The following is a 72089-nucleotide window of genomic DNA, read 5'->3' as shown; positions in this document are numbered from 1 at the left end:
CTGACTCTCTTTAATTCTCTGAAGGCTGAGAGAAGTGAGGAAGTTGCAGAAGAAACAATGAAAGCCAGCAGAGGTTAGTTCATGCGGTTTAAGGGAAGAAGCCACCTCCAGAACTGAAAGGTGCAAGGCGAAGCAGCAAGAGCTATGGTGAAGGTGAAGCAAGTTATCCAGAAGATCTAGCTAAGACCACTGATGAGCGTGGCTACACTAAACAACATATTTTCACTGTAGATGAAACGGTCTTCTATTGTAAGATGCCATCTAGGACCTTCATAGCTAGAGAGAAGTCAAAGACTGGCTTCAAAACTTCAGAGTACAGGCTGATGCTCTTGTTAGGAGCTAGTGCAGCTGGTGACTTTAAGTTGAAGCCAATACTCCATTCTGAAAATCCTAGGCCCTTAAGAATTATGTTAAGTCTACATTGCCTGTATTCTATAAATGAAACAACAGAGGCTAGGTGACAGTACATGTGTTTACAGCATGCTTACTGAGTGTTTTAGGCCTATTGTTGAGACCTACTGCTCAGAAAAAAAAAAATTCGGCTGGGCATGGTGGCTCAAGCCTATAATCCCAGCACTTTGGGAGGCCAAGGCGGGTGGATCATGAGGTCAAGAGATTGAGACCATCCTGATCAACATGGTGAAACCCCGTCTCTACTAAAAATACAAAAAATTAGCTGGGCATGGTGACGCGTGCCTGTAATCCCAGGTACTCAGGAGGCTGAGGCAAGAGAATTGCCTGAACCCAGGAGGTGGAGGTTGCATTGAGCCCAGATTGTGCCATTTCACTCCAGCTTGGGTAACAAGACCGAAACTCCATCTCAAAAAAAAAGAAAAAAAAATTCCTTTCGTAATATTACTGCTCATTGACAATGCACCTGGTGGAGATGTACAAGGAAATTAATGCAGTTTTCATTCCTACAAATACAACATCAGTTCTGCAGCCCATAGATCAAAGAGTAATTTTGGTTTTAAAGTTTTATTAAGAAATACATTTTGTAAGTATATAGGTGGCTTAGATGGTGATTCTTCTGAGGGATCTGGGTAAAGTAAATTGAAAGCCTCTGGAAAGTATGCACCGTTCACTTCTTTTAGCAATAAAGGCTTTTAAAAATTAAGGTATGTTTATTTTTTTGTAGGCATAATGCTATTCCACACTTAATAGATGACAATATAGTGTGAAGACAACTTTTAAATGCTCTGAGAAACCAAATCCCTTGTGTAACTGGCTTTATTGCAAGATCCAGTTGATTGTGGCGGTCTGGAACCAAGCCCACTGTATCTCCAAGGTATGCCTGTGCAAGGTCCACACCGGCAACTCACACAGCAAAGTCATGAAATCTACTCTGTGGGTCGGATTAAGGTTTCCCTGTCAAGCAATTGTGCCCAAATGAGATTAATTCTTTCTTCCTTTACAAAGGCTTTGTAGCACATTGTACATGTAATATAGCAGATTCTCTAAACTGCCTCTCTAACATTCCTCCTCTACTTTTTTATTGGCTTTACAGAACACATATTTTCTTCTGAACATTATATGTCTAGCTCGATTTTTCCCATCATCCCATTCTTCCTTGCACCTGGGGTGGCCAATTGATTCCATTCTGCTCAATGAGACACTGTCATAAGTTTCTGGAAGGGTGGTAGCTCTGGAAATGGGTTTGCTGTCCTAATAAAGGGCAATACATGACTGTCATTACTCCTTTTACAGTCTTCTTTTTTTTTGGATGGGAATGTGTCTGCTGGAGTTTCAGCAGCCATTTGCAGCTATGAGGAAATAGCCATAAAATTATAAAGGCATTCACCTGGATGCCTTTTTATACTGAGGAGCTTCTAAAGTAAAGCCAAAAAAATCTCTAGATTTATTCATTTAAGAAAAATAATTCTTTATTTATGTATGCTATTAAGGTTAGTCAATTGCAACTGTGACTGATACCCAGTAGTACAGTATGACACTCACCACAGTGTGCAGCCATTACAGAGAATAATGCAAATGTTCATCTCTTCTATTTGGCTTTAAGTCCTGAGGTGCATTCTCCATTCCTCTGCATTCCTCAAAGTCCCCAGCACAGTACCTGCTCTGCTTTTTTAAGTCAATAGTGAGAAATATCCAAGCTGATTGAGGTATCTGCAAGAATCCTGAAAATTATCCCAGGAATTTCATTCAACAAGCATTTATAAACCCTTGCTGTGTGCTAATCATTGTTCCTGATTCCGGACTTAACAGGGGAATAAAGTGCTGCTCCTAAACTAAAGGAATTCACAGTGTCCTGGAGAGAAGAAAACAGTATCACAAATACAAGGTGATAAGTGCTGCATTAAGGATATGTAAAATATAGCAACAACACACTATTGACAAAGGTGTTTTGTCATTAACTCCTTTCAGCTATAGCAAACACAGCCTCAATGTGCTTATACAAAACAGGTTCAGCATGTCCATTAGAAAGACTTAAAACCAAGTGGGTCCCCAAGTGTGTTGACTCAGTGGCTAAAACACGACAAGGGCTGAGGTCCTCAGTTTCTCTGTTGAAGTTCATGATGGTTTCCTCTACCAGCTGGTAGCCAGAGGGTGGGAGAAGTTTCAGAAGCTCCATAGAGACACGCAGTATCCACAGAACCATTTCCTTCATTTTCTGCTTGTCCCTCAGGACAAAGGAACATCTAGAATTCCATAGCAGATTTCCCCTCCCACCTTATAAATCAGAGTTGGGAGTTGGGCGAGGAAACAGGATTACCTCGGTACAAATCAAACATACTCTGGTGCCAGACTGAGGGGTCAGGTCCCCAGAGGCACGTGGATGTGGTCAGAAAGAGGGGTTGCCTTCAGTTAGGAAGGACGACCAGGCTATAGGTTGTGGGAGGGCAACCAGCACTTTCTACTATGGACATGAAGTTCTATGGAGCTTCAGCATTTAATAGCTAGACAGTTTGTTTAAATCACAAACATTTAATGGTACATTTACAGGCAGGGCCCAGTGGCTCACACCTGGAATCCCAGCACTTTGGGAGGCTGAGGTGGGTGGATGACTCGAGGCCAGGAGTTAGAGATCAGCTTGGCCAACATGGTGAAACACCACCTCTACTAAAAATAAAAAAATTAGCTGGGAGTGGCGGTGGGTGCCTGTAATCTCAGCTTCTCTAGCAGCTGAGACAGGAGAATCTCTTGAATCCAGGAGGCAGAGGTTGCAGTGAGCCAAGATCGTGCTACTGCACTCCAACCTGGGCAATAGAGCAAGACTCTGTCTCAAAACAAAACAAAAACAAAGTATCTTTACATTTAATAGTTTTCTTTTTAATTTTGCTTTAAGTTCTGTGGTACATGTGAAGATCATGCAGGATTGTTACATAGGTAGACACATACAATGGTGGTTTGCTGCATCCATAACCCCCGTCATCTACATTGGGTATTTCTCCTACTGTTATCCCTCCCCAATACCTCCACCGCCTGCTATCCCTCCTCTAGTCCCCCAACCCCCGACAGGCTCTGGTGTGTTATGATTTATGATCTTTTGGGTACACACCCAGTAATGGAATTGCTGGGTCAAATAGTATTTCTATTTCTAGATCCTTGAGAAACCACCACACTGTCTTCCACAATGGTTGAACTAATTTACACTCCCACCAACAGTGTAAAAGTGTCCCTATTTCTCCACATCCTCTCCAGCATCTGTTGTCTCCAGATTTTTTAGTGATCTCCATTCTAACTGGCATTAGATGGTATCTCAATGAGGTTTTGATTTGCATTTCTAATGACCAGTGATGAAGAGATTTTTTCATATGTTTCTTGGCTACATAAATGTCTTCTTTTAAAAAGTGTCTGTTCATGTCCTTTGCCCACTTTCTGATGGGGTTGTTTTTTTCTTGTAAATTTGTTTTAGTTCTCTGTAGATTCTGGATATTAGCCCTTTGTCAGATGGGTAGATTGCAAACCTTTTTTCCCATTCTGTTGGTTGCCAGTTCACTCTAATGGTAGCTTCTTTTGCTGTGCAGAAGCTCTTAAGTTTAATTAGATCCCATTAGTCTATTTTGGCTTTTGTTGCCATTGTTTTTGGTGTTTTAGTCAAGAAGTCCTTGCCTATGTCTATGTCCTGAATGGTACTGCCTAGGTTTTCTTCTAGTGTTTTTATGGTATTAGGTCTTGTGTTTAAATTTTTAATCCATTTAAAGTAAATTTTTGTATAAGGTGTCAGGAAGGGGTCCAGTTTCTGCTTTCTGCACATGGCTAGCCAGTTTTCTCAACATCATTTATCAAATAGGGAATCCTTTCCCATTGCTTGTTTTTGTCAGATTTGTCAAAGCTCAGATGGTCATAGATATGTGGTGTTATTTCTGAGGCCTCTGTTCTGTTCCATTGGTCTATATATCTGTTTTGGTACCAGTACCATGCTGTTCTGATTACTGTAGCCTCGTAGTATAGATTGAAGTCAGGTAGGGTGATGCCTCCAGCTTTGTTCTTTTTGCTTAGGATCTTCTTGGCTATGTGGGCTCTTTTTTTGGTTCCTTATGAAGTCTAAGGGTTTTTTTTCCCAGTTCTTTGAATAAGGTCAATGGTAACTTGATGGGGCATTGAATCTATAAATTACTTTAGGCAGTATGGGCATTTTCCTGATATTGATTCTTCCAACCATGAGCATGGAATGTTTTTCCATCTGTTTGTGTCCTCTCTCTTATCTCCTTGAGCAGTGGTTTGTAATTCTCCTTGACGTGGTCCCTCGCATACCTTGTTAGTTGTATTCCTAGGTATTTTATTATCTTTGCAGCAATTATTAATGGAGTTCACTCTTGACTTGGCTGTCTATTTGTCTGTTATTGGTGTATAGGCATGCTTGTGATTTTCGCACATTGATTTTGTATCCTGAGACTTTGCTGAAATTGCTTATTAACTTAAGGCGATAGGGTCTTCTGAACGTACAATCATGTTGTCTGCCAATAGAGAAAATTTGACTTCCTCTTTTCCTAATTTAATAGCCTTGTTTCTTTTTCTTGCCTGATTGCTCTGGCGAGAACTTCCAATACTATGTTGAATAGGAGTGGTAATAGAGGGCATCCTTGCCTTGTATCAGTTTTCAAAGGGAATGCTTCCAGGTTTTGCCCATTCAGTATTATATTAGCTGTGGGTTTGTCATAAATAGACTTTTAACTTACAAAATATAGGGGAATGAGTTATAGTGGGTCACCTCAAAAGTTATAACATTGTCATTTGCTTATATCTATGTTTTAGTATTTTGGATATTTCTAGGCTGACATCTTATTTTTCAGTGTGTTTTTTTTCCTTTTTTTTAGATGGAGTATTGCTTTGTCACCCATGTTGGAGTGCAGTGGTGCAATCTCAGCTCACTGCAGCCTCTGCCTTCCAAATTCAAGTGATTCCCCTGTCTCAGCCTCCCAAGTAGCTGGGATTACAGACATGCACCACCATGCCTCACTAATTTTTGTATTTTTAGTAGAGACTGGGTTTCACCATGATGGCCAGGCTGGTCTCAAACTCCTGACCTCAAGTTATCTACCCACCTCAGCCTCTCAAAGTTCTGAGTTTATAGGCATGAGCCACCGTGCCCAGCCCTGAATGTGTTTTTTAATATAATAAAGAAACTGAAGATATACCACATCTTTAAGGAAGAAAAAGCAATTTCAAATGGAAACTAAAGATTATTTCAACATAATCCTGTGTGCTTCCAGAATAGTGTGAAGATTATTCTAAAAAATTCAATTAAGCAATTCAATTAACCAATGCATATTGAGTATTCACTAGGTACCAGACAGGTTGGCATTTGAATACTTAAACATAAGGAAAAAGGTCATGCTCCTTGTCATTTCTTCCACATGCACAATTTAGAAAATCAATCCCTCTTTATCGAGCCACAGCTATTTGCTGCATCCCTACTACGCGCAAGGCATGTTCCTAGAAGCACTGACAATTTGAGAAATGCATTTCAATAGGGACAAATAAAAATGATTTTTAAAATGTATTTGCTTTGATGGGTGAGCTGATTATCGATTGAGATCAAGTTATTTAAGATTCAGTTTAAGGAGGAAGCTATAAATATTTAGGATTCTTGAAGTCGAAAGTGCTTGCCCACACAGCATTGAAAGGAAGGATGAGGAGTCATTTAGCTCTTATATAGGGAGAAAACAGGTATTAGACACTACCTCACAGTATTAGTTCTCCCAGGCAAGCCTCCCAGGCTTGCTTCTTGCCCCTGAGGTTTGCGGTCTCCAGAGGGTTTCTTCATCCCTAATAATCCAATTTCTAAGGAGCACCCTTTATATAAAACATTACACAGCTAGTCCCCTAGAGTCACATAATAAAGTGACCTGCCACTACCACACACACCAAAATGCTCTAAATTTACCTCCCTGGTGCAGAGGTATTGAAGGAACCTGCAGTTTGTCACCTGGAATCCCCAGAACCCCAGACTCGTTGCTGGCCCTGACCTAACCTCATTAAAAAGACTCCAGTAAATGGATTCTTCAATCAGCCATCTGACCTAGACCTCAGCATGTTACCTGGTCCTCCGCAATTGCCTCTCCATCCCAAAACCCTGCAAGGACTGCAGCTTTTTAGGAAACCAGCAGCTAAAATGCTTCCATAGCTTCTCCTTTCTGAACCTGACACCAGGCACCTCTTTTGCACTTAGCAGCTGAGAGGTCCTCAGGCAGGTGGGTGGAACCCAGAGGATCCGAGTAGAACCGAGACTTGTTAGTGTCTGGTTTTAATAATGGGTAGAACCTTAGATGCCATGCAGTATCCTCCCATTCCAGGGCAAGGAGACTGAGATTCAGTGAGGAGACATGGAGGAGACAGGGACCCAACCTCATAGCTTCTGCCTCTGACTTACAATTCGGAATTCTTTCTACTACTGCTGAATTTCCCTATGCAGGCGGGGGGTGGGGGAAGCTCAGGTGTCTCCGGTAAGGAGACATGATATCTCCATTTCTGCCATTGGACACTTTGTTTTTCAGCCAACATCCTGTTTCTCTGGGACAGAGCACTTGAGTTGTGCTCAGCAGAAGGGCTGAGATCGTCTATACATGGCTTCAAAGACAGACACACTGTTGATCCAGTCACATTCTGCCTTTTCCTCCCTGTTTCTTCTTCTCTTTCTTTTTTTTTTTTTTTTTTTTTTTTTTGAGACGGAATATTGCTCTGTTTTGCCCAGGCTGGAGTGCAGTGGGGCAATCTCATCTCACTGCAGCCTCCACCTTCTGGGTTCAAGTGATTCTCCTGCCTCACCCTCTCGAGCAGCTGGGACTACAAGCGCACATTGCAATGCCCAACTAATTTTGCATTTTTAGGAGAAATGAGGTTTCACCATGTTGGCCAGGCTGGGTTCAAACTCCTGACCTCAGGTTATCTACCCACCTCGGCCTCCCAAAGTGCTTGGATTTTTACAGGTGTGAGCTCCCACACCTGGCCGTCCTCCCTGTTGGGCTACAGCATCTAAGCATATATTAGAAAAATAGCACCCTTAAGCCTGGAACCTCAGCCCTAAGTGAAAACAGCTGACCCTGTTTTTCCATCTAAATGTTGCCTTTTTGGCCCACCATACCCCTATCCCGTGCCCATAAAAAGACTTCAGCTGGCACAGCAACACAAGTGGCTGAGAGTCAGGCATATGAGTAGCTGAGCACTGGGGATACCATTGACTGAGCAGCAAGGCTACAAGTGGCTGAACGTTGAGGATATAAGGCTAAGCAGCAAGCAGAGAAACAACTGAGTATCAGAGACTATGGATGGATACAGCTAACTTCAGATGGCTCTGCTTTGGAGAGGGGCCTGGCCAGAGTTGGCCGGACTTCAGGGAAAGATCACTTTCTTTCCACGCCATCCCCTTTCCAACTCCCATCCTACTGAGAGCCGCTTTCACAGTCCAGTAAAATCCTTCACATGTGCTACGCATCAATCCATTCATGTGACCTGATTCTTCCTGGATGCAGAACAAGAACTGGGATGCCAAAAGGGCAGGGGCTGCCGCCCTGACCCTCCACTGAGCTGGTTGGCACTTGGCCATCCCTGGATGGCAGAACTGAAGGAGTACTGCTTGTAACATGCATGGACGTTGCTGTGGGACTGCACAGAGCCTGCTCCTGCCGGAGAGTAGTAACAGGCCCCTTCCAGTATTCATTCACTCCAGTTCCCACACTTGCTTCCTCGCATAATCCTTCTCGAAAGGGGTTTGCGCCTGTGGCAGCCGAGTAAATAAATCACACCCCTGTCGAAAGTCCCACGAGGGGCCCAAGGGAATTATCCTGTCTCAGGACCAGCCCTTATGTTTGCTGATGCCCTTTTCTTTTGGTTAGAGTTCTTCAGGAAGCAGATCCTATGCCAAGGATTGCAGTGCCTGTGACTTATGAAGAAAGAACAAGAAGTAAGAGGGAGAAGAAAAGCGAGGATGTAATTCAAGGTAAAGTCTCACCCCTGTCTGATCCTACGGGATGTGTGGAACCACACCTCAGTTTTTACTGCCTAAAAGCAAAGGGGCCTGAGATTCTGTCTCCCTAAAAAAATCAGCCACTGGCTATGGGCTGCTCCAGGGGTGTGTAAATGCCCAGGTGCTTGTCCTGTCCCAAGGTGAGGCTGCCCTATTAGCTCAAGGCCGTCCTCGAAGTGCCACTACTCTGAGGCATTCAAAGAGCACAGGACACTGGCAAAGGGAATCGAGGGGACCTGGGACAGACACCTGCTCTGAGCACTTTCTATTATTCATCCTGCTGGTGAAGGAGGGAATCTTCACCCTAAAGAGAAGACGGGTGAGCACACGGCACCTGACACTACACAGATGAGGTAGACTGCAGCTTATTATTCACCCATACTCACAGAATGGGAGAGGACAATGAACACCAGACACCCCTCAGGGCCACCCAGAGACTGCTATCAAGAACACTGAAGCACCACCAACAATAGCAGAGACATGGAATCATCCCAGATGCCCATCGATGATGGATTAAATAAAGAAAATGTGGTACATATATACTATGGAATACTATACACCATGGAATACTATATACCATGGAATGCTATACACCATGGAATACTATACACCATGGAATACTATATACCATGGAATACTATACACCGTGGAATGCTATACACCGTGGAATGCCATACACCGTGGAATGCCATACACCGTGGAATGCCATACACCGTGGAATGCCATACACCGTGGAATGCCATACACCGTGGAATACCATACACCGTGGAATGCTATACACCGTGGAATGCTATACACCGTGGAATGCTATACACCGTGGAATATTATATACCGTGGAATGCTATACAACATGGAATGCTATACACCATGGAATACTATACACCGTGGAATACTATACACCGTGGAATACTATACACCGTGGAATACTATACACCGTGGAATACTATATACCGTGGAATACTATATACCGTGGAATGCTATACAACATGGAATACTATACACCATGGAATACTATATACCATGGAATACTATACACCATGGAATACCATACACTATGGAATACTATACACCATGGAATACTATATACCATGGAATACTATACACCATGGAATACCATACACTATGGAATACTATACACCGTGGAATGCTATACACCGTGGAATGCTATACACCGTGGAATGCTATACACCATGGAATGCTATACACCGTGGAATACTATACACCGTGGAATACTATACACCGTGGAATATTATATACCGTGGAATGCTATACAACATGGAATGCTATACACCATGGAATACTATACACCATGGAATACTATACACCATGGAATACTATACACCATGGAATACTATACACCATGGAATACTATACACCATGGAATACTATATACCGTGGAATACTATACACCGTGGAATACTATACACCATGGAATACTATATACCATGGAATACTATATACCACGGAATGCTATACAACATGGAATACTATACACCATGGAATACTATATACCATGGAATACTATACACCATGGAATACCATACACTATGGAATACTATACACCATGGAATACTATATACCATGGAATACTATACACCATGGAATACTATGTAGCTATGTAGCTATGAGCTCATGGCCTTTGCAGCAACGTGGATGCAGCTGTAGGCCATTATCCTAAGTGAACTATGGTGGGAACAGAAACCAAATACCACATGTTATTACTTATAAGTGGAAGCTAAACACTGCATACACATGGACACAAAGGAGGGAGCAATCGGTACTGGGACCTATGTGAGGGTATGAGGTGGTTAAACAGTGAAGAATGAAAACCTGCTTATCAGGTATTCTGCTGATTACCTAGGTGACAAAATGATCTGTACACCAAGCCCCTGACACATGCAATTTGTCCATGTTGGAAAGCAAAAAAAATTTAAAAAGTGAAGCATCAGGGGCTGTAGGAGGTAGGCTTTGTTGTAACGAAAGAGTGTGTTGCCCCTGGTTCTGACAGGAGGATGTGATCGACTTGATTCAATAATTCTGTGGAGTAGCAGAGAAGTAAAATTGGTTAGGTTGAGGCTATGGTGGGGTGCAAGCATTCCAGCCCATAGATGAACTAGCTGGGGAGGGGGCATATCTTCCCAGCTGGGTAGGAGGCATACCTGATGAGGTTAGATGGCACACAATTAGTCTGAGAGGCCCCAGAAGGCTCAACGATGTCAAGACAACCCATGAAATAACAACCCTGACAATACAGCACCCCTAATATAAATATACTCAATTACATGAGAAGCGAGTAGAGAAGAGGAGTCGGATGCAGGGCGCATTAGGCTCTTCTTGCATTGCTATAAACAAACACCTGAGACTGAGTAATTTATAAAGAAAAAAGTTTAAATGGACTCATGGTTCTCCAGGCTATACGGGAAATGCAGTGCCAGCCGATGCTTCTGGGGAGGCCCCAGGAAGCTGTTAGTCATGGCAGAAGGTGAAGCAGGGGTAAGCACTTTACACTGCAAAGCAGGAGCAAGAGAGAGAAGAGTGGAGAAGGGAGTTGCCACACACGTTTAAATAACCAGATCTCATGAGAACTCACTCACTATGTGAAGACAGCACCAAGCCATGAGGGATCCAGTCCCATGATCCAAATGTCTCCCGCCAGACCCCACCTCCAGCATTGGGGATTAACATTCAACATGAGATTTGGGCAGGGACAAATATCTAAACTATATCACCCCTGGCCGTCCCAAGTTTCATGTTCTATTCACATTGCAAAATACAATTACGCCTTACCAACAGTCCCCCAAAGTCTTAATACATTCCAGCATTAACTTAAAAGTCCTAAGTCCAAAGTCTCAAATCCTTTTCACCTATGAGCCTGTAAAATCAAAAAGGAGATAGTTATTTCCAGGATACCCTGAGGTTATAGGCATTGGGTAAATGTTTCCATTCCAAAAGGGAGAAATTCACCCAAAGAAAAGGCTACAGGCCCCATGCAAGTTTGAAATCCAGCAGGCAACAATTAAATCTTAAAGCTCTGAAATAATCTCCTTTGACTACATGTCCCACATCTAGGGTACATTGATGCACGAAGTGGTCTTACAGAGCCTTGGGAACCTCCACCCCTGTTGAGTTTTTCCCTGTGAAAAACCCATGAAAACCCTATGCCTTTTTCATACTGAGGCTACAGGTTGCCAGCAGATATACATTTCAGGCTCTGAAGGATGGTGGCCCCCTTCTCACTGCTCCACTATGCAGTGTTCCATTAGGGACTCTATGTGGAGGCTCCAACCCCACATTTCCCCTCCTCACTACCTTAGTAGAAGTTCTCTGTGAGGGCTCTTCTCCTGTAACAGACTTCTGTCTGGCCATCCAGGGTTTTCCATACATCCTCTGAAATCTAGGTCGAGGCAGCCAGTCCTCAACTCCTGCACTGTGTGCACCAATAGGATTAACGCCACATGGAAGCTGCCAACGCTTATGGCTCACACCCCCTGAAGCTGCAGCCCCAGCTGAAGCTGAGCTCTGTTGAGCTGAGGCTGGAGCTGGAGTAGCAGGATTGTTGGGGAGAAGTGTCTTGAGATTACACAGGGTAGCAGAGCCCAAGGCCAGACCCATAAAACCATTCTTCCCTCCTAAGATTCTGGACTTGTGGTGGGAGAGACTGCCGCAAAGTTATCTGAAATCCCTTGGAGCCCTTTTCCCGATGGCCTTGACTATTAGCACTTGGGCCTCTTTTAGTTATACAAATTTCTCTAGCAAATGGTTGCTCCACAACCTGCTTGAATTTCTTTCTTGAGAAAGTGTTTTCCTTCTCTGCCATATGGCTAGGCTGCACATTTTCCAAACTCTCACAGTCTGCTTCTTGTGTAAATATACGGTCCCAACTTTAAGCCATTTATCAGCTTTTGCATCTGAGCATAGGTTATTAGAAGTAGCCACGCTACAGCTTGAATTCTTTTCTGCTTAAAAATGTTTTCCACCAGATACCCTAAATCTTCAGTGAAAACTTCCACAGATCCCTAGGACGTGAACACAATACAGCCATGTTCTTTGCTAAGACATAACACCTGTGACCTTTGCTCCAGTTCCCAATAGGTTCCTCATCTCCAAGACCTGCTCAGCCTGGTCTATACCACTATCAGCATCTCACACACAACAATTTAACCAGTCTTTAAGAAGCTCCAAGCTCTCCCTCATCTTCCTGTCTTCTGAGACCTCCAAAATCTTCCAACCTCTGCCCATTACCCAGTTCCAAAATAACTTTCACATTTTTGGGTAACCTTATAGCAGTGCCCCACTTTTCAGTACCAATTTTCTGTATTAGGCTGTTCTTGCATTGATATAAATAAATACCTGAGACTTGGCAATTTATAAAGAAAAGAGGTTTAATTGGCTCATGGTTCTACAGACTCTACAGGAGGCATAGTGCCAGCATCTGCTTCTAGGAAGGCCTCGCAAGCTTTGACTCATGACAGAAGGTACAATGGGAACAGGCAGTACACCTGGTAAAAGCAGGAACAAGAGAAGAGGTGGGGGTGCCACACACCTTTAAATGAGCAGATCTCATAAGAACGTGGAGCAAGAGCTCACTTATTACAAAGGAGATGGCCCAAGCCAGTCATGAGGGATCCGCCCTCCAGAGGGAAATGCCTCCCACAAGACCCTACCTCCAATACTGGGGATTATATTTCACCGTGCGATTTGAAGGGGAAATCCAAACTGCATCACAGGGTTCCTCATCCTCCTAATTGGAGAGCATCGCGATGGATGGTTTCACTCACCCCTGCATGATTGCCTTTTCATAATCTTCATGCACAAGTCACTGCACCCTTAGTACCTAAGTCTCTGGCAGAAGAGCAATATTCAGTTAGAGTATTTAATAAAATGTAGACACTATTTGTGAGATTCCCTCTGAATAGACCTCAGTGATTTTTCTCCCTCAGTTATAATGACTGACTGAGTTCAGGATTCCCCCAGATGGTGAAAGTTTAAAAGCTACCAACAAAACTCTACACCATTCCCAGATATTCATGAGGGGCTCCTTGTATTGAGCAATTTGTGATAAATCTGGCACAAATCTGGGAGCAGAGCCAAACAATATAATGAAAGTGACACAGTGATCAAAGGAAACTTGGAGTGACAGAAGAGCTTTTTTCTTATTTCCCTTCATTTGCTGAGAAGTCCTGTTAGAATCACTGGGCAGATTTCAATGTGAAATGAAGATTAAAATAAGCAGAAGCATATTATCCACATACCGGTAAGATAAATTGCTGATGACTGAAGTGTAAACCTGGGTGCCCTGAATTGATGATCTCTGTGGGTTTTGTGTGCCATTTGTAAATAGCATTATCTCAAATCCTCATCTTGGATGTGGGGTGATTTCTTTTCTTCCATTGGGCAACAACATGGCTCTTCCAGGTAACTAACTGGCTACCCAGAGAACACCACTGTTTCTGAATTCTAGGAACCAGAATTTGGAATGGAAGCACAAAATTGTAGTCTTCTTCCAAGTCTTCATGAAGTCCAGTCACATGAATGAGAGCCCCTTTTTATGTTTTCCACTGAGGCATTCTCTTCTATCTCTTCTCACAGTTGTCCGTATAGGTCCAGACCCAGGTAAAGAGAATTTAATTGATGAACTCCTCCTTAGGGAGCCAGGGCGAACACTTAGCCAGAAAAAACTTTGGGTAATAATGATGTGTTGATGTAGGTTCATTGATTGTATCAAATGTCCCACTGTGGTGAGGGATGTTGAAATTGGGGTGGTTGCATGTGTGTGGGTACGGGCGTAGATGACAGTTCTCTGTACTTTCCATTCACTTTTTCTGTGAACTTAAAAGTGCTCTAAAAATATACTATATTAATCTAAAAAAAAGATTTGACAATGTCTTGTGAACTAATATAAAAAGTGGAGACTAGTCAAAACTTCAAAAATGTAGGAAAAGCTGGGTGCAGTGGCCGATGACTCTAATTCCAACACTGTGGGAGGGCTATCCTAGGAGAGAGGACTACTTAAGTCTAGGAGTTCAAGACCAGCCTAAGAAAGAAACTGTAACATAGAAATGGCAACATAGAAAGACCCTGTCTCTACAAAACAAATTTAAAACAATTAGCCTAGCATAGTGGCACATACCAGTAGTCCTAGCTACTCAGGGGCTGAGGTGGGAAGATTGCTTGAACCCAGGCTCCAGTGAGCTGTGATCACACCACGCACTCAGCCCGAGCTTCAGACTGAGACTCTATCTAAAAGACACCAAAGAATATAGACTAGAAGGAGACTTTCTCGAGAGGTGTGTGGGAGAGGAAGAAAAATTACTCTGAAAAACACTATTTGACATAATTTTCTCATTTTTATACTTGCAAGAACCATCATGACTACAAAGATTCCCCACCTTATAAGAATTATTCATTCACTTGCTTACTCCCTCATTTACAAACAGTTTTTGAGAAGATTCTGTGTGTCAGCACTCTTGCAGATACTGAGATCGTTGAGGTGAACAGAACGGATATGGCCCCGCCCTCAGGCAGGTGCATTCTAATGAGAGAAGACAAGAAAACCAATCCATAAACAATAGTTTAGATGCTTATAAGTGCTGTTGCAAGTACAAAACTTGGAAATAGCTGTGCAAAGACTAAAAGAAGAGAATCCCAAACAGATGGAAAGAGAAGTGCGAAATTTCTGAAGTTGTCCTTACCTTGGCATGCTCACGAAAGAGTAAGGCCAGTAAGGAGTGTGCCAAGCACTGAGCTTTGCATGCACTATCTGATTAAATACTTCCCCAGTCCTAGGCAACAGGTATTACTATTATCCTCATTATGTAGCTAGAAACCCGAGGCACAGTGAGAGAGGCAGAAATCTACAATGCTTTTCATACGTAATGAAGGCAAGAGTTGAATTTAAACATGTACATCACCACACCTAGGCAGCCACCTTGCAGTCAACTTCTCCATGATGTCAACTTTAGTCATCTCTGCTCCATGCTTAGCCACCCCCATGATGTCTAGCAGACCCAATATCTTAAAAACTATCTTCCATAGCAAAGACGCTGCTATTAGAGAATGAAATGGGTGCTGGACATTAGTATAAAAATTTGGCAAACCAAGGAAAGAGTGGTAATGGGCCTAGAGTTATGGTGACATAAAGAGCCATTCCCACTGGAAGAAGCACTTGAGTCCTTTCTCAAAACTAGTCAGTTTTTTTTTTTTGGTCTAATATCACAGTCATTTGTACTGTTACACATGACAAATCTGTATCTTCAAAACCATTTATCTCCTCAAATATCCCTGAACAATAAATGACACTGGGAGGCATGATGGTGGCTTTTGTCTTGCAAATGCCCCTCACTTGGTGAGTTTCAGTGCAGCATGGCCACTCGGGAGGAGATAAGTTACACGAAAGTCAACACTGCCCCGACAATTACTAAAAGGATAATTTAGTGACAGAAAGGGGCAGGTGTGTACAGAGAAATCATAATTCAGCAGTGGAGAGCAGTGTGTTAATATTTTGAAATTATTCAAAAGCAGATAATAGGAAGTGATTGGACTAAATTCTTTTCTGCTTCCTTCTTTTACTCTCTCCCTTAATTCCGTGCGGGGTAAACATTCCCAAGCTCCTTTGTTCGCCTAAACTTTGGCACCCGGTGTACTGAATGGATAATTTTCTGCCACACATTAGAACGTTGTCTATCTGACCTGGGTTTTTATTATCTAGGTAACGTATTTCCCATTTTCTTAATTTATGGCAGAATATGGCAATGAAGGCTGAAGAGTGAAAGAAAGAGACAGTCTTTTTAAGAAAAACTGTTAGAGTGGTACAATGATATAGCTATAGAATTCTGATGGTGTTGCCGGGCGCGGTGGCTCACGCCTGTAATCCGGGCACTTTGGGAGGCCGAGGCGGGCGGATCACGAGGTCCAGAGATCGAGACCATCCTGGTCAACAAGGTGGAACCCCGTCTCTACTAAAAATACAAAATTAGCTGGCCATGGTGGTGCACGCCTGTAATCCCAGCTACTCGGGAGGCTGAGGCAGGAGAATTGCTTGAACCCAGGAGACGGAGGTTGCGGTGAGCCGACATCGCGCCATTGCACTCCAGTCTGGGTAACCACAACGAAACTCTGTCTCAAAAAACAAACAAACAAACAAAAAAACTCCATCTTTGCCCGGCGCGGTGGCTCACCCAGCACTTTGGGAGGCCGAGGCGGGTGGATCATGAGGTCAACAGATCGAGACCATCCTGGTCAACATGGTGAAACCCCATCTCTACTAAAAATACAAAAAAAAAAAAAAAGTTAGCTGGGCATGGTGGCGTGTGCCTGTAATCCCAGGTACTCAGGAGGCTGAGGAAGGAGAATTGCCTGAACCCAGGAGGCGGAGGTTGCAGTGAGCCGAGATCGCGCCATTGCACTCCAGCCTGGGTAACAAGAGCGAAACTCCGTCTCAAAAAAAAAAGAATTCTGATGCTGCTTCAGGTTGCCCGGAATTGGCAATCACACTTGTTCTTCTGCCATCCCCACTTGGCGATGCATCTGCCAAGTTGCCTTTGGTTTCACGAGCCGTGTGTTTCCAGAGTGTTTTGAGTTAAATATCATAAGAATCCAGCAGGGCTTTTAGGAATTCCACATGGATAAAAAGACAAATATTGGGTTCACAGCTGCCAAAGGAGCCAAGACTTGAGGGTCCATAATCCTGAAGAACAAGGAGGAACTGAGAAGTAAACGCTAGCCTCCAGCTTTGTTCTCAAAACATTGCCAGGTTCTAAACCACAAGGGGAGGGTGCTGCGCATCTCAACAGAAAGCTGCTGAAAAAGAAGCAGATCAAAGTTCAAAGCACTCTCAAGGTGCTAAGGAGGCAAAACTGGGGAATAGAAGCTTGCCAATTGCAAATGTGAGAGCATCTAATGATGTAGCCTGAAATATATATGAAGCAAAACTGAGAACTAAAAGGAGATACAACAATTGCAGATATATGGAGAGAAACTTGAGTGCCCATTTTTTGATGAAATAAATATGCAGTTATTACCAGACAGGTGCTCTGGGATCCAAGACCGGGTTTGTCTGACCCCAGACCTGAGACATAATGACGCTGAGGGTTATTTTGCCAAGTTTACATTCTCTTCAGCTCTTTAATCTCCTTTGTTCTCTAACCTGGGGGTTCCTTTCCTTAATTTTCATTTTGTGTTTTTGAGATCACCCTCAGTGAGTGGTTCATCATCATATCCCAAACAACATATTTTATAGCTCCTGACACACCGTGAACATTCAGTAGTATTTGCTGAGTGAACGCCATCAATGTCTCATGAAAATAATTTGTGAGGGTAAAGTCAGCATTGCTTTGTAGTCTTTGGGCATTTAGGCCTGTGGTCTTTGGCAAGAATTCTGAGCACTATTTTGGAGTGAAGTGAAAGATAACACATCTGATATTTTTATTTATTTATTTATTTATTTATTTATTTATTTATTTTAGATGGAGTCTTGCTCCATCGCCAGGTGCCAGGCTGGAGTGCAGTGGCACGATCTCGGCTCACTGCAACCTCCGCCTCCCAGGTTCAAGCAATTCTCCTGCCTCAGCCTCCTGAGTAGCTGGGATTACAGGCATGCGCCACCATGCCCAGCTAATTTTTGTATTTTAGTAGAGATGGGGTTTCAGCACGTTGGCCAGGATGGTCTCGATCTCTTGACCTCGTGATCCACCCGCCTTGGCCTCTCAAAGTGCTGGGATATTTTTAAGCTGTAGTCAGTGCATATGCTTTGACCACTTCTTGCTCCATTCATTATTATCCTGATGAACTGCCTATATCCTAATCTACAACCACTTTTGGCTAAATTATCGAATTATGCAAGTTATACACATCTTTCCAGTTTAAATGCTTCTCTCTCATGTGCTCATTTGTCCATGATCCATTGTCAAGAACATCTTACATTATCTATAATGTTGATATAGAAGAAAATGGGTGATGAAAAATGAGAACACATGGACACAGAAAGGGGAGTACTAAACTCTGGGGTCTATTGGGGGGAAAAGGGGAGGGCCAGTGGGAGGGGGAGGTGGGGAGGGATAGCCTGGGGAGAAAAGCCAAATGTGGGTGAAGGGGAGAAGAAAAGAAAGCACACTGCCATGTGTGTACCTACGCAACTGTCTTGCATGCTCTGCTCATGTACCCCAAAACCTATAATCCAATAAAAAATTAAAAAAAAAAAAAAAAAAGAAAAAAAAAGAAACTGTGATTCAAAATTAAAAAAAAAAAAAAAAGAAAATGAAATCATTAACCTCAGAGCTAAATCTCTGGAGTCCTTTTTTTGTACAAGCATGTTCCTTTTTTTTTGTACATTTGTGAGTCATAAATTTATCCCGTTACAGCCAGGTGCAGTGGCTCAAGCCTGTAATCCCAGCACTTTGGAAGGCCAAAGTGGGTGGATCACCTGAGGTCAGGAGTTCGAAGTCAGCCTGGCCAACATGATGAAATCCATCTCTACCAATGATACAAAAATTAGCTGAGCATAGTGTCACGTGCCTGTAATCCTAGTTACTCAGGAGACTGAGGCAGGAGAATTGCTTGAACCCAGGAGTCGGAGGTAGCATTGAGCTAAGATCACACCATTGCACTCCATCCTGGGCAACAAGAGTGAAACTCCATCTCAAAAAAAAAAAAATGTATCCTGTTACTTAAACTAAATCAGTTAGAATATTGGTATTCTCTTATTCAGCCGCTTAATCAATAGGTCAATCACTCACTAAATAACTTGTATAATTAGTTAATTGAGCCCCAAATGGTTGTGGATTTGGAAACAATGAGTGGAGTTCATCTAATGTACCTTATCTGAGTATCAGTTTTGTGATAACATGTAATCTTACAATTGGTCTACAGTATTTTCTAGTAGAGATACGTTATGGATTAAGTGATCATTTTCATTCAAACTCAGAAAATCAAAAGCTGCATTTAAGGGATGGCAGCATTGCATTAAAATTCGATGACTGCTTCCCAGTAATGGATTCTGAAACCCTTTAAGTGAAAGTACTTGATATTCAGTTTTAAGAAAGGTAAGAGATGGATAAACTCCGAAGCCATTTTCTCAGAAGTGGAAGTGATTTTTAGTTTTAAAAATTAATAAAAACAAACTATATGGGCACAAAAAAAGATTACCCATTTTCTCAATTTTAGGAGAGGAAGCATATGAGAATATAAGAGAGAACACATATGGCCCATTGTTTTTGAACTTCCTCAAAGATTTCCTCTCACCTATCTTTTCTTGTTTTCATATTAAAGGCAATTCCGAGGAAAAGTTTGGATTTAGGGATGTATAAATTAGCGATTAATGTACGTTCACTTTTCTCTCATAAACACTTCCAGAATTTTTCAGCCAACAATTTTATTTCTGCGAGATATTCAAGTTGGTTGATTACTTTAAAATTTATATCTCATTATTATGTTTTGGGGACAAACAGAATATATGAAGACGGTGATGACAAGATTTGTTATGAGACAATGTCTTAACGATTGTCTTAACAATGTCTAACTTAAACGATAAAACCCTCAGGAATTAAGACTGGGAAGTGTGTAGATTTACAATGTGGTTGCACTATATTGTGAATCTGTTTAATGCCACTGAATTGTTTACTTTAAAATAGTTAATTTTACGTTACATGAATGTTACCTATTTTTTTATTATGCTTTAAGTTCTGGGGTACATGTGCAGAACGTGCAGGTTTGTTACATAGGTATACATCTCCCATGGTGGTTTGCTACATCCATCACCCCGTCACCTACATTAGGTATTTCTCCTAATGTCTCCCTAATGTCTCCTAATGCTCTCCCTCTCCTAGCTCCCCATCTCCAACAGGCCCCAGCATGTGATGTTCCCCTCCCTGTGTTCACGTGTTCTCATTGTTCAACACCTACTGATGAGTGAGAACATTCAGTGTTTGGTTTTCTGCTCTTGTGTCAGTTTGCTGAGAATGATGATTTCCAGCTTTATCCATGTCCCTGCAAAAGACCTGAACTCATCATTTTTTATGGCTGCATAGTATTCCATGGTGTATATGTGCCACATGTGCTTTATCCAGTCTATCATAGATGGGGATATTGGGTTGGTTCCAAGTCTTTGCTATTGTGAAGAGTGCCACAACAAACACATGCATTCACGTGTCTTTATAGTAGAATGATTTATGAACCTTTTGGCTATAAATACACTGTACTCTTTTTAATTGGATCTAATGTTATTTTCTTTCTTTTTAAAATTTTTATTTGTTTTTTTAATTGACACATCATAATGGTACATATTCATGGGCTACATAGTGATGCTCAGTACATGTAATGTATAGTAATCATATCTGGGTAATTTTGTACCCGTTAATAAATCTCTCCCTACCCCTCGCTTCCTGTAGTCTTTCTAGCCTCTGCTATTCTTGGTTCTAGTTCTTACCTCTATGAAATAAACTTTTATTTTAGCTACCACATATGAGTGAGAACATGCTGTATTTAACTTTCTGTTTCTGGCTTATTCTGCTTAACATAATGTCCTCCATCTAGCCAAGTAAGCTCTCCATGCTCCCACTTCTTCATTTATAAACGTTTCTCAATGTCTAACTAAAACATTGTTATGATGAGGTTCAATTGTGATTTAATAGACTCCAGCATTTGTAAATTATAAAGCATTACAGAAATGCTAGCTGCTGTGTCTGTTTCTGCTCACATTGTTCTTGATAGAATTATCATCATTTCTGCTTTTAGCTGAACTATAGGAAACTGTCCCCCATGAAGCAAGGAAGGGATTGTGCAAGCTATTTCCATCCATTGAGAAATACTTAGAAAAGAGTATGCAACTAAGTTGGCAATTTCCCCTCTATCTGTGTTGATTGCATGCCCATTATAGCAGAATTCATGAAGACCATTGTCCTCTGGGTTACATAGTTCCTTCTCTCCCTCCGGATTCACGTTTCACCCTTCCCGGCCCTCCCCTGTGCTCTGAAGACTGACCTCTTTGTACAGCATCACCTGGGTTTCCTTTCTTTAGACTTCTGATGAGGTTTAGTCCCTCCACCAGCAGAATTGTGGAGGGAGAAGAACACAGAGATGGGGATTTATTTTGCTTACTCCCTCACTGCTGGTCATGTTTGGTGATGTCCATTCCTCTGGGGAGACCCATAGTAGCACTGGATGGCCATTCTCCCATGGCCACCATTCTCATGGGGTGTGACAAACTCTCCCACTTCTGCCCTTCCAGCCTTCATGTGAAGATGGCTCCACTGGAGAAGTTCCCGTGTGCTGTGCGTCCTCTCACCGGTTCCCTTCATTTTGTCCTCACCTATTAGAGTATTCCCTGTGTTAACTCACTCCAGTTACTGTCTTTGAATGTGCTACTTGTTTGGTGCCATTCTGACTGATACACCTTCCCTAACAATATTCACAGGCAACATATGTGTGGTCATATGAATTCGGTGCCATTATTATGAACCATGGTTTATACGTGAGGGACACGAAGCCCAGTGAGATTAAGTAACTTGCCCAAGGTCACACGGCTCGTAAATGACAGAGTTGATATATGACCCGAGGCAGTTTGGCTACATAATAAAAACTTAAGGGCCAGGCGCCGTGGCTCAAGCCTGTAATCCCAGCACTTTGGGAGGCGGAGGCGGATGGATCACAAGGTCAACAGATCGAGACCATCCTGGTCAACTTGGTGAAACCCCGTCTCTACTAAAAATACAAAAAATTAGCTGGACGTGGTGGCGCATGCCTGTAATCCCAGCTACTCGGGAGGCTGAGGCAGGAGAATTGCCTGAACCCAGGAGGCGGAGGTTGCGGCGAGCCGAGATCGCACCATTGCACTCCACCCTGGGTAACAAGAGCGAAACTCCGTCTCAAAAAAAAAAAAAACTTTAACCCTTATGCATTACTGTCCTAACGGGTAAAATTGTTATTGGTGCTGCTTCCAAATTCTTAAATGAGGGTTGTTCAGGCCAACGACTTTTCCCCTTGCACTATCAGTGATGGGATTTATTGTACTATTTCGTCTTCATTAGTCACTATTAATTGTGAGAAGTGCTTACTCAAAGTCACCAGCCAGCGTCCCCCCAGTCACCCAGTGATACCTTTAATGAGTCTAGTAAAATCGCCCTCTCGCCACATCTAATCTGCCCTTGTTAACATGCTATCGGCGTGTAGCGCCCAATTTCCTCTTTTCCAAACACTGTGAAATGAGGCAGGAGCAGCGATGATCTGGATACAATCAGAGTGGGTTATACAACCTCATTTTCAGATTAGTAGGAATGACAAAATACTTGGCTACACCACCAGACTCCCCTATTTTAAAATAAAAAGAGGAAGATCTGTCTCACATTTATTGTGTGTTAAAAGTGACCTTCAGTCTGCATGCATGTTCGGGAGTCTGGGATGGGGTTTAAGACACACAAAAATGCTAAAGGGAAACAGGCACTGGTCACCGCTCTGGAATTTTCTGGTATAAATATGAGACACATGCGATATTGTAAAATAAGTAACACTGTTTAAAACGACTTGACTGGGGTCCATTTGGTCACATGCTTAGGTTTAATAGTGACTATCACATATAAGAACTTACTACAGGCAGTAGACTATCCTAACGTTTCACATAATTCATTTAATCCTCACCAGAGCCCCATGCAGTAGGCACAGATAAATAGACCCATTTTGCAGATAAGGAAACTGAGGCACGGAGACATTATTTAACTTGAATAACCTCAGGATTATTTGACTGACTCCAACGTCCAGGCTCAGATCCCTTTCTTACTTTCCATTCGGTTTCAATGATGGCTCCTGGTTCATCATTATCAGTTGTGCTATGAAACTGCTCAAACCCATGTAGAGACACTGTCCCAAGTAACCAGTAGTGCGCCATCAACTTGAAGTGAAATGACCAGGAACAAAATTCTCCTTAGCTTCCCTAATGTGTGTCAGGCTGTCCCTAGAATTCACATTCCTGGGCTTCTGAACAAAGTTCTGAACTCTCAGATTCAACTCCCCTGTAAGAACATCAAAACCAAGCAGGCTTTGAAATATTTTCCTTCCAATATTTAGAAGAAAATGAAAGAAAGCAAAATCCTGAGACAGGCATTTCAGAATGTGGGCTCCTGAAACCAGCCCTTGAAATACTTCCAAGAATGCCAGCCAGAACAGAAAGACCACTGGTACCCTTCCCCAAAACATACTCAAAACATCCACAGGTGGCCAGATGGTACCACGACAGTCAAGGCTTCCCTGAGGGGCCCCAGGATGGGAGAAGGTGCCAGGGTTCTGTCAGAGACAAGCCTGCATCTGCCAGTATAAAACCTTTCCCAGCTGAGTCAGGACGATAGTCATGGGAATGCGTTCCTGTCTCCTACCGCCTTTGCTCAGATGTGTGCCTCATGTCCAAGACAGGACTTACTGCAAATGCCTTCACAGCCATCAGGACAGAGACGGAGTGCCCAAGGTCTGCGCTTTGCTTTTCTCATCAGAGGAAACTCCATTAGAGTTAGAGAGGCCTACAGGATACTGATTTTCCTCTTTTTTTCTTGGAAGAAAAAACTTTTCAACGTTATTTTAATTTTATGGAGGTGATGATGCCAGAAGTAACATTTGCATACTTATTATGTGCTGATCCTTGTGTTTCTAATTATATTTATTTTCTCATTTGATAATATAATAGCCTAAAATAGACTGATGGGAGAGGGAGAGAGAGAGCGAATAGATAGATGATAGATAGATAGATAGATAGATAGATACACACACACACGGAGAACTACACATACACAAAAAAGAAAGAAAGAAAATAATCTGTAATTCACCCAAAATGACTACTTGCAATTAATCTTACAATTTTCTTTTTTGCCTGTCATGGTCTGCAATCTCATGTACATATGTGTCTTCCCAGATGGACATCGACAACGTTCTCAGAAAACAACAATAGTCAAAAAATTCCGGGCCGGGCGCAGTGGCTCAAGCCTGTAATCCCAGCACTTTGGGAGGCCGAGGTGGGTGGATCACGAGGTCAACAGATCAAGTCCATCCTGGTCAACATGGTGAAACCCCGTCTCTACTAAAAATACAAAAAATTAGCTTGGCATGGTGGCGCTTGCCTGTAATCTCAGCTACTCGGGAGGCTGAGGCAGGAGAATTGCCTGAACCCAGGAGGCGGAGGTTGCTGTGAGCCGAGATCGCACCATTGCACTCCAGCCTGGGTAACAAGAGCGAAACTCCGTCTCAAAAAAATTCCCCCCACTTCTAGAGTTTACTGCAAAGAACCACCCTTCCCCGTGTGACTTAGATAAAATTTACAAATGACCCTCTTGTTTTCCCATGACAGGGGCAGACACACATCCTGCAAACTCCCGTTCATCGTCTGATAAATGATTATCCAAATCGTTTGACCCCACCAACTAGTCTGGGTAAAACTTCCACTAATTTGACTTGATCAAACTTTAGGCAGGTTTCTCTTTTTCCCCAGGGTCACAAAGTTTGGCTCACTTTTAAGCATTAGAGCTCAGAGCAAACCGTACTAATAACCCCTCCAGAAACTCAGCTGACCTCAGGAAAAAATAATTCCTAATCAATCATCCAATCAGTCCACTAACTCATCCCACTCCAAGACACCTAGTTCTTTCTAGCCTTGTTTGCTCTTCACTCTAACACATAGGTCCCCAACCCCTGGGTCTTCCATGGCCTATTAAAAACCGGGTCAGAAAGCAGGAGGTGACTGTCAGGTGAGTGAGGGAAGCATCTGGATTTATAGACATTGCCACCTGAGCTCCGCCTCCTATCAGATCATCAGCAGCATTAGGTCCTCACAAGACTGCAAACCCTTGAACTGTGCATGTGAGGGATCTAGGTTTTGTGCTCCTCATGAGAATCTAATGCCTGATGATCTGTCACTGTCTACACCACCCCGAGAGGGGACCATCTAGTAGCAGGAAAGCAAATTCAGGGCTCCCACCAATTCTACATTATGGTGAGTTGTATAATTATTTTACCCTATATCACAATGCAATAGATTACAGAAATAAAGCGCATAACATATTTAACGCACTTAAATCATCTTGAAACCATCCCCCTGCCCCAGTCCATGGAAAAATTGTCTTCTACAAAACCAGTCCCTGGTGCCAAAAATGTTGGGGACCACTGCTCTAAAAGAAAAGCCTCCTTTCTGCTTAGCCTTTTCTTTCTGGTTTTGTTTTCTCCTCCCTTTAAAAGAAAAGTCCCCTTTCTGCCTGGCCTTTGAGATGCTTGCAAATCTCATATGGGAAGACCCTTCCTATTGCAATATGCTTTTCTCCCTCATCTGGCTGGTTTTTGTTTAAATAATCATATTCAGTAAACTCTCTTTTTACCTAAGGTCAGATCTGTTTTTATTTGACACCATCCATCTAGAAAAAATCGTAATGAAACTGGGATTGGTCTCTATTGCATATGCTTATTTACAGAGAGGCAGCAGTGTGACACCTGAAAGTTGTGCAAATTTGGGCCGGTTACTCACCCTCTCCATACTTCAGGGGTCATCACCTGTTCAATGCAGGTGACGGGACCTACTTCACGTTAACTGTCGGGAAGACTAAAAGGTTAATATTAAATGCTGAGAACACTGCCTGACATACAACAAACACCTGACTAGTGTTTCCTCTTGCTATTATTATTGTAGATTATTTTTTCATTTAAAGGTGTATTTTGAATGACTTCTTACACCTTTAAAATTACTTTTCAATATGGTTTTAATGATAACTAATATTCCAATATGTGCTAGGGTCATAATTTGCTTAACTAATCTCCTATTATATTTTATTCTAATTATTCTCTAAAATATACAATGTTCTTGATGATAATTTTCTGACCTTATATCATTACCCACATCCTTTGTTATTGTCCTGGGAAATAATTGATAGATCAAAGGACATGTAAATGTTAAAGTTTATTTTGAAAATATATATGATCAAATATACTCCAGAAACACTGGGCAAATATATAGAACAAGTGGTTCAGTGTAAGAGTACACAATTATTTGCACATTTTTAGCACAGTTTTCCATTTGTTTAATCATTGACAATTTTAGAATAGCACATTATATATAATTTTTCTTGAAATACTTTGATGTGAAATAGACATACACAAAAGTATATGAACAAAAATGTCCAATAACTTATCACAAAGTGATATTCACAAAGTTTACCCATGTAACGTAATAGCAGTGAATATTAGTAGCACCATAAAGTCACCCAAAGGCCACTCCCATGTTTATGGATTTTTATAAACAGTATATAGTTGCTTTTTCTCTTTGACTCACAGTGAAAATCAGTATCTCTAAATTGAGTGGTTCAGTCAGTTCACAGGTTGTATGTTTGCCAATATAAACTTACATTGTCATTTTATTATGTGCTTTGTATCTGCCTGGTCTGTTTTGTTTCATTTCCTTTTTATCCTTCTTTTATAGTGCAAAATTTTTATTATTCTGTTTACCATCTTAATTCTATTACTTCTAATATTCTCTTCTTCATTCTATTGCTATACTTTTAATTGTTACCATAGACATTAAAAAGCATGTTTGGGCCGGGCGTGGTGGCTCAAGACTGTAATCCCAGCACTTCAGGAGGCCAAGGCGGGTGGATCACAAGATCAACAGATCAAGACCATCCTGGTCAACATGGTGAAACCCCGTCTCTACTAAAAATACAAAAAATTAGCTGGGCATGGTGGCGCGTGCCTGTAATCCCAGCTACTCAGGAGGCTGAGGCAGGAGAATTGCCTGAACCCAGGAGGCGGAGGTTGCAGTGAGCCAAGATAGCGCCATTGCACTCCAGGCTGGGTAACAAGAGCGAAACTTCGTAGCCAAAAAAAAAAAAAAAAAAAAAAAAAAAAGCATGTTTGATTTATGGAAGTTGAATATAATTTGATAATTTTCATATCTTCTAAGACCATGAAAGAGTCTTAGAACAGTTTATATCCATGTACTTACCTCCTTATATAGATCCTCTTTATGGCTTGTATTCAAATTCTACGTGTTTAAATCCCACAAGTCATTTTCATTTCTGTTTCATATGATCAATGCTCATCGATATATACTCACATTTTTACCCTTTCTACTCATTGCTTCTTGTACCTCTAACCTAAAATTTGGGATCCTTTTTCCCTCTTTCTTCAGTAGACTTTTTATTACTGTGGGTCTGTGATACATTTTTTAGCTGTTATTTGTCTAAAATATGTTTCATTCAAAAATTTTAAGAATACTTTTCACTGGTTATAGAGTTCTTGATTGGCATTGTTTTCAGCCATGTAAAAATATCATCCCACTGTTTGCTGTCTTCCATTGTTTATGTTGAGAAGTCAGATTTCAGTGTAATTGTTGTCCCTATGAGGGCAATCTGTCTTTTTCTTTGGCTTATTTTAAAATTTTTTTATTGTTTTTGAATTTTAGTACTTTCATTATAATGGACATAGCTGTGGGTCCTTTATAAAATTATATTTTCTTGATTTTATAGAATTCCTCAGTTTTCTTACTGTCTTTAATCAATTTTGGAAGGTTCTCAGCCATTATCTCTTCAAATATTGCTTCTGACTCATTTTATTGCCTCTGTGCTTTTAAAAATACAAATTCTTAAATGTTAGACCTTCTAACTGTATCCTCTGTACTTCTTATTTTACCTCCTATCTTTTTAATCCTGTTACCTCTTGGTGTTTACCCTGGACATTTTTTCCCCTGATGCATCTTTTTGTCCAGTAATTTTCTCTTCAATGATTCATCTGTTCTTAAATTAATCCACTAAGTTTCACATTTTTCCTTCTAATTTTGTTTGTTTTAGTTCTAAAACTTACTTTTATAGTGTTAGGTGCTGTTTTAATAGCTTCCATTCCTCTGCTATAATTTTCAGTCTCATCTTTTATTTCACTTAACATAAATGTATAGTTATATTGAAGTCTGTGAGTAGCAATTACAATGTGCAGAGGATTCACTGATTGAATCTAAATGTTTCCATCATGTTGGTTTTTGCTGGTTTTCATCTACAGCATTTTGGTTTGTTAGTGAACCTATTTAATTTTTATTTGTAGGGGACTATGTTTCTTCAAAATTGTTTGAAATTCTAGGATGAGCTTTTTCTTCTTCTAGAGAGAAATTGTATGTAATGCTGTAAGTCACCGAAGGGCACTTGCAAACTAATATGAACTCTGTCTTATTTCTGCAGTTGGGGTGATTTCTGCAGAAATCAAACTGGAATGAGGTCTTTGTGAAGGACTGCCTATTTGTGGCTCACATTTACCCCTAAGGTGTTGGCCTGGGGAGACCCAAAATATAGTATTGGTCCATCAGTCCGCCATCCAGTCACTCCCTAAATACCATTCCTTTTCTCCCTAGTCACACTGGATATTCAATGTACCACTCTGATTTCAGCATGCCAGCTAATTCCTCTGGAATAGGCCTGCAGGGAAGAGGGGCATCAAAGTCCACGATGACTTCCCTGGATCTCTCTGTACAACCCTGGATACTAGCCTGGGCATCCTTTATTAACAAACCACTGGCTGATACTTGCATTTGTTATTTTTTGCTGTTCTTAATGGAAGGGTTATCTGAGAATCATCCCAGAATTACCTAACCTGCCATGACTTAAAGCAAAAGCTTTTTTCATTATTCTTTTATTTAGTCTCATTGATTTTTTTTTTTTTTTGGTCAATGATAAATAATTTTTCATGGGCTTATTAATAATTTTTATTTCTTCTAAGAATTGCCTTTTTGTATATGATAATGACTTAGTATTAATAAATCTACAAGTATTTTAACACCTTCTTTGTTATCTCTGAGCTGGTAAAAATACAGCCAAATTATTTTGGCCATGTCAGGAAATGTTGATTATAAGAGATGCGTGTAAGGTCATTTCAGAAAAGATATAAACTTTGAAATTATCTGCAATTCCTGTGCTTTAAACATTTGGTTCCTGGTCATGGACAATGTTGATTATTTGCAAAGTGTAGAACACATAGCTGTCAGTTTTGCCTGTTAGAAAAGTGCTAAGATGGAGAATGAAATGAAACTTACATATAGCCAAGCCATTTATTTAACAGTATTTAATATTTTTTCTTCATTAAACTATGGAAACAGCTAATAAGCTCTAATGTTGACTGATTCAGGGTTTGCCTTATTCTTAAAGATTGAAATGTTAAAAGTTACTGAAGGCCGGTCACGGTGGCTCATGCCTGTAATCCCAGCACTTTGGGAGGCCGAGGCGGGTGGATCACGAGGTCAAGAGATCGAGACCATCCTGGTCAACAAGGTGAAACCCCGTCTCTACTAAAAATACAAAATTTAGCTGGGCATGGTGGCGTGTGCCTGTAGTCCCAGCTACTTGGGAGACTGAGGCAGGAGAATTGCTTGAACCCAGGAGGCGGAGGTCGCAGTGAGCCGAGATGGCGCCACTGCACTCCAGCCGGGGTAACAAGAGCGAAACTCTGTCTCAAAAAAAAAAACAAAAAAGTTACTGAAGTATCTGTGGGGTTAAAAGGAGGGCAGACTTTACAAAGAGAACAGGTTTTACACCAATTGTCAAGGGAATCTAAATGTGAATGTCTACTCAGGAAAAAGAAACAAAAACAGCGAAAGCTGAGTTTATGGATCGGTACCCTACCTTAACGCAGTTTGTCTAAATGCCTTCACATATTTCCTCACGATTGATATTGACCTTTAGGTGTAATATCCCTTTCTATAGGAAGAAACATTGGGTCAAGATTTAGTGAGTGTATTGGCCTGCAGACATTGTTTCTTTCATAACTAAGGATGATGAGCATTTCCTTCTCACCTCCATCACCTGCTACATGGAAGTCTTTTGAAGGCTGTTCATCAGTGCTGTTTCTTACATAATATGATTGCTGTATTGAAGAAGGCCCTGTTTCCTGGCAAAACTAGGAAAAAGAGCTGCTGAGATATACCTAATCAATCACTTAGTGCCTGCTCTCCTCACGCTTAAATCCAAAGTTACCTCACCTTGGAGAGCAACCACTAAGGGCAAACAATAGGTTAATTGTTCAAACTCCCCCAGAGACATTCCGTAGTGATGCAAATGCACTGTGGAGCCTGAGAGCAGAGGAAAGCCTTTTGTAAGTTATTTCTAAGTGTTCCCTAGCCCCTTTGGTAAGTACACGTCAACCCTTTTTGATAAAGTTTGAGAAGATGGTGAGCACTTCTCTGAGATCTTTGGGAAGCCAAAGACACAATACTCCCAATCACTGGTTCTATAATACTGTCTGTTTTTCAGGAAAGACTGATGAAAGGGTGTACACCTGTTTTGCCCTTGGATTTCAGAATCTATGAAAAGAAACAATAAATTGATCAGGCATGGTGGCTCACACTTGTAACCCCAGCACTTCGGGGGGCCAAAACAGGTGAATCACCTGAGGTCAGGTGTTTGAGACCAGCCTAGCCAACATGGTGAAACCCGGTCTCTACTAAAAATACAAAAATGAACTAGGTGTGGTGGTGCAAACCTGTAATTCCAGCTACAAGGGAGACTGAGGCAATAAAATCGCTTGAAGCTGGGAGGCAGAGGTTGCAGTGGGCCAAGATCATACCACTGCACTCCAACCTTGGCCACAGAGCAAGATTCCATCTCAAAACAAACAAACAACAAAAAAAAAAAACCAAAGAGAGAGAGAAAATAAAACAATGGACTAAAGCCAGTATTTGTCCCCTTCCTTAGCTCTTATTGTGGAACAAAAGAAATCATCGTATCAGAACATGTGAGGAAATGCTGACGGTCACTTTTTGACAAACAGATCAATAGGCCAGAGGCAACACAGTAAAACCAACGGGCACCCAAATGCTTAGCAGTCTCGCTGGAGTATCACCTCTTTCTCTAGCTCAGTGTTTCCCTGCCGTTGATGATCTACATCTCACTTGCGTATACGGTTTTTGATAGCTGTGTATCACCAGTATTGGGAAAACATGATTAAAAACAAAATATTGGACCAACCCAGAAAACCACTCCACAAAGATAGTAGAGAAAGAAAAAATGCAGTTTTACCATTTTATTATTGAATAAGCATTAAACCAGAATGTGATACACATCACAGGCAATCTGCTAAGAGATTGCAAAGATGAAAAAAACCTCACCCTTTTATATAGTCAAAGAAATACAACTCATTACACATGTTCTCAAGATAGATAACAACTAGTTCTGAAGTAAAGGACCTAACAGCACCATTTGTCACACACAGTTTATTCTACATTCACCAAGTAATTGAGGTTACCATCTGTGTTACCTAACTGGCTTTATCTAGAAAAAAAAATACACTTTTTTCTGTCTTTAGGACAGGAGATAGTTTTGCAACTTAGAGTGAGGAGACTATGCAAGTTAAATGCCTACCTTTTCACAGAAACTGGGATAGAGGGCAGCCATCTTCCTTGAAGACTATATTCCAAAAGGATGATCCCAGGTTCTTAAGAAAAGACATTTCTAGTCATAAAGCCGGAAAAGCCTTCTATAGCTTTTGAAGAGAAATACATGCATTTCAAAGAGACAGAGAAAAGAATTACAATTAGGAAATCTCTAAAATACTCCAAGAAAAGAAAGGAGGTATCTCTTTCCTTATTTTCCTTATTTTCAACAGGAAGAAGTAAGTCTCTTATTTTGAAATTGTATTTGCTCTTACACCTGTATTTTTCTATTTAAATTTTCACTCTATTGACTCTTAAACTTAGCTTCATCCTAAACTGTAATTCATGAAATAATAGTTCTGATGTATTGAAAATAATTTTAAAACATTTAAAATATGACTTTACGCAATGCTATGATAGGACCACCACAATCTGGGAAGCATTGTCTAAGCTGATCTCCCTGACTAGAATTTAAGATGTGATAATTCTAGAATAACGAAGATGATTTTGCCAAGGGAAGACTGCATTTCAGATACCAAAAAAAGAAAAGCCTTTTTAGGTTCCCAAAAATGTGAAATTTCTCTTTTTTCAGGCAAACTTGGGAGGGGGTGAAATTTTGGCGGGAAATTTGTTAACATTTTAAAATAGAGTATCCATGAGAAATGGATCGTTGTTACATGCAGTTATTGGAAGAAGGTTCATATTAACAACCAGCACATTGATAACCAAGAGTGGTTCTTGGTAAGGGGAGGGGTGTTGGTTTAAGGGTAAAATAAAAATAGTATGTAACTGTAAGTGCATAGGTATAAGCCAGATCCCCCCATGTCTTTCAGCTCTCCTTTCTTCAATATCTGCACATGGTAGCTCAAGCAAAGAGCTTTCACAGTGGCAAGCTGAGCACTTCTGTCTTTTGGGCACGTTACTTAGGATGAGCTGCCTTCTTTTCCACTGTCAACAGCGTATTGTTAAGGTAAGAAGCTTCTCAGCTCAACTAGGTTTCCAGTTAAGGCACACACACACCTCCCCACCACCCCATCTGCACCTGCTCTGGACCACCCATGGCTCGGTCCATGCCATGTCCTGGTTCCTGTGGCTCTGCCCATTATGTTTATGGAATATCACTCCTCCTTGGCCAAATTCCTACTTACCTAATGCTGACCAAACTGGATTTAGTGACAACCTTGGGGCAAAATATAGGATCAGAGCCCTGGAAATTGAGTGCCGAATACCGCTTTCCCAGAGCTTAAGAAAAGACAGCTAGAGTGAGCAAGAGAGAGGCCAGTGGCTCTAGAGCCATCACAAATGGGGGCACATGCAGGTCCACCTCCGTGTTTCCAAGTCCTCCTTGGTTCAAGAGTTTTCTTTTCCGTGTCCTCTTGACAGCACTGTCCCATTCCCTGGGTTTTCTTCCTAATTATTTAAAAAGATGTCTGTATTAGTTTGCTAGGGTTGCTATTTAAAAATGGCCAAAGAGTGGGCAACTTAAAACAGAAATGTTTCGTCTCACAGTCCTGGAGGCAGGAAGTATGAGACCAGGTGTTGGCAGGGTTGGTTTCTTCTGAGCCCCCTCATCTTGGCTTGCAGATGGTGTCTTCTCCCTGCATTTTCAGAAGGTCTTTCCTCTGTGCATGTCTGAGTCCTCATCGCCTTTTACAAGGATACCAGTGGTTATTGGATGACGACCTCATTTTACCGTAATTATCTCTTTAAGGACCCTACCTCCAAATACATTCACACTCTAAGGTACTGGGGAATTAGGGTTTCAATACATAAATTGGGGAAAGGGGGTTGCAATTCAGCTCATCGCAGTGACTTACTCCACCTAGACTGTGCCCAAAAGTTTATATCTTTTTCAACAAAGATATACAGAGGTGTTTTTCTGAATAAAAACTCAGCAAACTTATGAGGTGAATGTTGCCTTTCCCCATAGAACTTAGAGGTAAGATCAGATACATTATCTTCAAAACATTAATCCTTTCCAAATTGTATGTCTTCTAATTTGATTTTAATTTGATTCTAGATGTAGGCAAAACACACTCCCTTAAACATCAAGCTTTAGCACAATGCATTTTAAAGGACTCGGTTTTCACAATGGATAGAGGTGGCGGGAAATCCCAGCCCACCATCACTAGAGGGATTTTGGGCACGTTACTTAGGCTGAGCTGCCTTCTTTTCCACTGTCAACAGCGTATTGTTAAGGTAAGAAGCTTCTCAGCTCAACTAGGTTTCCAGTTAAGGTGAAGAAAATAAAAAAAAGCTCACTTCCCTCCTTTTCTCCAACTGATGACAACAAAAAGTCTCGGGCAAAACACGGAAAGCAACCTGCAGAAGGCGCCGCAATGTGGAGATGAGAAAGTGCAGCGAAGAGGAACCTCAGAATTCCGGGGAAGAGGAAGGTTGCTCCCTGTTTACTTTTGCTTCCTAAACACCCTGGCCCTCCAACCCAGGACCACCAAAGAGCACAAAGACAAAAGCTCCAAGCAAAGGTTGTTCTCTGCAGACAGCGGGCGGGGAGGAGGGAGGCGCTGCAGAATTTCTCTTTTTAACTGTAACCACTCCTCTAACAGTTAAGGAATGCCACTTCCTGACAGGAGCAGCTGGGCTGATGCCCTCCCCACCTAAGTCCTCCACCAAGGGGCCTGGGGGCCTTTCCCAGAATTAGGCAGAGGTGGTGCCCCTCCCCCACCTTACCAGACACTGATCCCCCCGGGGGGGGGACTGAGGGGTGAGACCGGGTCCAGCCCCCAAGCTCAGCACTAAACCCCCCAGCAAAAGGGGCAGGCTAACCAGCACTTCCTGTGGCCAAGGAGATTGTGGGGTCCAAACCCTGGCCCCTGGCCCAGGGGCACCAAGAGAAAGCCAGAAAAGTGATGAGGCCCCTCCTGGGCAGAGCCTGACAGTCAGCCCCACCCAGCCCTGGGCAAGAGCTGCAAAGAGAAGCCCCCCACCCCCACGAAGCCCTCCTACAGGAGCTGCCGCCTGCAGCCTGTGAATTGGAGGTCCCGGAGGACAACGGGCCCCTCCCAGCAGAGCAAATGCCCCACAGAAAGGGTGCTCCTTCCCCCACCGTGCCCTGCCCCTGGGAGCCTAGTGAGGGCCCATGGTCAGTTTGAAGAAAAGGGCCACACAGCGTGACACCACTCCCCTTCTCACTGTGGGAAAGGTCTCTCCGTTGGCCACGCCCATCTCTAATAAACGTCACAAAGAGGTGTGCCCCTCCTCCTCCCTAGAAGCCTGTGGGGCAGAGAACCCCGGACCTGCCCCACGGAGGAGGTGAAGAGGTGATGCCTCCCCGTCTCTCAGGGACCTGATCCTAGGAGTCCAGGAAAAGCTGAAGGATCCTGCTAATAGGCAAACACCAGGAAAGTGCAGCCCCTCCCCTCCCTTCCCTCTCTCCTCCCCCGCTTCCCTCTCTTCTCCCCTCCATTCCCTCTCCTTCCCTCCCCTCTTCTTCCCCTTCCCTCCCCTTCCCTCCACACTGCACCCGCGCTCTTCCTGGGAGGAGCCTGTGGGGCCTGGGTCCTACCCATAGGTGCTGCCCAAGTCCCCAAAGTGGCAGTGCAGCTTCCTGGGGCCCGGTGACTGTTTTGGGACGGCCTGATCCCTGCCAGGCACTCTGCCCTTGGTGGTGCAAAGAGTTGTCCAATTACACAGCCTCCACCCCAGGGTACAAGGAGTGACCAGGATTGGAGGACAGCGAAGAACACACCTCCCAGAGGGGCCTTGGAGATGGAGTCAACAGAAGGGGTGGTAAGGCCAGCACAGACCTGATCTCTCCTCTCGGCCAGCCTGGGTGACAGATGACCTGGGTGTTGGCTGCAACTGGGCAGGGACTGAGATTGTGTGGCCCTTTTTCTAGGAGCCGTAGGAAACCCATTCCCTAATCCACATCAGACTACCACCTGTCCTTACCCTCAAAGCCAGCAAGATATTACACAAAGTCCAGGGCAAGGCAGGATGGCCACCTCCGCTCACCCATCAGAGCTGTCTTCTGACTTGAGCAGGGCTGTTATGTCTCAGACCTGGAGACACTGCACTGAGGGAGCTCAGGGAGTCCCCCACCTACCAGGAGCCTCTCCTAGGGTCTCCCAGTGATTGTCAGTAGTTCCATTCCCCTTGAAGTTTTCAGGTGTGCAATCCTCTAAAACATGTATTGCATTATTTTTTTTCTGTTTTTAATTTAACCAAGTTGTTTTATTTTTAAAGACATCTACATTTTGTAAATTTGGAAATCGGGGGTGATTTTCCATGTTCAGTAGTGATACCAAGCTTCCTTTTAATATGTTTTTCTTTTTTTTTTTTTTTTTTTTTGAGGCAGAGTCTCACCCTGCCCCCCAGACTGGAGTGCAGTGGCACAATCTCAGCTCACTGCAGCCTCCATCTCCAGGGTTTAAGTGATTCTCCTGCCTCAGCCTCCTAAGTAGCTGGGACTACAGGCTCACGCCACCACATCCAGCTAATTTTTGTATTTTTAGTAAAGACGGGGTTTCACAGTGTTGACCAGGATGGTCTCAATCTCCTGACCTCATGATCCACCTGCCTCGGCCTCCCAAAGTGCTGGGATTACAGACGTGAGCCACCATGCCCGACCTAAAATACATTTTTCAAGGAAACAAACAAAAAAGCAAGTCAGTGTGATGAGGTAGTACATATATGACAAAAGATCATGAAGGTGTTTCTCAAAAGAGCGAATTCAAAAAAAAATGTATCTTACCTTTCCCCCTGCCTTACACATGGGCATCTAGCAAATGTTTATTGAACAATTGCACATGTAAGCACCCTGTCTGGTCACTTTGACATCCACAACCACGTGACAAGGGGGATGTGATAATCCCAGTTGTTTGTGAGGACATGGGAGCTCAGGGAAGCCAGCCCAAGGCTACAGAGACAGCAATGCACAGGCAGATATTAGTGAGGGAGAAGGAAAACAAAAATCTTTTGGGAAAAATTCAGTCTGTAGAAGCGGCCTGCCTGAATAGTCACAGCAATAGGCAAAAATAAAACAACCTGGGGAAAAAAAAACAGGCTGCACCTGGATAAGCAAACCAGGTCCACCACGGAACCTCTTTGTTCTTTGTATAATTAGTGAGCTCCCAGGAAAAAGTTTCCTCCCCTTTTCAAGCATCTACACTACACAATGGAAACTTGCACAGGGAGGAGGGGGCTTACCTAAAACAAACCCACAGTTATACAAGCAAGAGAAGCAGTACTTTGTGTTTGCCTAGAGACATACCCACAGTTGCATAAGAGAAGGTGAGTTGCATAGACAGCTTTACTGATAAGAAAAGTTATCCAAACAGTTACAGGGAGCAGAGCAGTTTCTTGTAAAAAGCTTTTGAGGCCAGGTCCAGTGGTTCACACCTGTAATCCCAACAGTTCAGGAGACCTAGCGGGCAGATCACCTGAAGTCAGGAGTTGGAGACTGGCCTGGCCAACGTGGAAAAACCCTGTCTCTACTAAAAATACAAAAATTAGCCAGGTGTGGTGGTGTGTGCCTGTAATCCCAGCTACTTTGGAGGCTGAGACAGGAGACTTGCTTGAACCCAAGAGACAAAGGTTGCAGCGAGCCCAGATTGCACCATTGCACTCCAGCCTGAGCAACAGAGTGAAACTCCATCTCAAAAAACAGAAAAAACTTTTGAATTCATCTGTAACCTGGCAATCCACTTGCACTCCCCTCGCCGCTGTGGAGAGCTTTCTTCTTTCACTTACTAATCTTTTGCTCCACCCTCAAGTTTGTGTCCAAGTTCCTTAATTTTCTTGGGTGTGAGACAAAGAATCCAGGGTACTAGTTCAAATAATAAGAAACTGCTGCATTAAGGTGCATTGGCAAGACTGCAACAGTAGGACCTGGGTTTTCCTGAAGGTTGAAGGGAGAGAGAACCCAGTTCCCTGGCTTAATCTCTCTGGTCAGCCACCACTCACTTAAGTTTCAAATCACATAGGATCAAACCCACAGAGACAAAGTTTAGGAAGAGAAGCTTCACTGCCAAGCTCAACCACAGCAGTGTGGTGACAGGAATGACGGAGTGGGGAGATGCTGCAATATCCAGATACATGTAGGAAAAGGCAATTGTGTCAGCAGATGTTACAGAACATGCCGGAATGAACAGGCTGGCACACACTGTCTCTGCTGGAACAAGATTCACAAGGATACAGACAAATGCATTTATAGGAACTCACTAGGCAACAGCAGTACCATTCCATACATAGGGGTGCAGAAGTGTTTGTGCAGGCAGTGGAAATGGAAAATGGGCAGCCAAGGAGAGAGAGAGCAGCAAATCCCATGGTGTCTTCCGGCAGAACCTCTCAGGGAACTCATAATTAATGCGTTAATTCTCACATCCCTGTTTCCCAGCTTTTGTATGTTGCCTCACACTTCCTTTGATCTCATTTTCCAAAGGATAAACGATGTCTAATGGAGATAAAGCACTGACATTTACAGAGGGTTAGAGACTAATGATATTAATGACATTCTTGTGGTTTGTCCAACATTATTTTTGTGCAGATTTCAATTCATGCTGCACTCATCCTGGGAGGCATAAGTTAAAGGTTTTCTAAAAAGCTACTTAGTAAATGTCTTGGTTAATGGAAAAGAAAATAAGTCAATCCTTTTTTTTTTAACCTTGAAGTTGCAAAGATTGACAATGAACTCTGTAATGGTGCACTCTCCACTTGCGTGGTTTTTGAAAGCTGAGTTATCCTTCCTGTAATGATTCTGCACCTGCAAACTATACATACTTGTCTCATTTTGTTTCTTAATAAGATATCATAAACAAACCCGAAATAGCTTACAAATAAATGTAAGCAATTCATGCCTAGAAACAAATAGCATTTCTTCCCTGGAACAGATACCATTGTTTACCCGAGGATGTCAACTATTTGCATGGTGGTGTTTAATTAGTCAAATTCATTTGTTTAATACATGAAAATTGGGCTAGTGTCTGGAGACACAGTGGGCCATAAGGGAAGAGTCTTTTCCTTTTTAACCCCATGTCAATCTTAAAGGCAAATATTAAGTCAGATATTTATTTGTCTTCTGTAAAGTGACAGCACAGAGTGTATATTTTTTAAAAAAAAATTGAATTCATCATCAACGTTTAAATATCAGAATATTGCATGTAAAAATAGAGTTTCCTTCTTCCTTTTAAAACACGCATTAATTCGCCTGGGCCTATATTACCGCACGAAAAAAACTGGCTGCTAGTGCCCTGCTTTGGATGTTTGTCCACGCTAATCTCGTGTGGAAATTTGATCCCCAGGTTCGGAGATGGAGCCTGCTGGTGTTTAGGTCCTGGGAGCATGATATGGTTTGGTTGTGTCCCCACCCAAATCTTGTCTACAATGTAGCTCCCATAATTCCCGCATATTGTGGGAGGGACCTGGTGTAAGCTATGAATCATGGGGGCAGTTTACCCCATATTGCTCTCGTGGTTGTGAATACGTCTTATAAGATCTGAAGGTTTTATAAGGGGTTTCCCCTTTTACTTGGCTCCTATTGTCTCTTGTCTGCCATCATGTAAGATGTGACTTTTGCCTTCCTCCATGATTGTGAGGCCTCCCTAGCCATGTGGAGCTGTGAGTTCATTAAACCTCTTTTTCTTTATAAATTACCCAGTCTTGGGTGTGTCTTTATGAGCAGGGCATATCCCTCATGAATAGATGAATGTCCTCCCTGGGTGGGGATGAGTGGGTTCTTACTCTGTTACTTTCCAGGAGAGCTGGGTATTAAACAGTCTCCCTTCCTCAGTTTCTCTCTCTTTCTATGTGGCCTCTGCACACACCAGCTCCACTTCAACGTGCCCCATGAACAGAAGCAGCCTAAGGCCCTTCCCAGATGCAAATGCCCAAGCTTTGACGTTGCAGTCATCAGAATTGTTGGCCAAATCAACCTTTTTCTCCTTTATAAACTACCCAGTCTCAGGCAACACTATGCTTTTAGAGCAACACTAAACCAAGAGAGCAGATGAGTGGTAGGCATTCTTTCTAGTTGGGCCACACGGCTTTCAGTTCACTACCATCCCTAACTGACTGCTTTTTTCACTTCATTCACTTTTCCAACTAATACTGTATTTAGGATTGCAATTTATGAAAAACAAATTAATTGCACAAATTTATTTAATTACATCTGCAAACTGCATTGCAAATGAAAAATTAAAGGGCATGCTACATGGAGTGGAGAGATCTTCCCTAGTCTCAGGTCCCAACCCCTGAGACTTCTCCAAAGTCAGGTTGCAGGATTCAACGCTGGTAAAGGGCCACAGCCAGGTAAAGCTTCTGACCCACACTGAGCTTTATAGATTGAAGTCATTTCAAGCTCCATTAAATAGCTATTCATCTTTGCCTGATAATGTGCATATTATTCTGTTTAATACATCTGTTACCAGGAACTGGTCTGCTTCAAAAATTCTTGGCCAAAGTAAGGGCCAAGACAAGATCTTGTAGCTATTGGGAAGATTTTTTAAGTGGCTGAAAAATGGTTTTGTGGCTAAGAATCATATCAATCCAGATATTTTAACTTTAAGCAAGATGCTGAGCTATTACAGCATTCAATTATCTAAATGCTACAATGCTACAAGGCAAACATTCCCCGGTCTGACATATTAATCTACTTGACATTTAACAAATTACACTGTGTTTTTATAGAGTGACAGCCATTTGAGAAGGCCAGAACACATGTCACCCAGCCTGCCCCCTGCACGCCCTGACCACCTCCATTAACACATCTATTATTGATATAAAGGGGAACCATTTAAATGTTTCGAGAAGAAAAAGCACCTGCAGCTTTTAGGAAAGATATCTCAAGGTCAGGATTGTGCACATCAGGATAAATCTGCCATGCCTTTCATCTTGAACAGATGAATTTTGGTACAATGATAGAATTACTTCATCTTCAGCCCATAGTCACTTCTCAGCTAAGTAAGCGATCTCTATTAACTTTCCCTTATGAAAACAAAGGAGCAAGGACATTGGGACCTATGATCCGTCTTCACTAAGCCACAAGTGACAATTTTATACGACACATGCAAAAGGCTCTATCTCATAACTACAGTCTGTTAAACACCTTCTCCCTGCAAAGCACAGCAAGAGGTATTTTGCATGTATTATCTCATTATCATCATAATAAAAACAATAGCAGCTAACTTTATTAAGTGCTTAGGGTGTTCAGGCAAGTATAACCCATGGATCAATTTGTTTAACATTTGCAACAGCCCTGCAAGGTGGCTGCTCTTATTATTCTATAGATTAACTTTTACTGCTCATTTACAAATGGAGAAACTGAGGCTGCAAGAAGTTAACATGCCCCAAACCCAAAAGTGTATTAACTAGAACCAGGGAACATGAGCCCCATGGGTCGTGATCAACTGCCGTGTCTGTGAGCCACAGTGGACATCAACCAAGCCCAACCTTCAGATGTAGGCAGCCTTAGCCACCATCAGATAAGAAATATCTGCAATCACATAAGAAATATCTGAAGAATCTAGGTGGCTGAGCCCAGACAGCCCACAGAACCAAGGAAGACAATATGTGATCATTTTAAGTCATTAGGTTTTGAGCAGTCAAATCAACTAAATACTACTAATGTACCAGTTTTACCCATAAGGAGACTGAGGCTATGAAGAGTAACTTTGCACTACATCAAAGACTTGCCACTGGAAGACCTGGGGGAAAAAGTTTCAGGTTCCTCTGACTGGATGGCCCTTATTCATGCAGATACAACCTTCAGGCCACTCTTTTTGCCAAAGGTATTTGAACATTCTATGCCAAATACATGGGATGTATCCCCAAGACCATCAGCCACCAAGCATGCAACATATGTAGGCATATGATTATATACACATATGAGTTTTGATAGGTGGACATTTTAATCAAGCCTTATGTAATTTCTAACTAGAAATTTGTCATACCTGCGTTCATGTAAAAAAATATAAAATCAGCTTATGAATACTCATATTAAGTGAAGATGGCACAAGCACTGTCTTCCGTGGATCCTCAAAGAGGCTGCACTGATTAAAATTAATTTTAAAAACATCTGTGAGTTATAGAAGTTTTAATCTGCAGAGCGGGGGATTATTTTTCTTCGTCAGGTAAAAATCATGCCTCTCTCCAGTTGTCAGAAGGAACAGACAGTGCACAGCACAGTAAAAATCAGCACAAACCGCAGCCTGATTGCCAGCCCAACCCCAGGAACTGTCACTGTCTCTGTGACTTTGAACACGTTTCTTTCATTTTTGAGTAATGACTTCATTGAGATATAATTCATGTGTCATAAAACTCTCCCTCTTGAAGTATACAATTCAGTAGTTTTGTTATACACACAGAGTTGTAAAACCATCACTACTAATTCCAGGTCATTTTCATAGCTCCTGAAAAAAACCTGTCCCATGTAGCAGCAGTCACTCTCCATTTCTGCTATCCCCCAACCCCTGCAACCACTAATCTCCTTTCTGTCTATACAGATTCGGTTATTCCGAAGTTCACATATAAGTGGTATCATACAATATCATTCTGGGTCTGGCTTTTTTCACTTAGTATGAGGTTTTCAGAGTTCATTCGTATTCTAGCCTGTATCAGAATTGTATTCCTTTGTACGGCTAAATACTATCTCATTGTATGGATGGAGCACCCTTTGATTATCCAGGACATTGTGGGTTTTTTACACATTTTGGCCATTGTTAATAATGCTGCTATAAAAATTTGTGTGCAAGTTTTGTGTGAAAACGTTTTTGATTCTCCTATATTGCTAGGTTAGGGGTGTTTCTCACTCTCTGAGAACCTCCATTTCCCCATCTATAATGGGGCACAGTAGCAGTGACTACTTCATGAGGTTGTTGTGAAGATTAATGCATTAAATCTATAGAAAGCATTTTAGGACCTTTTTCTATGTTGGTTATCATTGCAGCATTTTCTTCCCAGCAGGTCTAGCATGAAGCTCCTCCACTTCATACACTCGTGCCTCTCCCCATCAGCACACACCAGCCACATCGACTACTGGCTCCTTGAACTTTCCAGTTGTTTCTAGTCACTGGGCTCTTTTGTTATTTCCTTGTCCTGAAACTTTTTTTTTTTTTTTTGAAATGGAGTCTAGCTCTGTTACCCAGACTGGAGTACAGACAATCTCAGCTCACTACAACCTCAGCTTCCCAGGTTCAAGTGATTCTCCCGCCTCATCCTCCCTAGTAGCTGGGACTATAGGCATGTACCACCATGCCCAGCCAATTTTGTATTTTTAGTAAAGACAGGTTTCACTGTTTTAGCCAGGATGGTCTCGATCTCCTGACCTCATGATCCGCCCGCCTCAGCCTGAAACACCTGAGCCACCGCACCTGGCCTGAAACATCTTTTTTACTGCTCTATCTTTTACTGCTCTATTCTATTTTACTGCTCTATTCTTGGCTGGATTTTCTCATCCTTTAAGTCTCAGACTAAAGACACTAACTGCCTTCAAGATGGGCCCATCTCTTAGCACCCTGAGAACAACAGGCTTGTCTTTCTTGTTCTTTGTCTGATTCTTTTCACTATAGCCCCATAAGGGCTGTCATATTCATTTCACCTGTTCTCCTGTTTATTGCCCAGCTCTCCACTGCACCAGAAGCATCAGAAGTTAAAATACATGCCTTTCTCACTATCATGATTTTAGCCAAGATGAAGATGCTTATTTCAAGAAATATTTGTTTAATGAGTAAATTAGTGAATTAAAAATTTTAGTGGCTGGGTGCAGTGGCTCATGCCTGTAACCCAGCACTTTGGGAGGCCTAGGCAGGTGGATCAGGAGGTCAGAAGTTCAATACCAGCCTGGCCAACATGGTGAAACCCCATCTTTACTAAAAGTACAAAAATTAGCTGGGTGTGGTAGTGGGGTGCCTGTAGTCCCAGATACTCAGGAGGCTGAGGCAGGAGAATCACTTGAACCCGGGAGGCAGGGGTTGCAGTGACCAGAGATCATGCCATTGCATTGCAGCCTGGGTGACAAGAGCAAGACTCTGTCTCAAAAAAAATAGTGCTACATAATATTTTGTTAAATATAAGGTCTTACAATTTTAACAATTTCACATTTGTTGATTTTTGTTGATTTTGATTTTATTATAACTATAACAAAGTATTTTGAATGGGTCTGTTCTGAGAGTCATAGAGGTCTGTGCACAGACTTGGGAAACACACACACACTTCAGTGATTCACAGAGAGGTGAAAGAAAGAGAAAAAGTCTAAGCTTATGCAGCATGGCAGGTGCGGGCTATGGGTTCCCTGCACCTCAGGACAAGCTGGTCATGGGACCCACAAACTTGTGGGACCTCAGAGAAGTTTCAGGTACACTTGCAAGGCCTATTAGAATTTCTGAGAAATAAATGAGTCACCCTAGAATATTGGCTAGTATTATTATATTAATGTTAAGCCCCATGGATCTATACTAATGCTAAGTTAACAATACCATCTTGGAGAGATCCAAGATGGCTGATCTCTAACAGCTCAGGATTGTAGCTCCCAGTGAAAGCGCAGAGAACGAGAGGATGCCACACTTTCAGATGAATTTTCGTAGCTCACGGACTACAAGATTCACAGTGGAGGAGCCCCACGGGTCACCAGCGTGACTCTTGTGGCCGGTGCAGTGGTTTTGCAGGCGCCTCAGCGCAGCAGCTCTTTGTGCAGAGTAAAGGGACTGGTTCCCCTACTGACCAATGCTTGGAGCTCTGGGAAGGCAGAGCCACTTGTTATGGACCCAAGAAGGAAGCCAGACCAGAGATTCCCAGGCAGAAGAGCACCATCAGTCTTATCACTGCTGTTTTGGCCAGCGCAGTGGGTTGCTCGGATTCCAGTGCTGGGAATCAATAAATTGGATGTCCACTTAGAAACCTAATTAGAAAGGCAGTAATTGTAAAGACGATAGATGAATAAATTCATAATAAAGGAAAGAAACCAGCCTAAAAAGGCCGAGAATACCCCAAATCAGAACCCCTCTCCCTCTACGGGGGATTGCAGTTCCTCATCAGCAATGGAACAAGCCCTGATGGAAAAGGACTGTGTGCCATTAACAGAAGTAGGCTTTAGAAGGTGGATGACAAGAAACTTCTGGGAGTTAAAAGAACTTGTTCTAACCCAATGTAAAGAAACTAAGAACTTTGAAAAAAGGTTTGACGAAATGCTAACAAGAATAAACAATATAGAGAGGAATATAAATGAACTAATGGAGTTGAAAAATACAACACGAGAACTTAGTGAAATATGCACAAGTTTGAATAGCCAAATTGATCAAGCAGAAGAAAGGATATCAGAGGTCGAAGACAAGAATAGAGAAAAAAGGATAAAAAGGAATGAGCAAAGTCTCCAAGAAATATGGGACTTTGTGAAAACATCTAATCTACGTTTGATAGGTATACCTGAATGTGACAGAGAGAATGAATACAAGCTGGAAAATACTCTTCAGAATATTATCCAGGAAAATGTTCCCAATCTAACAAAGCAGGACACTATTCAACCCCACGTAATACAGAGAACACCACAGAGATATTCCTCAAGAAGAGCAACCCCAAGGCACATAATCGTTAGATTCACCAGGGTTGAAACAAAGGAGAAAATACTAAGGGCAGCCAGAGAGAAAAGTCAGGTTACCCAGAAAGGGAAGCCTATTAGACTTACAGCAGATCTCTCAGCAGAAGCTCTACAAGCCATAGGAGAATGGGGGTCGAAATTTAACATCCTTAAAGAACAGAACCTTCAGCCCAGAATTTCATATCCAACCAAACTAAGCTTCACAATTGAAGGAAAAATAAAATCTTTTATAAACAAGCAAGTACTCAGATATTTTATTACCACCAGGCCTGCTTTACAAGAGCTTCTGAAAGAGGCATTACACACAGAAAGAAACAACCAGTATTAGCCTTTCTAAAAATATACGAAAAAGTAAAGAACATCAACATAAAGAAGAATTTACATCAACGAATGGATAAAATAGCCAGTTAACATCAAATGGCAGTAACCCTAAATTTAAATCGACTAAATCCCCCAATCAAAAGATACAGCCACTACGTCCAGACCCATTTTATATCCAAAGATACACAAAGACTGAAAACAAAGGGTTGGAGAAAGATTTACCAACCAAATGGAGAGCAAAAATAAATAAATAAACAAAAAGCAGGAGCTGCAATTCTCGCATTTGATAAAATAGATACAGTGGTAAAAGGATCAATGCAACAATAAGAGCTAACGATCCTAACACCCAGATACATAAGACACATAAAGAGATTTAGACTCAACGAGACAGAAAATTAATAAGGATATCCAGGACTTGAACTCAGATCTGGAACAAGTAAACTTAATAAATATTTATAGAGCTCTCCACTTTAAATACACAAAATATTGATCGGCCATTATTAATACCCATTTTTAGAATAAAGCAATATTCCTGTTCTCTCTCCCTCTTTTTCTTCCTCTTTCTTCCTCTCCTTCTCTCCTTTTTTTTTCTTTCAAAAAAAAATACCGAATTAATGGCTTTTCTCTTTTTTAATATAAATATTGTCTATATATGGAATAAGTTTTAGAAAAGTGAATTTCAAATATTTTTGAGTAGAATTCAGAGTAAGAAATGCATCTTATGAGTACATGCAAATAATTCACGTGACATTTCAAAGATCTAAATTTATCTTAGTACCTATAATAAGGTAATAAGGTATTCTTATTCTCTGAGCTTTTCTATTCTATTCTATTCCATCCTATCCTTTTTTTTTTTTTTTTTTTTTTTTTTTTTGAGGTAAGGCTCTGCTTTGTCACCCAGGCTGGTGTGCAGTAACACAGTTATAGCTTACTGCAGCCTCAACCTACTGGGCTCAAATGATGCTTCTGCCTCAGCCTCCCAAGTAGCTGGGACTGCAGGGGCACACCACCATGCCTGTCTAATGTTTCAAATTTGTTTTGTAAAGACAGGGTCTCACTATGTTGCCCAGGCTGATCTCTAACTCCTGGGCTCAAGAAATCCTCCTTCCTTGACCTCCTAAAGTGCTGGGATTACAGGTGTCAGCCACCATGCCCACTATATATTTTTTTTCTTTTAATGTGAGTTACAGCATTTGTTTCATAACACAAATGCATCATGATTTTCAGCTTATTAAAACACTGCCTTGAAGATGGATTCCAGCCTAGAAGCTGCACAGCCCTTTGCATAAACACACCTAAAAGCAGCCTCCTTGCTGAGGGGTCCAATAAGAGCCCTCCTGGTGATGGTTTGGTGCACACACTACCCTAAAAATAAACTATTTTCCTGATCCCTTTCCAGTCTTGTTGATTATACAGTAAAGTCTCCCTTTGAAACACACCACCTGGGGGCTGGGTGCAGTGGCTCACGCCTGTAATACCAGTGTTTGGGGAGGCCCAGGTGGGTAGATCACCTGAGGTCAGGAGTTTGAGACCAGCCTGGCCAATATGGGGAAACCTCATCTCTACTAAAAACACAAAATTAGCCGGGCATGGTGGCAGGCGCCTGTAGTCATAGCTACTAGGAAGGCTGAGGCGGGAGAATCGCTTGATCCTGAAAGGTGGAGTTGCAGGAGGTTGTGCCACTGCACTCCAGCCTGGGTGACAGAGCAAGACTCCATCTCAAAAGAAAAAAGGGGGGGGTGCTGGGCGCGGTGGCTCAAGCCTGTAATCCCAGCACTTTGGGAGGCCGAGGCGGGTGGATCACGAGGTGAAGAGATCGAGACCATCCTGGTCAACATGGTGAAACCCCGTCTCTACTAAAAATACAAAAAATTAGCTGGGCACTATGGTGCGTGCCTATAATCCCAGCTACTCAGGAGGCTGAGGCAGGAGAATTGCCTGATCCCAGGAGGCGGAGGTTGCGGTGAGCCGAGATCGCGCCATTGCACTCCAGCCTGGGTAACAAGAGCGAAACTCCGTCTCAAAAAAAAAATAAATAAATACCACCTGTGAGGCTAGCTTTCTAGAGCCTTCAGATTGTGCCTGTCTCATTAATAATGCTATAGCAAAAGCAAGTTTCAGAATTAGAAATAACACAAAGAAATGAAATGATTTGTACACAACATTTACAATTTATAACATTAGGAGAAAGAATCGACAGTATTAACTAAAGATCTGAACCAATTTTAATGTGATCAATAAAATTTCATTCGCTGATGAGCTGCTGTTCCCCTCATCCTTCACCACTCACCAGTACGATTGCCCCTCCAAAAAAAGAATGGAAGAAAGGCACAAAAACCCTGCTAAGTAGGGTGCAACATGCCTAGTTCCTATGAAGCCTGCCGTTCAGAGAACAAAGCCTCCCTGGTCATTCCCTCTCTCTCCAGGTGGAGTAAGGCCATGGTTCAGAGGAAACTGTAGCAGCCTCTCTGAGGGCAGTCACACCGTGAAGTCCCTTCCTGCTGGCGATTCCCAGCCTGAATCTGCTATTCCAGTGGCTTGATGGGAAGCAGGAACCACCGTGTAAACATGTCCTTAAAAAATAGGAGAGGCGACTAAAAGACAGCCAGGAAAGACAGACATGGAGACAGTGTGAGTGATAAGAACTCTGAACTCTTTTATGTCTTTTAACTTCGACAACTTTTCTGTACACTCTGTCCCAGGTGGCTGGGCAAATACTTGAGCCTTGAAATGAAATCGTGGAGTATTCGGTAACTCGCACCAGCTGAATCAGCCATGACTTGTGTAATCAGCTTTAGCCCTAGGCATTTCAGAATTTCAAGATCTTTATTGCAGCAGCCATCCTTACAGTTTACCTCCTCAGTTATTTGTGTTTTCTTTACATTTTGTGAACACTTTTTATAAAAGGAGGAATACGTGAACACCTGAGTCAGGGAATAGAGCTAGAATCGTATGTTTTTTGTTATATGTAAATGATCATATACCTTGTTTTGCATTTTTGTTTTCAAAATTATTTTTCAAGTGGTATTTCAGACAGATGAGATAGCATTTAATTGCTGTTTAACAAACACCGTTGCTGTGTGAGATATCCCAGGAAACTTGTAATCATGCAAACACTGTTTCTGAAGTTTTTAAAAATAAAATTTACCTTCGTACTTGTTTAGCAGTTACCAATATGTGGGCAAAGGGCTCACACAGAAAATCTATTAAAGAAGAACTAAATACATTGAACAAAATTATACAGTAGAATCAGCTTTTCAACAATGTGACTACTCCAAACCTGAATATTACTAAATATATTATTTTGCTAAGCTTGCTCCATATATTTCAGTTTTTTTAAAAATAAGTTTCTCTAGGGACTTCTGTGAGTAAGAATAGTTTTGTATGTTTCTTTAACATTTTCATTTATTTTTTTATGTTCAAATGCTCTGACCATTTTTCTTCTAGTTGTCTATATTGTTATTTTTAAAATGTATTAGTTCTTTAGATATCCGAAGTTAATCATATCCGGTAAATATATTATAGATACAATTCCTAATTTATACCATTATTTTAACTTTATTGATTCATTTTATGAAAATGTTTAGTAACAACTTTTACACCTCATTAATTACTAAGTAGGAATATTCTTCCTCATCTCTAATATAAAGTCTTGTATAATTCTTAAAACTGTTTTTGCGGTCGCATTATGCTTAGCTCTGTATTTCATCAGGATTTTATTTTTCTAAGACATTGGGTAGGAACCTAAATTACTTTTCCTGAAACAGGAAAGCATCGTTTATTGAACCGTCATCAGTCCGTTCACACCCTATTTCCCACTGATTTGAATATTGTCTTAATTGTGTGCTAAATTTATGAGTATGTGGATCTGCTGAATTCTGTGATATTAACCAGGGTATCAGATCCATATTGACATAATACTGTTTCAATTATAAGTTAGGATATGTAGCAAATCAATCATCCCTCACTATTCTTTTTGTATTCTTAAAGTAGTGCCGGATTGCAAGAATAAATATATCTCAAAATTTCAGTGTCTGAACCAAACGGAAGTTTGTTTCTCATCCGCGTAACCAAGGCAAACGCTCCTGACTGGCAGGTCGCTCCGTCCAGGCAGTAAATGTGCAGCCCAGGTTCCCTGCATCTTGTGGCTCCAATCACTTTGGATCTCATCATTGCTGCATATTGCCATACATAGCGAAGGAGAGAAGATGGAGAAGGCAAAGACTTTCTAAAAGACCTGGCTAAATCTGGCATTCATCACATCATCTCGCATTCCATGGGTGAGAACGTGGAATACATAAGGCAAAGAGAAACCCAGCTTCTGAGATTTTTCTTCTCTGCTTAATTTACGATGTCCATGGTATTTTAGTCAGAGGAATCTTCTCTATCACAACCTGCACAGCAGTTGCTTCTTATCCTTTAAGTATACTCCCTTTCTTTTGATTAGAATTGAATTAATTAATGGTTACTACTACCAGAACCCCTAAATAATAAATAATTTGATGGAAGGGAAAAATGCAAATGACAGACAGCAAAAGTTAAAAACAAAAATAAGAATGAAAGGAAAGAAAGAAAAAGAAGAAAGAAAGAAAGAGAGAGAGGGAGGGAGAGAAAGAAAAAAGGAAGGGAGGAAGGGAAGAACAAAGGAAGGAAGGAAGGAAGGAAGGAAGGAAGGAAGGAAGGAAGGAAGGAAGGAAGGGGGAGGGGAGGGGAGGGAGGGAGCAAGGAATTGTGTATGGTGGGATGAGAATTTGGGAGTCATAATTCTGTGGAACGCCAAAGCTACTGGTTAAAATGCCATCTGCTCCCTTATAGAACTCAAGTCACGAGCTGTCAGTGGTTAAACTTTGAGGAACGTGATATTTAATTACCAAGGTATTAGCATTCCAGGTCTCTCTTGTAGCTTGAATAACTACAAAGCACAGACACAGACATGGCCCACTATTGTCATCTGAGAGCAGGTGGTGTTTGAGTGTGAACTGGTGACTTGGGAAGAGGAGCCGTGTGGAACCCTATCTGTAAAGGTGTAGCATCTCCTGTAATCATGCACAAGGCAGAATGTGTCAGCTTCATTCTCCACGACCACTCCCTATCCCATTTCAACAATTTCTAAAGTTGATGGGTCTGTGAGGAAAATGTATGGTCTGGACAGATGGGATGAGCATATCTGGGAGGAGCCCCAGCTCTCTGAGATTACACCTATAACTCACGTTGTGCTCCCAGCAACATTAGTGAGGTGTTTCTTCTCATTTTCAAGCCAATATAACTAGGACATAGGTGAGATAACAGGGACAGTTTTCTAAAGCAGACTAAAGATCCTCTCTGCTTGTTATTTCCTATCTGTGCTCTGAGAACCCAGGTTTCATTGGAGAGCTGGGCAGGTGGCAGATCTCATAGATTTAGTGACATCACAGGGTGGCTCTGCTCTGTTTAGCAAGCCTAAGAATTCACAGCACAAAACCCAAAGTGATTTTTTTTTTTTTGTTTTGCACTGATTATCAGTAGATTCCAAGTGAAACAAAATTAACTTAGTTGATTAGTTTTTCAAGGGTTTCGGTGACAGAACCCACCCCCTCCTCCATATGTATTGATGAAGAGCCCATAATTTTTTAGCCTCTGAGGATTTAGCCTCTGACAGGGGCAGGTGTAAGAATCAACGGGAAAGAGACATTTGTGTGGTGTCTCTAATGGTGTATTTTGAGGAAGTCAGAATTGGAGATCCCTAACCGCTCTTCCTCTTTTTAAAATTTCTGAGTTCAGTGGTCCTCTCAGTACTGAACAAGTAAAGGAAACTTCCCTTGCAAGGTAAAACCAGGTTAGCGAACTCAACACTTCTAGGAAACATGAACAAATGGGGTCCTAGTGTTTACCTTTCTAGCCTAATAAAGAATAATGTGTGCCCCAGGGAAGGAGGCCCTAGATGCTTATAAATAAGCCAAATAGAAGGTGAGATCCTCTTCTTTCCTGAGATTGAATGAACAGCTCAGATTCCACAGCCAGCCGCATAGTCCCAACCACCTGCTGCAAGCCAGAATGGCAGCAGAATATATAATTTAGGTAATGCCTAAAGGCATTAGAGGGAAAGCCAAAGAGACAGGGATAGTGAGAATTAGAACTATATAAATCATGAAGATATTTGATATAATTTTTTAATTGGAGAGGTAATTTAACCCTTCTCCCATTTAGAGAAAAGTACAGCTCACTGCCGGCACTCATTTAATTTTACATAAACACACTCTTCGAGGCTGAAGCCAATCTGACTGATTTTCAACGTGAAAATATAAAGACTGCTATTGAAGTTATTTCTAAACAGAACTAGCATCAGAATCGTCTGAATAATCAGAATCATCTATTTCAGAAAACTCAGATTCATCAGATAATCTTCGGCCAACGACTGTCCCAGAATGGTGTTAAGGTCACCCTTAGAAATGCTGTGTTTTCTGGGATTTGACATCTTCGGCGATCAAGAATTAGTATATTTTGTAAATGGAAAGACCACTCCTAAAAACAGAATGCTATAAATAAATGATGTCTTTTTTCCCCCAAAGTTGATATCCTAGAGCCGTGTGAAAATAATAAATGGAGATATTTTGTGGCAGTCATCTCGGGGGAAATGCTGCAGCGACAAGCCCCACCGGCAAGTATTCTCAAAGCCAGCCGGAGATGGGGTAAGTTACACAATCAATACATCTCCATCATCGTAGTTTAATTACTTTTCCACATCCCATGTATCCTGACAGGTAGAACGATTAGCCTGGGCCTCCGTTTTTCATTCTACAAAGAATGAGGTACATGAAATGTCCTCTATAGAATTGTGGGGGAAGCGGTTTTTATTGAGTTGTGGTTATCCTTGTTTTCGTGGTCTGATTACGGAAGTAAATGCTTTTCCGAATACCTAAAGATGGTCTGCCCTCGTCCAGCTCTCTGGAGTGTCTCCCTGGGTTTTTGCTCAGTAAATGGGAGGAACATTTGTAGCACGTCTGGTCTGCACCAGGAACTGAATCTAATTTCCATGTGTAACTGAATGTTAACGAAGACTTTGCGCAGCGAGTGTTACTACCTCTGGTTAATGATTCATTCATCTCAAGGCTCAGAAAACTGAAGTGTCTTGTCCGGGGACACTTAGTCAGAAGTGAATCCAAGGTTTAAGCTCAACTCAACTCTGTCTGACTCTAAATTTCACAGCCTTTTGCTACATATGGTGAATAATACATCCCTGAGCACTAAAGAGAGACTCCAAGGATCTTGTCTCTGCAGCCAGTGTTCTGGCCGTAATTTATGAAAAACAACCAAAAGGATGTGATGTAATAAAAAGTGTTACCTGTGAGTTAACCCTTCCAAGATTGGAACTGAATTCTGAGCTCTAAATATGGAATCAAAAGAACTTTTCTCTGCTCGAATCAGTTGGAACATCACTTTAAGAAAACAACGAAAAACTGGGGCTGCCAGAGAGAAAGCAATAGAAAGCATTATGCATAAAGTAATCCTTCCAAAAAATGAACTCAATCCGGTCAAATCTCTAGTTTTAACTCCTAGCTTACAGGAAATATGTAATGGGAAGGAAAAAACACAAAATGACACCACCACGATTCAGTCGGCCAAATCCAGAATATGAAAATTTTTACCAGACAAATGGTTTAGTTTCTTCCTCAAACAAACGGCACAAAGAAACAGAGGTAAGAACGGGATGCTGTTATAGATTGAAAATATTTAAGAATGTGTAAACGAAAGACCCTGTGCGCATGCTCTTTGAACATGATTCAGACATATCAAGGGGTCAGTGAGCATTTTTGAAACAATCAGGGAATTTGAACACTGAGTGGTTGTCAGAAGATATTAAGAAAGCATTATTGATTTTATTAGAAATAGCGATGCTATGGTTAGGTTTATTTTTTAAAAAGTGTTATTCTCTTTATAGATACGTTGTATAGCATTAACTAATGAAATGCTTTGATAGCTGGAATGTTTAAAAAATATTTCAGATGGAGTAGGTGCAAAGAAACAGCTAAGAAAAATGCTGACAATTGCCAAAACACATGATAGGTACTTGGGGGTTCATTTACTATCTCTTCATTTTATATTTTGATATTTGTCAGAAATTCTCATAAAAAGGAAAGTTGTGTTTTATTTTCTTGTAAACTAGTAATGAAATATCCCTAAGTAAGTAATACTATAGAGACAAGAATAGGTGTAATAGAGCTTACGTTTTTCATTTAAAAAATGATCTGTAGACATCAATGGATCTTAGGTGGCATCCATGCAATAATATTTGCAAAAACACGCAGGGCAGGTGCGGGGCTCCATCTTCACCCAGTGACATTCTTCTGCTCCTCTGTTTGTCCTAAGAGTGGAGTGAGAGGATGATTGTTTTACATCATAGACTCCTTCTCTGCTGTACTTTTTCAAAATTTGGCTTTAAGTTCTGGGATACATGTGCTGATCATGCAGGTTTGTTACATAAGTACACCTGTGCCATAGCGATTTACTGCACCTATCAACCCATCATCTAGGTTTTCAGCCCTGTATGCATTAGGTATTTGACCTAATGCTCTCCCTCCCTCTTTCCCCTACCTCCTGACAGGCCCCAGTTTGTGATGTTCCCCTCCCTGTGTCCATGTGTTCTCATTGTTCAACACCCACTTATGAGTGAGAACATGTGGTGTTTGGTTTTCTGGTTCTGTGTTAGTTTGCTGATGATGATGGTTTCCAGGTTCATGAGTGCCATGTCCCTGCAGAAGACATGAACTCATCCTTTTTTATGGCTGCATAGTAGTATTTCGTGGTGTATATGTGCCATGTTTTGTTTATCCATCTGCCATTCATGGGCACTTAGGTTGGTTCCAAGTCTTTGCTGTTGAAAATAGTTCTGCAATGAACATATGTCTGCATGTGTCTTTATAGTAGAATGATTTATAATCCCCTTGGGTATATACCCAGTAATGGGATTGCTGGGTCAAATGGTATTTCTGGTTCTAGATCCTTGAGGAATCACCACACTATCTTCTACAATGGCTAAGCTAATTTACACTCCCACTAATAGTGTAAAAGGATTCCTATTTCTCCACATCCTCTCCAGCATCTCTTGTTTCCAGATTTTTAAATGATCACTATTCTAACTGGTGTGAGACGATATCTCATTGTGTTTTTGATTTGCATTTCTCCAATGACCAGTGATGATGAGCTTTTTTTTCATGTTTCTTGGCTGCATAATTTTTTTTTTTACTTTTATGTGGAAACAAATGTAACTGCAAAGAGAGATGAAAATTAATAACTTTAAAATAATTCCCTAAGTTTCTAAAAATATCTGTGTTTCCAACTGACCTTATTTTATTTAAGCTCTTGATTGATGCTGTTTTTAGAGCAGAATCATGAAGATGAATAGACTGAATCTGAGACAGATTTCTCTCATTCTAGTTTTCTACTACTTCTATCACAGAACTTATTTCATGCCCACCATGTTGGCAGGCACTGAGCTTGGTCCTGGAGCACAGAGCTGGATCAGACAGGCTTTGTGCAAATATTTCAGGGGTCTTTTTGTGAAGAGAAGGTAATATTTATAGATAAATAACAATAAAGAGTGATGGGTTCTTATGCAAATACACACGTGGTGAAGTAGAGGGCGAAAAGGAGGGATATGTTCTATGAGGAGGAAGAGTGATAAGAAAGTGTAGGGGGATGTGTCTGGCTCTAGGCATATGTGTGTTCACATGTGTGCATGTTTATATGTACTGCATGTGTATATGTGTGGACATGCACCCGTTTGCATGTTTGTGTGTATGTGTCCGTGTTGAGGACTAAATTAATTGGGCTGACAGAAGCAGGGAGGCACTGATAGATTTATTTAGGGACTGACCTAATCTGATACTTTAGCTGGATTTCTCTGGGGGCTGTTTTGAGGGACAGTGCGGGGAAGAGCTAGAGGGAAAAAATGGAGGCATGTGTAAAGGAAGCAGCATTTGGCCAGGCATGGTGGCTCATGCCTGTAATCCCAGCACTTCAGGAGGCCAAGTTGGGTGGATCACGAGGTCAACAGATTGAGACCATTCTGTCCAACATGGTGAAACCCCGTCTCTACTGAAAATACAAAAAATTAGCTGGGCATCGTGGTGCACACCTGCAGTCCCGCATAGTCAGGAGGCTGAGGCAGGAGGATTGCTTGAACCCAGGAGTTGAGATCATGCCACTGCACTCAGGCCTGGCAACAGAGTGAGACTTCATCTCAAAACGAAGGAGAAGAGGGAGAGGAGAGGTGGGGGGGGAGAGAGAGGGGGAGGGAGAGGGAATCTCAGCCCAAGTGTCCCTTCAAGTAGTTTGTGCATAAACTCAAGCATTAAATTAGAACTAATTTCTTAGAAAAACTCACACAAACAGGTATTATTTAAAATTCTTTAAAGCAGGTTTAAACAGTTTCCGGGATTAAAAGCAGCCACTATGAGAGGGAATAAAGATACATTTGGCATAAATCTGGGGAGCCTCAATAGAACCTTCTGTACCCAGGCGTTGTCATTGCCACATCCATTCATTCACCAGCCCTTATATCGATGTGTTCTGGGTTCACTTCCCATGATCAATGCTGCATGTCTTTACCTGAGAGCTTGCTACTCAGATGTGCTCAGTCTTACCTGTGTGGCTGGGAGTTTGGGGATTTAATGTCAAGGGGAATAACCTTCCATCAATGGATGATGAAAGTTAGTTTTCACATCTTCTGGTCTCCTTGGCCCTCATTGAAGGGCTTCAGGAGGTGAGATTCAGGCTCCTGCTGTCCTCCGAGTTTCCACAGCAGTTTTAAGCACCATTGCTTGTGGTGATGGCTGACCTTGATACTGCATTTTTTTTTTTTTTTTTTTTTTGAGATGGAGTCTCCCTCAATCACTCGGGCTAGAGTGCAGTGGTACCATCCTGGCCCCTGCAACCTCCGCCTCCTAAGTTCAGGTGATTCTCCTGCCTCAGTCTCCCAAGTAGCTGGGAATACAGGCACCCACCACCACACCTGGCTAATTTTGGTATTTATAGCAGAAATGGGGTGTCGCCATGTTGGCCAGGCTGGTCGCGACCTCCTGACCCCAGGTGATCCACCCACACTTTTAATTGTTTGCCTGCGCTTCCTAGTCTTGCTTTCTCAGTCTGTCCCTTACTGGTTGATATGGTTTGGCTGTGTCCCCACCCAAATCTCATCTAGACCTGTGATCCCACATGTCAAGTGAGGGACCTGGTGGGAAGGAATTGGATCAGGCAGACAGTTTTCCCTATGCTGTTCTCATGATAGTGAGTGACTTCTCGTGAGATCTGATGGTTTCATAAAGCAGTTTTCCCTACTCTTGCTCACTCTTCTCTCCCCTTCTGCCATGTGAATAAAATCCTTACTTCCCCTTTACCTTCCACCATGATTCTAAGGTTCCCAAGGCCTCCCTTCAGCCATGTACAGCTGTAAGTCACTTAAACCTCTTTCCTTTATAAATTACCCAGCCTTGGGTGGTATATTTATAGCACTGTGAAAATGGACTAATACACTTGTTTATCCTCCATCCAAATCAATGACCTGCACTCCAATTCGTGTCTCAGGCTCTGCTTCTGACGGACCCCAACTAAGACAGCTAAATTAGAATGCATCACATACAGCAGTGAAATTCTAGAATGGGTGTTGTCAAGTGGTGATGATTGTTAGATCTATTAGTCTATATTCATGCTGCTAATAAAGACCTACCCAAGACTGATAAAGGAAAAAGAGGTTTAATGGACTCAGAGTTCCACATGGCTGGGAGGCCTCACAATCATGGCAGAAGGTGAAAGGCACATCTTACATGGCAGCAGCAAGGGAGGAAATGAGAGCCAAGTGAAAAGGTTTCCCCTTATAAAACCATCAGAACGTGTGAGACTTATTCATCATGATAAGCTCAGTATGGGGGGAACCACCCCCATGATTTAATTATCTCCCATCAGATTCCTCCCACAACATGTGGGAATTGTGGGAGCTATAATTCAAGACGAGACTTGGGTGGGGACACAACCAAACCATATTATTAGACATGACACTGGAGAAAAGCAAGAAAGAAAAGACATCTGAAGAATGAAGTGAACCAAAGAAATGCCAAAGTTTTGCTCTTTGAAGACAAGCCAAATTGAAGCCAAAATGGATTTATCAATCTCCTCAGGTTCATGAATGTACAGAACTTTATTAAGATAAGTTACAACTTATCTTTCTATGCTTAATCCAACTCAAAATGGCGTATGTGGGGAAACAAGATATCAAAACCCAAAGGAACATGCCAGTTCAGGAATATATAGTTCGTTAAGCTTCTTACTGAACAAATGAAATCAGAAAGCATGTGTGCAGATAGGTCACAAGTGACTACAGTGCAGTGGTTTATTTTCAGCTCTATTTACCTGGAATTAATGCTACAGATGTTATATATATACCGTCTCACACAGTCAGCAGTTATGCATCATGTGTCAGTAGCTATGTCTTCTAGTGTCTCCTGCAGTTGCCCCTGATGGTATATCTACTTGAAAGTATGTAAGTGCAGTCACATTCTTCAACATTCCTCATTAAGGCCAAATGGAATTGGGCTTCTTATACTTGCTACTCATCGATTTAATAGTATTAGAGTGTCTGCCATGTAATAGGCATTTTTGTAAATGTTGGGGATATCTTGATAACAGACCAAATCTTTCCCCACATGGATCTTAAATTTTAGTGTGAAGAGGAAGACAATGACTATTTTGAAGTTATAAAGTGGATTTACTGATTTGAATGCCTACTTAGGAGGTTCAGAAGTGGTTGCATTTAGGTGCTTAGATTAAGTCATCAGGAATTTCCTCTTTCTACCCATACCAGTGAGCATCTGAAACTGAAAAAATGGTATTTCCTATTTTATTTTATTTTAGAGATAGGTTCTTACTCTGTTGCTCAGGCTGGAGTGCAGTGACACAATCAGAGCTCACTGCAGCCTCAACTTCCTGGGATCAAGGGATCTTCCCAAAGTGCTGGGATTACAGGTATGAGCCGCCATGCCCAGCCAAGATTCCCTATTTTTAATTTATAGTTTATTTCAAGACACTGAGCCAGGGGAGTTTGAAGTCACCCATCCAGTGGTCTTAGCATCTTTGCTCACATACTAAATGACTTGATGTAAATGACTGAATCGGATTTGTGTACATTAACCATAATTTTCCTCTCTTGACTTACTGTGTCTGCTCCACAACTGTTTATTTTTACTTTTGAACAGTCACCAATTGGCAATTATGCCTAATACTTTTCATTACTTTACATCTTCTCAACCATTTCTTTCTTTGCAATCCACTCCATTACATGTTGCTGAAATACCATGAGATGGAAAAAGATTGTTTTGCAAAGCCATTTATTCATACAGTCAGCTATTCCCCATGTGCCAGGCACCATGCTAAGTATTTTATATCCATTGTTTTATCTCATTTTTATGTCAATCTTATGAGGCAGGCACTATTATTATCCCTCTGACAAAAAGGAGACTGGAGCTTAGAACTTAATGAACGGTCAGAAAGCTAGTAAAGGCAGAGCTAAAATTGGAAACCGCAGCCATGTGACCTCAAAGAAAGTGCTTTTAACCACAATCTGATGCTCTCCTAGCATGTTTTATCTGCATTTTCCCTTATCTCTCACTGTCCTTTGTTTATTGTAAAAGCCCACGTGGAAGAGTCTGTTTTAACTGAAAGATGTATTTTAAACAAAACTGGTGATCAGTAATTGTCAACATGACAATAACATAAAACTTACTCAGAAAAAGTGAAAGTTAGCACCCATATGGATGAACCACTTAACTGAGCGGCTGGGAGCTCTGGCTTTGGAGTCCAACAGAGCTGGGTTTGTATCCAAGTGCTGCCACTCACTGGCCGTGTGACAGAGAGCTTACCACTTAATGTCTCCAAGCCTCAGTTTCCCCACATGTAATAAGGGGATAATGATCATGATGCCCACCTCAGATGATTGTGTGTAAGACATAAGTAGTATTCTGAAGGTGACGGGCTTAGCAGAGCATGCAGTACATTGTAAATGATCAAAAAGCTGTAGCTGCTCATGATTATTACATCAAGATCAAGAAGTTCAAGGGGTTAAACACTTTTTTTTAAACAGTTCCTCAAGGGCATGAAACCCTGAAATTAGCTGGGCATTAGAACAAATTGCAGCAAAACCAATGGCAACTGGGCCTTGAGGCAAAGGAAGGGAAGAAAGTGCTCAGAGGACTTGGAAAAGAAACAAAGAAGGAAGACAGGATGAGAACGAGGGGAGGATAAAGAAAGACACGGAAGCTCTGACCCAGATAGAGGCAAGTGGATGGAGGGCTCAGCCACACCATGAGCCACGTTCTCCCCACAAAAGATACAACACCAAAAATGCAGCAGGACTCTTCTTCCTGACATGAATCCAAGCACGGCACATGTCTTACACTCCCAACTAATGGTCACACCTGGCCCTAAACTTGTGACCTTGGATATGTTTAATTAACTCAAGCATCTGTGTTCACCTTTGTCCAACGGTGGTTATAACAGACCTCACCTCCCATGCTCTTGAGGATCATAAGACAGTCAAATGGAAAGCATGTAACAGTTTCCAGCACGAGCAAATGCTCAATAAGATTAGTTATCACACCTAATTCTGCTATTAATACTACAAAAGGAGCATTCAGTGTTACGTAAATTTATAAGCAACGGGATTAATTAAAACAAAGTCACTCAAAGAATAAAGATTATATAGGCATTAAGTTATGCTTATGAAGAACTTTGAATAATGTGGCAAATATTTATATTTAATATTGTATGAAAAACAGAAAACAATGCAATGTATAAAATAGGACCACAGGAAAATATGTAAATACACAGAAAAATGAGAAAAAACCATTTATAAGTTTAAATTTTGTTTGACTTTTTTATTTATATAAATATATAAAAAATAATATTTTATTTTCTATATTTCTGAAATGTTTCTATGAATAACATTATTTTTATAATGATTTAAAATTTTGTATGTAGAAAAAAATAAAGACTGCAATTTCTCATTGCTAACCACTATGAACATTGTGCAGAACACAGGCCACTTTGAAATATTTTTTTCTCCATAAATGGAACATTGGGATGAATTGATAAATCAAAAGATACCACACAGGTTCTCCCTGTCAACCCTTCAGGCCAAAGGTGCAGTCATTCCGGTGCAACGTCAAGGTTATTTGGGCCACTTTGAAGAACCAGGGACAAAATATCTGCAACAATGAGCTTTGACTAAACAAAAAGTACTCCACCATTATATAAATAATACAGTTTTAGGAAGAAAGCTGCATCAAATTTAAATTTGAGGTAAGCATTTTTAAATAGAAAAAGAAACAAAAAAGTAAGTCGGATACATTAACATAAAGATTTTAAAAATCCCTAATTCTCTTTGGCACCAACTCACTCGTCCTGGCTGACATCTCTTCTCCAATCAACATGATGAATGAAGGGAGACAGAGAACAGAGTGACATCAAGTCAGGGAAACAGGAATGTGTTTCTCTTGCTATGTCATGGAGCCAGATGCCACCTGTCCACAAACTAAAACTGTAATTTCAACCAAATTACAAACACAAAGACCCTTGTAAACCCATACATCCCCCCTCCCTTCCAGGGAATTGCAAAGCAATGCCTGGCACACACACACAAATACCAGACTAGTTTGACCTGTGATTTACTTAACCCTGAGGCTCGCATTTCTGAACTGTGAATTAAACTATATTTGCCACCAAGGTTAATTGTGTTGACAGTGCAGGCTCAGGTAACCGAAGGACATTTCTTGAGCTGGAAGGAGGGGATTAGCTGCCACAGTGGATCAAGAGGAACAGCTGCCCTTTGTACAGGAGCTCCTGGGGTGCAGCACACAATGTGCTAAGGATTTAACCTGCACTATTGATTTGGCCCCATGAAAGCCCCGGGAAGCAGAAGTTATCATCTCATTGTCACAGGCAGGAAAATCTGAAACTTATCATGTTCATTCAATAACTAGGTACAGTGATGGAAAACCATTGTTAAAATACTGTAATTAAGTTTTGCTTCATTCTAAAGCTCTTAACTACAGCACAAGAGGTTCCCAGACTTGCTCTGAAACATGGCTTTTATTTCAAATAATAATAATTTTTAAAAATAATAACTATTTTTCTACAGGCTGGCCAAAATGGAAGAATCATTCTAAGCATTATTCCTCCCAATCTGAGCTGATAAAACAGCAAAGACTCATTGAGAAGAACTAGCCTAATTCTTTCCAGTGAAGGTTGCAAACTTGTCCCATGGGGTGTAGGCATTGGCAAGCACAACTTCTTCTCTTCACAGTGCCAGAAGGGGTGAGCTTCCCCAGCCGGATGCCCCACCACTGGGGCTTCCCACTCCCTGGGCCAGGCAGCCAGAGGCTTCCCTTACTGCCGACATGGAACAGTGAGAGATTATCTGGAAAGCATCGTGAGAAAGCTGGAAACATTATCATCACCCAACCTTCATCTAAGGAGTGGCATTTGGGAAACTGCCCCAATACAATGTTCCTTTTGAGGATATCAGCTGTTTATTGAAGAGTTACTATGTGCTACACATTGGGTTAAATGCTTATTTTTAAGCACAATCTCATTTTTTCCTTACCATAGTCCCACCAACTGGATACTATGATTGTCTTATTTAGCAGTGAGAATTAATAATGGTTAATGACTGTATAAACAGGAGGGGAATGTTTGATATATGTTTATTCTTTGTATTTATGTTTCTCTTAAACATTGTCTATGCCATAACTAATTTCAGATTGCATCTCATTTAACACAAAACAACTAAATTGATTATTAATTGTTCTGTTTTATTTAATGCAAATTATTTGACCAGTCCTCTGCAAAGATTCCCACAATCTTCTGGTGTTTTGTCACATGACCACAGTTTTAGGACCTATGGATTCAACCATGGAGAAAACATGATAATGCAAAACGCACAACTGCAAAGTGAAACGATCCTTTTAACAAGAGAAAAATCAAATTAAATTTGGCCTGCTTATAAACATGTCCCCATGTGCTCTACTTTTACCGTGGGCTTTCAGATAGCGTAATTTTAAACCAGCACGTGTGATGAACAGCACAGGTAATGAGTGTCTCAGGGAATCAGCTGCTCTGTGCAGTTGGACAAGGAGGCAGGAACCTAGCAGCAGGAGAATGGGGAAATGTAGAGTTGCTGAAGAGGAATAGCAGAAATGAGGGATTTTAAACTTCTCTCTCTATTTAGTCCTTGTTTGCTTATAGCTGACACCTCTGGGAAAACATATTCTCTGTTTCTCTGTGACAACACCTGATATAATCTGGCTCTGTGTCGCCACCCAAATCTCTTCTTGGATTGTAATCCAAATTGTAATCCCCTCATGTTGGGGGAGGGACCTTACGGGAGGTGGCTGGATCATGGTGGCTGTTCCCCCCATGATGTTCTTGTGATAGCGAGTGAGTTCTCAAGAGATCTGGTGGTTTTATAAGGGGCTCTTCCCCCTTCATTTTGCACATCTGTCTCCTGCTGCCTTGTGAAGAAGGACACGTTTGCTTTCCCTTCCACCATGATTGTAAATTTCCTGAGTCCTCCCCAGCCACGGAGAACTGTGAGTCAATTAAACCTCTTTCCTTTATAAAGAACCCAGTCTCAGGCATTTCTTTTTAGCAGAATGAAAATGGACTAATACAACACCCATCTCTCACTGTTATGTTTTCACAATGGAAGTTTTAGTCCAGGGATGTCTAATCTTGTGACTTCCCTGGGCCACACTGGAAAAAGAATTGTCTTGAGCCACACATAAAATACAGTAACACTAGTGATAGCATAAGTTAAAAAAAATCACAGATAAATCTTATAATGTTTTTAGAAAGTTTATGAATTTGTGTTGGGCTACCCTGGGCTGCATGCAGCCTGTATCCTGTGAGTTGGACAACCTTGGTTTGATCCATAGATGGAGCATTCTACACAGCTCCCTTAAAGATGTTCCAGAAGTGCTGACCCTGTATCGGGCACTGTGTTCACCACTTAGCTGTTCATTTAATCCTTACAAAAAAGCCATGGAGCAAGGACTGTTACTGTGGCAGATGTGTTAGCTTCCTGTGGTTGCCATTACAAAACACTACAAACTGTGTGGCTTAAAACACCAGGAATTAATTCTCACTGTTCTAGAAGCCAGAAGTCTGAAATCCAGGAGTCAACAGGGCTGTGCTTCTTCTTAAGGCTCTAGAGAAGAATACTTCTTCCCCTCTTCCAACTTCTTCTGGCCCCAGGCATTCATCAGCTTATGGCCACATCACTCCAATCGCTGCCTCCATCCCACATAGCCTTCCCTCTGTGGGTGTCCTCACATGGCCTTTGTATAAGGATATCAGTCATTGGATTTAAATACTATGATAATCCATCATGAACTCTACATCTACAAAGACTTTCTTGTCAAATAAGGTCACATTCTGGGGTTGCAGGTGAATATAATTTTTTTTGAGGACACTATTCAACCCAGTACAACAGGTAAAATTTTAAAAGGCACGGTTTTGCCTTTGCATGTTATCTCACTTGATATTTATAACAGCCTTCTAGATTAAACAGAGGATCACCTGAGGCCAGGAGTACAAGACCAACCTAGGCAACATATCAAGACCCTGTCTCTTACAAAAATAAGAAAACTAGCCAAGGGTGGTGGTGCCAGCTTGTAGTCCCACCTACTTGGGAGGCTGGGGCAGAAGGAGAACTTGAGCTCAGGAGTTCAAGACTGCAGTCAGTTATGATGGCACCACTGCGCTCAGCCTGGGCAAAATTATGAGGCCTTCCTTTTAAAATATAACATAACCTAAAATTAAAATAAAAAATAAAGATGAGCAGCCCATGGGACCCAGGATGTGAGATGAAGTAATGACAGTGGAGGATTCTGAGTAACTACAATGAGATTGACCCATGGATGGATTCACAAGTAATATGATCCTTGTCTGTGTCTTCTCCTCCCCATTAGTATTAATATTATTATGTTAATTGGTGGCATGTTTCTTCTCTTCCTCTTTCTCATTATTATTTTGTTGGTGGCAAGATCTGTTTTCATTACTTATTTGATATAATAATTCCCTGCAATCCAACCAAGCAAAATGTACATGTTTAAATTAAAGGTTGACTAGACAGCCCAGAATTCACACACACTTGTCTTTTGCTGAGGTGTCCACATGCCCCGGGGGGAAACCAGTCTGCCATGCGCCTGACTGTCAGCAACACCAAGCCGGCTTCTCAGCCCCAGTCCCCACCCTGGGCATCTCTCTGGGCAAAAAGCTGCATCTAATACAAGAGGGGCTTCCATCAGAGAAACAGATGAGCTTGTTAATGAAGGGGATGAAAATTGGACCCGTAATGAGTTACTGTATCATAAATGAATGCAAATTACATTGTCAGTGCTATTTACAATTTCACACGGCACAGAGCCTTGTAATTATGTCTATTCAATTATTCCATTCAGAGAAATGTAAAGTAAGGGCTTCTCACCATGGCCAAAACCCATTTGGAAGCTTCAGTTGTGCATGGAAGTTAGAACTGGCTCTGAAAGGATTAACCACCACATATTCAGAAATAAAAACATGGGTCAAAGGTCTAAGATGGGTCTGTACCTGAGAAATAGATGTTTAAGAGTTTAGAGACAACAGACCACACTGTAGGCTGTGTGGTCACAGAGTTGAAGCACTGAGTTGAACTCTAAATATCAAAGTGGTCAGGTCACCAAAAGCCTCTGCAGAAACAAAACATTGGAAATAAGCTGTGACCACAGGTTTCTGCAAGGTTTAAAAATCCCTTCAGAGATAGAAGCGTGTGTGTGTGTGTGTGTGTGTGTGTGTGTGTGTGTGTGTTTTACATAAAAACTGTAAGGGGGCTGGGTGCAGTAACTCACACCTGAAATTCCTGCTTCTCTGGGGGCTGAGACTGGAGGATCCCTTAAGCCCAGGAGTTTCAGGTCAGCCTGGACAGCATAGTAAGACATCTTCTCTTAAGAAAATAAGTAAAAGTCAAAAACAATTTGTAGATATTTTATTTATTTGAAATGGACCATTTTTGAAACATGACAAAACCACATCTAAAATAACAAAAAATAATTTATATTATCACATCTAATAAACACTTAAGTTTTGTAAATATGTGATCCTATTTTAAATCTCTATATACATGTGTGATTTTACATTTTATATTCATAGCTCATTGTATCAGCCTTTCATTTCACTTTGCTTCCTTTAAACCTAGAAAATCCCATATTTAGAACCATCTTCACTAACCTGTCCACAACTCCTGATTGAGCTTGGTTGCCTTCAAGATTTAAAATAAATTGTTCAACAGACAGAAGAAGATTTAGTTTGTCCTAAAAGCAGAGTCTAGTCACCATCCTGGTGGAAAATAAAAGCATTGATTGACATAAGTAAAATCTGCTTTTGCTATGTTATAAATAAAGCTTTTGTCTACTATAATGAAGGTCACAATTGCAATTGCACAGAGAATAATAGTAAGCAACAGGAGTGTCTTGATCTACAGAATTTTCAGGGCAATGTTGGACAACTCCAGATCCATCAGGCATTTTTTATGTAGAAGCACGGATGTCATGTGCCTGCTCTATAAAAGCTCTAATTCTGTCCTAGTGCCACAGTGACTGCACCTGAAGAGTCTTAGCAGAATCCTGGCTGGACACAGTGGCTTCGATCCTTCACTGATATGAGTTGGGGCACAGGGGAGCAGCTTACTTCCTGCCACAAGAGATAGTTGGAAAAGAGCTATAAACCAAAACATCTCCAAAGACTGTCCTTATTCTTCAGCCAATTTGGAATCAGAATTTAGAATTTGTTGCTTCCAAATCTGCCTTCTACTGTCTTGTTGCCATGTGGTCAATTAGTAAACACTCACACATGCTGGCCACCATGTCCATCTCTGTTTCTGAAACAAGTCAAGCCCATTCCTGCCTGTGGGCTGTGCCCTGGGGTGCCCTATGCCTGGAGCTCCTGCCCCTGGTCTGGTTGTTTTGTGTCTTTCCTTCTTACAGAACAGCACCCTCATGGCTTAACCTAGAGAAGCCTTCCCTGTCCTCGCTGCCTCAGGTAACTCCGTCACTTCCATTCTAGACTCCCTCCATCAAACCACCTTGTTTAGTACCTTCACAGCATTTTATCCAACTTGAAATGATATGTTTATTAGTTGCCTTGTGCATTGTCTGACTCCTCCATTGTATGTGACTATGCTGAAGGCAGGAATTTGATTGTCATGGTCACTGTGGTGCCCCCAGGGACCACATCAGTGTCTGGCATAAGGCAAGTGCCCATGGAAAAATGACACATAAACCCGTGAGTGAAGACCCTGCATTGGGGTCAAGGCAAACTGATATGGTTTGGCTGTGTCCCCACCCAAATCTCACCTTGAATTGTAGCTCCCATAGTTCCCTCATGTTGTGAGAAGGACCCAGTGGGAGGTAATTGAATCATGGGGACAGTTTCCCCCATACCGTTCTCATGGAAGTGGATAAATCTCATGATATCGATGGTTTTACAACGAGAAACCCCTCCATTCTCTCTTTGCCTGCCACCATGTGAGACATGCCTTGGTTCTTCCCTCACCTTCCACCGTGATTGTGAGGCCTCCATAGCCATGTGGAACTGTGAGTTCATTAAACTTATTTTTCTTTATGAATTACCCAGTCTTGGATATATCTTTAAGAGCAGTGTGAGAACAGACTAATGCAGCGGACCTACCTTCAACCAATCCACCCGTACAACCCATACCCTGGGGTAGTTCCAGAAAATTTGTCTTCAAGGAGTCAGATCTTTGGCTTGAATTCAGTGAGAACGTAGAGAAATCTTTTCTCTTCAATTTCCAACCAAGGACATCTTAAAAATAGCATCAGTTTTAACCTAAAAGTAGGGTGGGCTTTGAATATTAAGGTAACCCAAGAACCAAGATATGTGAAAAGAACACCAAGTGATGTTTTATTTTTGCCTGCAGTGATGATGTCTGCCATATCAAAATGCAGAGATTGTGATGATCTCAGTGTGTTCAAAGTAGAAGCTTGCTACATTTGAACTCTCATATCTGGCCTCACACATGTAATATTCAGTAATATCTGTGTTCATAGGGGGGCATCATTTCTGTCTTCTGGTATCCTCCTTCACGTCCATTCCAACTCTGTGGTGTCTTTCTGAGCAATTGTCCTTGCTACTTAAAAGACTCGGTTCTGCCAAACTCCTAAATAATGCCTCTGGAAATGGCACATATTCCCATCATGATGGCAGAAAAGAATAAAGAGGAAAAACAAGATCTACATGGAAATAAGGCATCAAAAATGTGTGATGTCCTCTGAGTTTGATAATAATGTTTGAATTTTAAAATGCTTGAAAATCACACCTGTCACCAACGAGGTACATTTCTTGGAGACTGTTAGAAGTACTTGCTCGTAATGGATCTGAAAATGTTTTATTTTGTTGGAATTGGAGCTGGAGGTCACGTGAAAATCATCACAGGCTTCCTCACATTTTCACATAGGGCCACACATGTGCTGGTAAAGTCCATTTCCCTGTAGGTGAATACAGATAAATTCTCTCCACTCAACGTGTGTGGAGATGGGACCTCATAAACCACTCCCCCACTTTATGGAGTCAGGTGTGCTCAGGCACTAAGCTCTGGGGTGCAGCACCCCGTGGCCTGGCAGAGCTGGCCCTAGAGCCTGGAGACCTGAAGTGGCTCATGCCACTTGGGCAGGAGACCTGTCTACTGGTCCCCATATCACTGTCCTGGTGATGCTGGTTTTTCAGCATCAGGCATGCTGTCCTCTTCTTCCTCGTCTTCCTTTCCACCTGCAGCTCTGAAGACAGGTTCAGCAGAGTGTGCAGCCACCTCACCTGCCTCAGGTGTGAATGACCGCAGCACCCTGAGCTGGGGTGTGAATGACTGCAGGACCCTAAGCTCAGGAAACCAAAGGGCTCTGCAGTTAGGGAATACCTGTCACCTACTCTAAAATTAGGAGACTGCTGCCTTTACACAAGATTAACCTGTACCTGATGCTCTGGACATGGAAGGCTAGACTATGGAGGGCTTGACTCATGTGTGAAGGACCAGGCTGTGACTAGAGGCTGCCCTCACTAGGGCTGAACCTCCATGCAGTGCATAGACGTTAACATGGATAATTAATAAGCTGGGCACTCATCATGAGATTCATCTCCACACAGGCCATGTTCCATGGAAACAGGGGTGGTATGCCTTGCCTCAGCGAACACCAATCAAAGCACCTGTGAGCACTGCATCTGTGCCCTCATAGTCACACCTCTTGGAAGTTTCTCTGCTTTATTTGTTGGACTGGCGTCTTTGCTCTTAGGGCTGAAATTATGGGCCTTGCTTGGTGTCATCCATGAACATGTTAAATCAGACACATCTGAAGCCACAGCAGGACGACACCCTGCCCTGAAAATGTCTCACCACAATTTATACTAAGTCAGAGCAAGGAGAGGTGCTGGATGTATACTTGCAACAGCCAGAGATAGAAATGTGTGTGTTTGTGTGAATATGTGCGTGTGTCTGGAAAGAAATGGGAGAAAGGAAAATGGGATTATTGAATATCATCTAGGTCAGACATGGTGGCTTATGCCTGTAATCTCAACACTGGGAGGCTGCAGAGGAGAAACATTTGAGCCCAGGAGTTCAAGACCAGCCTGAGAAATATGAAGAAACCCCATGTCAACCAAAAAAAAATGCAAATATTAGCCGGGTGTGGTGGCATGTGGCTATAGTCTCAGCTACTCAGGAGGCTGAAATGGGAGTATCACCTGAGCCCAGGAAGCAGAGAGTGCAGTGAGCTGAGAATACACCTCTGCACTCTAGCCCAGGCAACAGAGCAAGACCCTATCTCAAAAGCAAAAGAAAAGAAAAAAGAATCACCTACAGGAATTATTAAATATCATTATTGCAGGGAGAATAACCTACTTACACCTAGATGCATCTTATATACACTATGTCCAAAAGTTTAAAATTATTTTTAGGGCACAAATGCAGACATTTTCTCCCACTGAGTCTGAAATCCTGCTATAGGATTTCTCATTATCTTGATTTTGGAGAGTAGGAAACTGAGGCACAGAGAGGCTGAGACCCTGCCAGTATCCCCATCTGATAAGCGAGCCGAAATTCAGATCCTGGCAGGTTGACTCTAGAGTCTGAGACCTCGTTCACTACTTTGCTCAAGATTTTTGCCTGGGATCTAGTTCTCAGGGGACCATAATAAATCATGTTTCCTCTGAACCTCATTTTGCTCCTACATAAAGTGGGATCATACTATTAATACTTACCTTGTGTGCATCATTGAGATAGAACATTGTAAGGAAGGTTACAAGATGTAACATCCTGGGCACTACAAGTTAATCGCTGATTTATGTCAAGCTGAGGGAATGTCTTCCTGTCCCTGACCACCACTGGCCAGTCTTGTGCTTTCTGTCCTCTTCTCTGTAGACCCAGATAAAATTTCTCACTTGGAGAAGCTGTGTCCTCACTGATCCTTCCTCACCAGGTGCATGCCAATACCTTTACTCACTGTTACTCCCACCTGCAAAATTCTCTCTGATTACCCATAAATACCCCATTCTTAAAGAGGCCAGTCTACCCCACCACATCCATAAGCCAGCTGGCTCCAAACTGCAATGGCAGACACAGTCTACTCTACACGATCTAACCCTCATGTCCTATCCACATCTTCTATGTGCTACGCCTTGTCTTCCCAGCCAAACTACAAGCTCCCCAGATGATAACTGGTAGGTTTTTAAAAACTTACATCCCTTGGTATATGAAACACCCAACACAGAGTTGAGTACACAATGAGTGTTATCTACTCTAGGCTGGTTATTGATCAACCCGGCTATGTCACTCATAGATGCCCCTACCAACTGGACCGAAATGACCTCTCATGGAACCCAGTGCTGGTATGTATAGAGCCTTTATGTCTTGTTTGGCAACTGTCATTGATTCACCCTGTCCCTATCTTCAATTTCTTAAATGTGTACCCAAGACTAAATCTGTCTTCTGTAACATGAGGTCTGTGGGAATAATCCATCAGGTTGAGACTGGGACTAGACAAAGTCATATGTACCCCTGTGGGCTCCTTAAATTTTGCTAACTGGCAACAGGCTGCACTGAAAACTATATCTCCCCATGCATTAAATCCAGGATTTAACTCCAAGGTGTTTATATTGAATATGAAAAGGCATATAGGTGACAGAGGGAATATAATATAGTTTTGTTTTGTTTTGTTCTGTTTTGTTTTTGAGACTGAGGCTCACTCTGTCACCCAGGCCAGAGTACAATACCTTGGTCTCGGCTCACTGCATTCTCCACCTCCTGAGTTCCAGTGATTCTTCTGCCTCAGCATCCCGAGTAGCTGTGATTACAGGTGTGTGCTACCATGCCTGGCTAATTTTTGTATTTTTAGTAGAGACGAGGTTTCACCATGTTGGCCAGGCTGCACTTGAACTCCTGTCCTCAGCTGATCCAGCCACCTCGGCCTCCCAAAGTGCTGGGATTACAGGCATGAGCTACCATGGCCCGCCTCAATATAATATAGTTTTAACGAAAATTTTAAAAATTGAGAAAAAAAATAAGTACACAGAAACTACGAATATGGTATTCCAGCTTCACATCACAGCTCACCTCCTGAAACTGGTGTATGAAGTTCAGATTCCTCAGCAAGACATTCAATTGTGAGTGTAGGGATATATTTTGACATCAGAATTCTTTTTTTGTTGTTATTGTTTCCCCAACACTTACATTCCAATTTTAACCAAGAGAGGTAAGTAATCTTCCCACCAGCACTGCTGCAGTGGCTGAGTAATAGCTGTCACACACATTGATTTCTCTTTCTTCCTCACTATTCACATTCTCAGAAGACTTGTGAGACACAGGGCTCACATTTTTCCTTGAGAGTACTGTACGTGTGATGGAGTAAACAACAATTTCAAAAAAAAAAGTGAAAGAAATGATTAAAACCCAAATCTTCAAAAAATAATTACTTAGTATATCTGAGGAACAGTTTGTAATGAGAAAATTTGGAGGAGATAAGTGTTTTCAACTAAAAATGATGTTTATAGGAAACTTCTTATTTATCTCCCAGAAATTGAAAAAATCATACATCATAGAAAAGACGTTTTGTTCTATTTTGAGCTTCTTTTTTCTTTACTACCAAACAAGAAAAGACTCACTACTGTATAATGTGTTAATAGCAACTTTATTTGTAATAGCCACAAAATGAGAATTAGCCCAGATGTCTTCCAGGTGGCTCAACTAGCAGTAAATAGTACATTCGCACAATGGAAGATCACTCCACGGTTAAAAAGAAGTGACATATTGATATACATAACAACTTGAGCAAATCTCCAGGGAATTGTATTGAAAAAATAAT

The 72089-nt window shown here is 41.7% G+C and overlaps 2 long non-coding RNA genes across 4 annotated transcripts in view; both read left to right on the top strand.

Moving 5' to 3' along the window:
- Nucleotides 1–35033: 35033 nt before the first annotated feature.
- Nucleotides 35034–65731, top strand: LOC118144386 (uncharacterized). Of its 3 annotated transcripts, XR_004729177.3 has the most exons (5): nucleotides 35034–35540; nucleotides 48087–48291; nucleotides 49692–49940; nucleotides 52209–52328; nucleotides 62525–63572. It is a non-coding gene; the product is annotated as an uncharacterized LOC118144386 (long non-coding RNA). The 3 variants fall into 3 exon arrangements; XR_004729178.3 differs by lacking the exon at nucleotides 35034–35540 and having other exon boundaries at nucleotides 46563–48291; nucleotides 49654–49940; nucleotides 62525–65731; XR_004729179.3 differs by lacking the exon at nucleotides 35034–35540 and having other exon boundaries at nucleotides 46563–48291; nucleotides 49651–49940; nucleotides 62525–65731.
- An 838-nt stretch (nucleotides 65732–66569) lies between these two features.
- Nucleotides 66570–72089, top strand: part of LOC118144471 (uncharacterized) — a 10249-nt gene continuing 4729 nt past the window's right edge. The window contains exons 1-2 of the long non-coding RNA XR_004729280.3: nucleotides 66570–66762; nucleotides 70533–70617. This is a non-coding gene — a long non-coding RNA (uncharacterized LOC118144471). The remainder of the gene's footprint in view (nucleotides 66763–70532; nucleotides 70618–72089) is intronic.

Source organism: Callithrix jacchus, chromosome 9 (assembly GCF_049354715.1).
Source record: "Callithrix jacchus isolate 240 chromosome 9, calJac240_pri, whole genome shotgun sequence".
NCBI lineage: Eukaryota > Metazoa > Chordata > Mammalia > Primates > Cebidae > Callithrix > Callithrix jacchus.
The sequence above is the reverse complement of the archived record's forward strand: the minus strand, read 5'-3'. Positions and strand labels throughout refer to the sequence as shown.